Source organism: Mesocricetus auratus, unplaced genomic scaffold (assembly GCF_017639785.1).
Source record: "Mesocricetus auratus isolate SY011 unplaced genomic scaffold, BCM_Maur_2.0 Super-Scaffold_100029, whole genome shotgun sequence".
NCBI classification, from domain to species: domain Eukaryota; kingdom Metazoa; phylum Chordata; class Mammalia; order Rodentia; family Cricetidae; genus Mesocricetus; species Mesocricetus auratus.
Genome location: NW_024429210.1, coordinates 9,586,967 through 9,659,055, shown reverse-complemented (window position 1 = coordinate 9,659,055; position 72,089 = coordinate 9,586,967). Strand labels below are relative to the sequence as shown.

The following is a 72,089-nucleotide window of genomic DNA, read 5'->3' as shown; positions in this document are numbered from 1 at the left end:
TCTCCTCTGTAGCATGTGCCTGAGCCTTCCCCTCTGGCTTCTCTCCTTTGACTGACCGTCGTTTTCTTCCTTGGCGATCTTGTCCTTAGCTCCAGATGACAAATTCCATTCAAGGGACTCACTCCTGTCTCTCCTAATTATTCAATACACAACTGAAGAGCCAAAGCTGGTAAAGAAAAGACAGGTTAGATCCCTGCAAATCTCTAAATGATGCAAATAATTCTCAGTTATCAGAAACCTGAGTCTTGAATGATATTTCCATCATTATCTGCCCATTCCTCTACTTTGTCTCTGTTGAGGCTGCTTTTTGTTTGTTTGTTTGTTTGTTTGTTGTTGTTGTTGCATAGAGGAAAGGAATACAAAGGATAGCTTTCAGTGAGAGGAGAAAGCCACTTGAACCAGCCATTCCTGAACCCTGGGTACAGTCCCTTCTAAGTCTACCCTGTTCCTGAAAGCATATAGCAGCCTCTGCCTGTTGCTAGCCTGAGGTGCTAGGCAGACAACATCCTTTCTCTTAGAGGTGATAGCATATTGTCCGAGTATAGCTTGAACACTATTGGAGAGCATTAAAAAAATGTAAAATTACTTGGGAACATGAGTTCCTAAAATATATATATACATATGCTATTAAGCAGTGGAGAAAAAAGCATTATCATTGCACAGGTGCGTGCCATTGGCCTTTTGAGATGAGGTAACAGTGGCAAGAGTTGCGTACCTATCACTCATTGTCCTGCAAACACCAGTCTCTGCCTCTCTCTCCACTCTGTCCTGACCCTTCAGAAGGCTGGTGTGATGGTGCAGCAGTAAGCGCCTGTGCTGTTCCTAGGTGGGTGTGGCCATGGGGAGTATATCAGATGCCTTTAATTTTTGCTGTGACAAAATACTAACAAAAACAACTCCAGGGAGAAGGTGTCTTGCATCATCATGGTGGCGATGATGATGCTGGTAGGAGCTTGAAATGACTGGGCACATTGCGTCAGTCATCAGCAAACAGAGAGTAGGGAATGCTCGTGCTCAGCTTACTTCTTTGTAAGCAGTCCAGGACCTCAGCCCCTGGCATGGTGCCGCCCACATTTAGAGCAATGCTGTGACTGGTGAGTCTTGCGACCTGGACTCTGACTGTGGGCAAGGAAACAAAGAGAGGACCGATGTCCAGATGCATGTACAGTACAGAAAATCTGGGATCAGGAGGGAGTTTCTGACCCTCAGCTGGGAACTTCAGCAGCATGTTCATTAGGTACAACAAAGGGGGAGACAGGGTCTCTGTATGCCGTCTCTGTGGGTCAGCAGTCTCAGGATGTACACATCTGGGAGAGGAAGCTGCAGTTGCTCATCTATGAACACAGTGACCAATCCTCCATAAATACTTAAAAACTTTCTTTTTGGAGACAGGGTTGCTCTGTGTAGCCCTGGCTGTCTTGGAACTCTCTCTGTAGACCTGGTTGTCAAACACTCAGAGATCCACCTGTCTCTGCCTCCCAAGTGCTGGGAATAAAGGCGTGTGCCGCCACCGCCACCCCGCAACACTTAGACTCTTGATGAAAGCTTTACCAATCCCTGTGGGACCAGGGCCTTGGGTCCTATCAACAGTGCACACTCTCTCAGGACTTCACTCGCAGTGAGTGATCCTCTGCTGGGATCTTCCCACCTCAATCATCCTGTTTAGAAAACCCTTCACAGACACACCCCAGAAGTATATTTTCAAGGTGATTCTAAATCCAGTCCAATGACCGGATTTATGTGTAACACAAAAAATAAGAGACAGATGTTGTGGTTCAAGCTGATGGTCAGATAAGCAAAGCAGCCAGCCACTAGCTCTTACCTCTACCCCAGGCTGAAAGGGCTTTCAGGTCCTCTTCACGGTTGAGAACAAATCTTTTATGAGACCCTTTGCTTCTTCCTTCTATATCTCCCTAGTGCTGGGATTAAAGGCGTGTGATCTCAAGTGATCACCTTTGTGTGAGCTGTTTCTCTTTAGGACTGGGTCAATTTCGTGTAGCCCAGTGTGGCCTTGAACTAACAGAGATTCATCTGTTTGTCTCTTGAGCCCTGGGATTAAAGGTGTGTATCATCACTGCCTGGCTCTATGGCTTGTGGCTAGCTTTCCTTTCTGTACCCTTGGGCAGGCTTTAATAAATCATACAGAGCATGTTGCTGCATGTTACAGCCTGAACCACCTATGTCATGAATGCTTCTCTCTCCTATGGAAGCCCAATTTTGCCACATCTAGCACAGTTGTTCTCAACCTGTGGGTGAGGACGAATCTCCACAAGAGGCCCAGGTAGAGATGCAAAGGAGGGAGCAAAGTGAGGTAGGGACATTCACTCTTGGGGGGATGCTCTGTATGTGGTCCTTAAGTACTCTCCAGGTGGGGGGTAGGAACATCTCTTGTCTCTGCTGGCTCTGGTATGTGGCACTATTCCTTCCTGGTGTGTTTGAATCTCCGTCACACTTGGGAAGAAGTCTCTTACTACATCCTTCTCAAGTAGGCGATAACTGCTTCCAGCCAGGTGAGTAAATGTCAGTCTTTCCCTCCGGAGTACAAAAGACCAGTGTCCTGTCAGATATAGGGGTTACAGGGTTTACTGGCATCCTTGGAGAGGAAGGTAAGCATGCAAGTCTGCAGTGTAAGTGGTACACACTGGGAAAAAATGAATATACACAGGATAATGTGGGTTAGAGAATATTTGGTCTCATTGTGAGATGAAACCCCCGATGTGTGTTGTTTGCATTGATTGGCAAAGACCAAAAGTCCACCAGCGGCTCTTCAAGCCTGGCTAATTCCTCTGGGAGCCAGCTGAAGCCACAATAGCCACAATTCAAAAGCAAACAGTGGCAGGTGCACCCAGAATCTTGTTTGTTTTCCCATTTTTCGTGTGTGTGTGTGTGTGTGTGTGTGTGTGTGTGTGCGTGCGTGCGTGTGCATGGGTTGGAAGCCTGAGGTTGATGTCTGGAATGATCCTAGGTTGTTCTTCTCTGACTCTCTGAGACATCAATTCTGGTCTTGCTAGCCTGATTGCTCTGGGATCCTATCTCCACCTTCCAGGGCTAGACCCCCAGGTGGGCTGCCCTTCTCACTCACTATTTATGTGGATTTCTGGGCCTGCACTCTAGTCTTCACAAGGGTGTCACAAGCATTTCACCACAGAGCTGTCTTCCCAGCCCTCAGATTCTCCCTTTGACCTGAAGGAACATATCATAAACAAATGGTTATTTTGTCCAAACTGTGTCTCTGTTGCATGATGGGCTTACATTTTCTTCTTTGGAAAGTTGGAAACTAAAGAAATATTTTGATTTTCGTTATCAGGGATGTTGTTTGTTTTTTCTTTTTAATTATTTTTTATATTATAACTTTATAGCAAAACTGTTGAGAGTGAGGAAGGTCACTGCATATCCTCTATCCAGCTTCTTATAGCACTAGTCTTTTACAGAACCATTGAAATTTGTCAAAATTGAGAATGCAGTAATGCTGCATTACTATTGACTCTAGATTTGTGATTCCTCTCCTGGTCAACGTCTAGCGTTGTGGTGCGGGACACAGCTGACGTTAGTCCCAGTGGCTGACTTGCTGTCAGTGCTTGAGAGGGAAATGAGGACAGCACACAGCTGGCAATGTGGTGTCACCAAGTAGCCGGGATATTCAAAATTAAAACCGCCACTTAGCTTTCAGTCCCTGAAGACTCGCAGCCACACCAGTTCAAAGGTCTAAGTCCCTCAGAAGAAGTGTTGGTGTCTTGATTCCTAGCACCTTGCTTAGCTTTGGTGCCCCAGGGAAACGTCAGCCCAGGACATGGTGGCATGCGTCTTTCCTTGCCGTTTCTTGTTTTACGGGTGAGAAAGCTGAGCACACGTGAACAGCTACCTAGATTGAGAATCCATTCGGACGGTGTTATAAAAATAATTGGACAACAGAGCCTGGTTTTAGCACATTCTATATTGGTGATACACAAGATGCATCCAAAGGCCATGGCGATTTCAAAAGCATAGTTCTAGGGAATGGGGCTAGTGCATCATAAAATTTCGCTGGAGATAGGATTTAATTATCGTTTTCACTTCTCTAACGCCTTTCACAGACTAATGCTTACAGGCTTTCCGAGAAAGAATTTTAACTTTAAAGCGGTAACATGCATCAGTGTCAGCACCAGAGGCCAGCCAGGGGGCTGAGCTTATATGACTTCCAAGTCAGTTTGACCAACGAGTGACAGATGCCAATCACAGACCAGCAGTGGGGCAAATCCAGGGCCTTTTCCCTCCGCCTTCTGGGAGGTGCGGGCTGTCACCATTGATCAGATTTCTTGTAACCCACTTTTCAGATCTGTGCTGCTAGTGCCTTCCAGCTGTTGACAGTGGCAGGCTTTCTCAGTGGCACTGAATGCCTGTCTCCCGGGTGTGACCAACCTGTGGTAATTGTCTCCCGTTTGTAGGTGAGATAATGGTGACAACAGAATCTGTCCTGCTGGCTAGATCCTGTCCGACTTATGAGATGGAAGTTTTTTATTTATTATTTTGTGGCCTAGAGCCTCACACATGCTAGGCAGGTCCTCCACCTGAGACATTCTCACCTCTTTTTGTTTTCCTGCCAGTATATAAATTTTATTGTGTGTATCCGAGGCTTACAACATAGATATAGAATCCATATACAGAGGAAAATGTCTGCTACAGTGAATTAGATTAATATGCTTATTTCATTGTTACTTTTTGTGTGTAACAAGAATAGCTAACGTCTGATTATTTAATAAAACCCAATACAATTTTATTGGCTCTGTCTTGAGATTGTACAGCAGCTCCCTACACTTGTTCACACCTGCTGTTTTGTTTATTTTGACCCTATCTTCCCATTTTTTTCCTTCACCCCCCAATAGTAACCATTGTGTCTTTATCCATGTATCTAATATGTTTGAAATTTCCCCCTTGACTCTTGAAATAGGCTCTCACTTTGTAAACCTGGTTGCTCTAAACTCTCTATGAAGCACAGGCTGGCTGAACTGGGGGTGTTCCTCTTGCCTCTGCTCCCCAATGTTTGAATTACATGTATGTGCCACCATGCCTAACTTCTTTTACAGTAACAATAACAACACAAAATCCAGGGCCTGGGGACATAACTCATTTGGTGGAGTATTTGAATTCATAGAGTCATGAGTTCAAGCCCCAGGCTCATGCAAAAGATCCAGGTGAGCAGTGGTCACACATGCCTTTAATCCCAGCGCTCGGGAGGCAGATCTGGTCTACAAGTTCCAGTACAGGCTCCAAAGCCACAGAGAAACTCTGTCTCAAAAAACCAAAACCAACCAACCAACCAACCAACCAACCAAACAAACAAACAAACAAACAAACAAAAAACCCGGAGTAGCAACTCATACCCGTAACCCCGGAGTAGCAACTCATACCCGTATCCCAAAAGCCAGGAAGCAGAGACAGAAGGACCCCTGGGGCTGACTGGCTAACCAGCCTAGCTGAACCAGTGAGCTCAAGGGACAGTGAGAGACCCTGTCTCAAAGAGTAAGAGGCAAGTGATAACAGAAGACAGCTGGCACCCACACACATACCTGCACACAGATGTGAACACATACAATACATTTCTGTACATAAAATTAGCTAATATAAAAAAGACAAGGCCTTTGAACAGATGCTTCCCAATAATGACATAAAAATGGTTACTGAGGTCTTGAGAAGGTCAATGCCATTAGTCACAGGGAAACATAAACTTACAATGAGATGCCAGAACAGGCCCACAAGAATAACCAAAATCCAAAAGGGTGACAATACCAAGTTCTGGTAAGTTTACAGAACAGGGTTATGTTTTCTTTTAAAAGGCAGTTTGTACTCTTCTGTCATCATCTCAAAAGTCTACTTATAAATATTTACCAAAGAAAAATGAAAATGTGTTCACACATATACCAAATCTTCAAAGTGTTTTTCAAAAAAGATTTGTTTTCTTTTATCTTTTTTCCCCCCAAAAACAGGGTTTCTCTGTGTGGCTTTGGAGCCTGTTCTGGAACTAGCTCTTGTAGACCAGGATGGTCTCGAACCCACAGAGATCCGCCTGCCTCTGCCTCCTGAGTGCTGGGATTAAAGGTGTTTTGCTTGCATGTGTGTATGTGACCACACATGTTTAGTGCCTGCGGAGGCTAGAAGAGGATGTGAGGTCTTCTAAAACTGCAGTTACAGATGACATGGGGTGCTGGGAACTGAGCCCGGATCCTCTGCAAGAGCAACGAGGGCTTTTAACTCCTGAGCAGTCTCTGCAGCCCAACAAATCTTCATAGTGTTTTTCTCATACTAAGCTTAAACTAATAACCAACCAGATGCCCATTAACTAAAGAATGCATAGACAAATCCTGATGCTGCCACTCAGCCACAGTGTGGAAGGGACCATGTGTACACACCTCAGCACGGGTGAATCCACACACAGCCACCTTTTGTAATCTGTCAGATGAGGCAACTCTGCTTTCTAGGGAAGAGTTTGTCAGTGGTTGTCTGAGGTCATGGATTTCACCCAGGGGAGGATGAGAAGTGCCTGGAATGTGGGACACAAAGATGCTCTCTGTGGTGGGCAAACATGCGGCATGTCACGATTTTGATTGTATTTATTTAGGTGTACGGATATTAAAACTCACCAGCCCATATAATTGTTGCACTTTGTCTTAGGTGAAGCTTCTTAAAAGCATGGGATGATAAAAGCTACTTCAAATGTTTTCAATGGATTAGATGAGAAAGCCAGCTAAACTAGTATGGCTTGTGAGAAAAATGTGTGGCATACACGCATATTCATCAAAACCCTGATCAAGGGAAGCTGCAGGCAGAAAGGAAAACCTTGTAGCTGTGTCCCTGGGGGATCTGAACTTTGAAACAAAAACCATCTGTAAATAAGTAACTTCTCGGAATTGGCAGTTTCCACAAAACTGATCACACAATAATGGAGTCTAATGACAAAGGCTACTCTGGCCCACACTAGTTGTTCAGTGGTATCTAGTGACAAAGTATCGAAAATAATAGAGAGGATAGGAGAACAGTAAGTATCTATATTAGCAAATACAGCTTTGTGACATCAAGAACATCTTATGGCTTTTCTTCATGTCTCCCCGCTGGCTGCATCCTTGTTTCCACAGTGAGTTTAGGGTTCTTCAGGCATGTGTTCGGAACCAGTGTGCACTTACAGAACTCTCTGCTGAGCACCCAAATTGAACCCCAGAGCTAGCTGCACACCTTTCAGCCTCCAACCAAGATAGAATGTTGTGGTTAGGGACCCGGTGAAAAAGAAAGGTTTGAAAATGAAATGTCTTTATTTTAGAAACTTAATAAAATGGCTATTACCATATTATAGTTACATATTAAGTTGTGCTTCAAACTTGAATGTGAATTTGAGTAAAAAAAAGTCAATGTTCTTGCCTTTTACCATGTTTTATAAGGAAAAATAGATTCAGAATCTGAGTCCCAATCAGTCACATCCCACAACTAAGGAGACCATATATGCTGGGGAGTAGCTGGCATATGGTTGGACTGCCGTGGCCAAGGCCCTAGTCTATAATGGGTTAGATAAGACACACCATTGCTTTCTGTTCAATCATCTGGAAGCATCAGTTGCAGGGCTGGTAGAGAGCCTCTGCTGCCTTCCATCTGGGTTTCCACTTCTGTCTCTAATGTGGTCGACCCAGCTGAAGTATCACGTTTCCTTCCAGACAATGTGCAGGACAAAAGAGGAATGCCAGCTCATTCTTCTTCCTCCCGAGAGCACAGCCCAGAGGCCACACAGGCTGCCTTTGTTCATCCCCACTGGCCAGAACTTCATTTCAGGAGCACACTGCCTGTGAAGGAGGTTGGAGAGGTCAGTCCTTAACACAAGCAAAGGTGTTTGCAGCTTTGTTTCAGGGGTAGCCTTAAAGGAAAACAGGGGACACTGGGAGACATCTACTATCTGGGTCTCCAGATGTTGGGGAGGCTGAGGTGATGTGAAATCAAGAGAGGGACCTAATCTAGAAACAGGATCTTTATAGGCTCTACCAGAAGACATAGTTGAGGCCAACAGGGCTTTAGGGTTTCATTAAAGCATGGTGGTACCATCTAGGAGAATGTCTTCGTTGACTCATCCTGACTGCTCGGAGAATGCTGGCATGCAGAGAAGGGGCTCAGAGTGGGGACTCAGATAAGTGACACTAAGACACGGGAGACACAGGGCTGACAGAGCAGCAGAGAGAGTGGGTTCCTGGGAAAATCCAAACGTGCTTAGTTCATAAAAAGTGAAAGAGAGATGATTACACCTACCAAGCAGGAAGATTATTTGGGAGAGAAGCCAGTTCTTGATAAAAGTAGCTTTTATAAATACATTTTGTGGTTACTCCCGATCATAATCTGGGTGAGAATTGAAAAGTAACTTGGTGCCTGACCCATCTCCGAGTCCCCGGGTCTATCATCAATTTCTCCCAGTGTAAACACACTTTGACCATAGCGGGAGACTGAAACCCGGGGAATTTTGACATGTGAGACAAGATGAGTGTCAAATCGCACACCTATTGCTGAACATTTCCTTCATTGCTATTTCTTACCTATGCTTAGGAATGTGCAGAATGGATGGACCTGCTAAATCCTGACAGAAAGTGGACAGCGAATATGCTAATACACAGTTTTCACTAACGCCCCCAAAGCACAATTGGTAATGATCAAAACATTCCTCTTCAAGATTCCCTCCCTCCCTCCCTCCCTCCCTCCCTCCCTCCCTCCCTCCCTCCCTCCCTCCCTCCCTCCCTCCCTCCCTCCCTCCCTCCCTCTTCTCCTCCCTCTTGGCTCCTTTTTGTCCTAGAAACTTGCATGGATTTAACTTTGAAGTCAATTAAAACAGATTTTACACCAAACCATGTTTTCAACAATATACAGGAGGTGTTTTTCAAAGAGAGTTACTGTTTTGTAAAACTTACAAATACTTCTAAACACTTTGATTTCTAAATGCCTAAAAGCGAGAAACAACTCTTTTCAGAGCAACTGGGTGGTTTTAAATAATTGATAGTCAGCTAACACAGAAATTACTAGTGGTTTGCCTGAACAGTGAGTAGTCGGCTTACAATATGTAAAATTTGCATCGCCTACTCTAAGGTGATGTGTGTGTGAGGCGTGAAAACTGGAAACCCAATATTTGGGAGCATGGGTGATTCTGTGTATTCGCTGCAGGAAGGGGACAAATAAAAGAAACATTTCTTTATCTCTCGAGAATTGTTAGAACATTCCTGACTTCGTGGAGCCTGCCACTTTAGCATCTTTTGACATCTCTGCACGGTTTCTGAAGAGCCCATTGGAAAATAGCACCAGACGGTTGTGCTGTACTGGAGAGGAGGGTGCACCTCTGCCCGCTATGAAACGCTTTCCTTTCTGGGGGAAAACATCCTTTTTCTTTTGCACTTTTTACTCAACATTTCTTTGAATAGTAGGCAGAGATGATTCTTAAAGAACTTTGGTGGCCAGTTGATCCTATTTGAGTCGAGAGATTGATTTTCCTTTTTTTGTATGAAAATCCTTTCTACGAAGATTGCACCTTCAACTAGGAACCAGTGGTTCTTCTGATGTTAAAAAGAATCTATGTACAATGCAGGCAGAGATGAAAAGGCTGCCACACAAAGGCACAACTATCGTTCTAAAGTCAGTGGCCGTTTCCTGCTTAATTTCTTTTTCCTTTTCAAAATAGTCATAGGTATCAGACAACATTTTGGACTAATGGCCTGGAAAAATTCATTATAATATCATTTTGAATTACTCAGGAAACATATAGAGCCTGAAACTATTGCCTTCTGCCTCCCTACCCCCATTCCTTACCATTTTTGTCCATCGTGGACATTTCTCAAATTTGGAATATTAATGAAAAGGTTTTGAACCTGCTTCTCCTCGCCACAGTGGGGAGCTGAGCAATTGATTTTAGACTGGTTGTTTGCTCATCTCCAAGGAAAGGAAAAAGCAATAATAGTTGGGCAAATTCCTTTTAAGAGTAGTAGTTTTGCTGGAAGGATATCTGAAGTGGTAGTTTAAACATTTTAATAGTGACATGGGTGCACTAAAGTATTGTAACAGAAATGCAGCCTGCCACGCAACTTCGTTCCTAGGAGATTGCATTTTCTTTTTTCATATTAGGAAATGACGGCAGCATATCATCCTGCAGGTATTACACATGTCAAAGGGTAGAATCACCTTTAGCTTAAAAGTAGATTTAAATGAGAGAGAGAGAGAGAGAGAGAGAGAGAGAGAGAGAGAGAGAGAGAGAGAGAGAGAGAGAGAGAGAGACATTGGTCACTCAGTCTTTGCATGCTGGATGCAGTTTATTAAGTAAGGTCAGGGGAGGCTTCTGAATGCAAAGGAAATGATCCACCAATCACCCACCTACAGCTCACCAGCTCATTTCTGACATTGAACTGTGCTTGTCAAGAGCTAACAATGAGAAGCCCATCTGTTCTCAGTTATGTATAGATGTGGGCAGTTTTCATTACCAGTCATTCCCAACAGTGGCTTTTATTGGGCAGACAAAAGCTTGTGCACACAACTGGCATTTTGAGGAGGTTAAAAGAGAATTTTCCAGGGACAGCCCACTTGGGTGGGGCCTGAGACACCTGTTCTTGGATACCTCAGTAAACTCTGCTGGACACATGTCTCTGAGAGTGTGCGTCTATGAAGCACTTAGCCGTTATTGTCATATTGGTGCATACACATGCTTGCTTAAAAGCTCCCATTCACACACATGGAGGTTCTGTGGAGGGATCTGTGATGTTCTAGGACTGCCTGGCCTGGGCCCACTGAGAGGTTGTATGTATGTATGTATGTATGCATGCATGCATGTAGTTTTGTATATAATTGCTAACCACAAACACTGAAAATTAAATTCTATAAATTTATAACTAAACACATAAGACAAAGGCAATAACTGTTTCAAGCTTACCTCTTCCTAATGAACTGGCTGTTTTCCTATGGCCAATATCCTTTTGGTTCCTTGGTGGCTCTGGTGGTTACCAGGGAAAGCCCCTGTGATGCCTGCAGTCAGTGCTGGTCACTGGGTAATGACATCACATTAACAGAAAAGCCGGGGCATCTTTTGGTCAACCCTCTTCCCAAGTATGCTATGTTTCAGATACTTAAACAGAGTAAATGGACACTTTAAAATGCTTAATACAACGTAACAGGATCCTGATAGTTACAAGATGATTTTAAACCTCAGAGAATTTATAGCACATTAAAAGATGAGGGGGCAGCTGAGCTGTTTGTAACCAGAGGACAAGGTTAAGTTGTCTCCATCTAGAAAATTCATTTCTATCTACAATGTTCTCTCATTTGAAGGTAAGTGTAAGTGTCTAAGTTGAGCACCCCTGTGAACTCAAGCCTGAGCCTCTTGGTACTTCCAGTCAGTGCCTTGAGAGGCCTTGATTCTTAATTTCTAATTTTTTTTTTTGTCTGTGAAATGACTACTGGTGATAGTCACTGCATAAAGTTCAAAGGAGGGCCAGTAAGATTCTACTTAGGAATCAGGACTGGGCAAGCTACAGCAAATGGCAGCTAAAGGAATTCACCGCTACCATCATCACCAACCATTTTGTGAGAACTGCCCAGTGTGTGTGTGTGTGTGTGGGGGCTCGGCCCTAAGTATTTTATCCCATAAGAGAAACCCTGGAGTATTCTGTAATACACTTACCAAATTAAATATAGAATGCTAAAAACACACATTTCTATAGCTTTCTTTTTGAGGGTACTTTTTTGGGGGGACCTCCATTGGCTGTGCTGGGTGGAGAAGTTTTACCACAGTAGTTTGTGTACCTGTTTTTTTGAACTTTTCCCCCATGAGACCCTGCAATCTAGCATATGAAACCCGCTTCCCCAAGTAGGACTTACCTTTATGAATATCTGAGAATTCTTCCTAGAGAAGATAAATTGTTTGGTTCAATATTTAATCCGTTACTTCCTTCCTAAGAACACCTTGTGGACTTTGCCATGCATCTGCTGATTCTGGGGGTATTGATCAATCATAAACAAAACAAAAGAGGAATTGCTGCTACAACCTTTCCCACCCCTGCCTTATAATTAAATTTTGATTTGGGATGCTTTTGATTAATCTTGTTTGTGAGTGTGTGAATTCCTGCCTGCCAGGTTTCTGGAGTTGCCGGGCATCGGTCTCCGGTGGATGCCTCAGCTAGGATTGCGTTTTTATGGTTTTCAGATATTTAATAACTCCTTCCTGTCATTTTCTGAATGACTGAGTACGGCTCGGCCCTCTGGGAGCAGCACAGCATCGCGAGCTGGGAGGAAGACTGAGGTCTGTGGACTTGACTGATTGCCTTAGTCTTAATTGTTCTCTTAATTAGCTGCAGTAGCAACTGCATCTGGGGAGAGATCGCGGTATTGGTAAACAGCTCCACCCTGGAGCTCAGGGTAATGTCTTTTGGAATCCTGACAGCTCCAGTGCCTGTCTCTCTTCGGTGACAGGGACTTGCCAAATTGGCAGCCCCCCAAGGCCCATGTGCTTCTCTTGTGATCTGTCACGCTGCACGCGCCTCCCCCCTCCCCCCGCCCCACCAGAAGCAGGTCTCCAACTGTTTGTCCTTAAACAAAACAAGTTTTAGTATGCAAAGAGATGATTTTAATCAGCTGAACGGACGGCCGCACATGGAAACAAAAGGACAGGGCCCCGGATGTGCTCAGTACCAGCTACCAGCAGAGCGCTCAGCCAGGATGGAAGTGTGCCGAGAGTCCCTGCCGCCTGGGAGGGGCTGATTCCGCCCAGCCTCAGAATGTGTGTTCTAGGGTGGAGACACGGATGGGCTGAGTTTAGCTGGCCTTTGGGGGGCGTGGCAAGGGTACCTAAACCTGGTTCACCTACTCTTGTTACCTGCCAGGGATTGCCTTCTCTTTCTCCTTTGTATTTTTCTACTGAGCTGTCACACAAAGCATGGCATGGCATCCCCTCCAGGGGAGGGGGGCCTCTATCTAGTCTGGGGGGGGGGGGGTTGGCGCCTGAAGAGTAAACAGTTCAACTTGTTTGTCTTTGTGTGTGGGGGGGCAGTGCATTATTGTCCTGGTACCTGACTGAGGTATTTGGAGTTGGTGGAACCTGCCCAGGCTTCTATTTCTGTGCAGTATAGAAAGGAAAGCAGGCATATAGTGTCAGGTCACAAGGACAGCACTTAAGAAACATGTCAAAAACCTTCATAAAGCAATAAGAAGTCAGGATGGAGATGAGATCTTGGAAATAGAGATTAATCGATTTTCTGTATTTCACAAGAAAATAACAGGAAATCCATTGATACAGGGTTCAAAGACACAGGGCTCTACCAAGTCTCAGAAATTGTTGTGTAAGAGTCCTCTTCAGTGTGAGCAAGGAGGTCTACCCACCTGATGCAGTCATTGTGAAAGTTGGGTGAAATGGTACTACTAAGCTCACTTTGAAAAATAAACTAGGGATTTTACAGTTATTATCACCATGTAAAAGTCCCAGAGCCACAGGTGAGGCTTTAGACCCCTAAAAATAAAAGCACAGCTCAGATGTAACTGTCTCTCACCTGTGACAGTGTGGTGGGGAGTCTCTTCCCTGGCTCCTCCAGAAAACTGACTTACTCTGGATTTCACTGTGACCTGTCTCTTACCCACTTCGAGAACCCCTCCATGGTTTTAAAGGCTGCTCTCAGAGCCTGAACTAGCAGAGTGTTTACAGAGAGGCAATGCCTGGAGCTAAAATGAGCAGGCCTGTAAGATGATGGCTTGTAGACATGTGTCATATCACCCTCAGGATGAGACCGGAAAGGGCAGGGCAGCTTTTGTTAGACATGTAATCAGTAAGGTTACTCTCATGTTCCCATGTTATCCTGATATGGAGATAACTGCCTTCTAGTGTTGAAAGTAACCCTTCCCCTGGGGGCTTAGCTACCTTCCTCAGCATTTTACACTCAGCGGTCTGTGGCTGGCTGCATTCCATGGGGCAGAGTGCTTACCTGTGTGGCCTATCTTGTTATAGTAGCCAAACCCTTGCTCTATTTTCTTTGGGGGAAAGGGGAAAGTCAGGTTTTGGTAATAGGAAAATGGCACATAGATGCCCCAAACTGATAGAAACGAAACATCAACATCAATAAATCTCATTAGAAACACCAGCCTGATGTTGAGGTTTTCCTTAACAGGCAGCTGAAACAGCCTCCTCAGTAGGGATTGCTATTGCAGCTTCCTGCTGGCGCATGTTGGAACATCTGCCCCAGGGTGTGCTTCTTATCACCAGGCTGTCTCCTGAGCCCTGTAGAGGGGCGTGGCTTGTCCTGCTTCACAATCCCTCAACCTTTCTCTTTTTCTATTCCAGAAGCTTGACTAGTAAAAGTGAACCCTCTTTCAATAATAGGCATCTACCCATGTTGGGGGGGAGGAGAGGGAGAAAGGAGAGAGAGGAAAGAGACGGAGAGAGAGAGAGAAGAGAGACAGAGAGAGAGAAAGAAGAGACAGAGACAGAGAGAGATCCTCTTCTGGGAACATTTGTGCTTTACTGATAAAAATAAAAAGGAAAGCATGGTTTGGGCCTAACCTTTTGTTCCTTTCCTTTTGTTCTTCTCACACTCGGTGCCAGCCATGACTGGTGGGGGGTCAGGCATCATGTGGACAGTGTGGAGGGGAGGAGGACCTGGCCCTAGAAAGCAGGGAGGGAATACACATTGAATAGCTGCAGTAACTGCCTAGCAGTATCTCCTGTTACATGAGAAAAACGACCTCTGTCGTGTAAGTCCGCGGGTTGCTCCATTTCCTACATCTGAAGTCAATTCTCATTGACGAAAAAGGACCAGGTGAACATGAGGACTGCATGGAGCACCAAGTGAGTGGCCTCTGTTGAACTGGAAGCTTCCTTTTCTTCTGGAGAAGACTCAAGTTTGATAACGAAGGGCAGCAATGTAAGACAGTTTGTTCTCTGCCATTTTTATAAAGTTTTATTGAAACACAGTCACACAGGTTTGTTCACATATTGCCAATGGCTGCTTTGCCCCAAGACAGTACTGCTGAGTCATGTGCCGATGTTCGAGTGGCTGTATGTGAAACGTGTCTGTGACCTGTCCAATGCCATTTGAACTGTGTGGTGTCACTGTTCTCTCTGGCCAAAGCTTTCCTTTGGCTGAGGAAAAGTGATTTGATCTCATTCAACCCCTGTGTGCAGGAGTGAGAATGCACTCACTCAGCAGGCAGCTGTCTTCTGCAAGGGCCCACTCTCTCATTTCTAGGAACCTTTGTAATGATGCTTGAGTCTGAGTTTACTCTAGGCGGTTACTGGCTCTATCTTCTGGAAAACCACGCCTGGTCCAGAGGGGGGCTCTTCTAGACATGGCATGTCTGTGTTTCTGTGTGATCAGAGAGTGGAGTGCGTGTTTTGTTTTGGGCATGATGGCTAAAAGGCTCGAGTATTAAAAGCTCAGTTCCATCTGCTGGTGCCGTTTTGGGAGACTATGGAGACTTTTAGTCTGCACGACCTATCTGGAGCGAGTAAGTCATTGCGGGTGTGTCTCTGGGCCACGGGTCTTGTCTCAGCCACTCTCTGGGTCTCTGCTTTCCCACCCCCGTGGCATGAGTTGCTCAGCTGTGCTCCAGCCCACCACGATGAGCTGAAGCTGCGAGCAGCGTAAGCCCTTCCTTCCTTACTATTCTCTCAGGTGTTTTGTAACAGTAAGGAAAGCCCAGTTAATGCAGTGTCTCTCCACCCTGTTTGCCTCGTCTTTGTCAGAAGCTGTGCCTTCATCTATCTTCAGTGTTTGAAAACGATTCATACCCACTGTCGTGTTAGTTCAGTGTGGGCAGTAACTGAGCATCACCCTTTCTAATCTATCTCCTTATAGATGAGGAAAAGACGTTAAAAAGCGGGACAAGGAAAGGGCACTGACAGCAATGTAATGGTGAATTCGCTCTAGCCATGTTGCGAATTACTCTAGAGATTTTCAGTCTCTTTGTGACTTGGGGTTTTGCTTCGGAGGAGCAAAGGGAAACCCCCATGCTCCCACAGAGTGTAGAACAAAGCTTCCAGTTGCCACAAGAAAAGGGGCTGGAGAAATATCCAGCTCTTCAGTCTGGAAGATACCCAGCCAGGTCATTCTTGGCACCCACCCCGCATCCATGGAGGGACTTTTTAACTATCTTGATCATAGGCAGGCCCTGTGCAAGTTAATAACAGTCACTTTGAGTTAACATGTGCAATAGCTATGCTATGCATTTCACAACACTCCTCCCCAATCTCCAGCTCTTACACTCTTTCCAGCCCCTTTCATGAGGTTCTCTGAGCTCTTCTGGGATGGGGTGAGGTCAGGTGCAGCATCGATGTGGCAGCTAACGCTGATGACTCAGAGCTGTGTGTTCTAAGCACTTCCAACAGTTATGAACTAACCACACAACCACACAACCCAATGTGCTAAGAAACCTTTATTTTTCTAAAAGATTCTTTTTAGAAAAGAACGAATGAGTATCAGCTGGGCATGGCATGGTTTGGGTGTAATGAAATTCCAAAGACCAGAGGTTGAAGACCTAAGTTGTAGTAGGAAAGAGCTGATTCATGGAGTGAAGGCAGCTGGTATTAGAGAGTAAGTGTATGAAGGACCAGAGTATAGGAAGGTCTTTGATGAGGATACTGGGGGGTAGGTAGCTACACAAGTGTTATGGTTTAAATATGGAACCATTTTTATGGCCATCTGGTGCCAAGTGGTGATTACTGGTTTTGGAACTGGAAGAAGCTAGTAGTTGGGACCTAGCTGGCTCAAGTAGATCATGGGTGGGAGGGCACTGGTGGAGGGAGCATGCCCTTACAGGCTCTATTATATCTGGTTTCTGGCCACTTCCCTTCCCGCCGCTTCTTGGCCATCCTGAGTTGACAAATCCTTTCCTCCACATTTTCCTGCCACCACGTTTTGTCTCCCACAGGCCCAGAAATAGGGAGCCCACCCAAACTCTGAGCTAAGTTAAGTCTTTTCTCCCTCACAGAGACCGGCATTTTTGTCATAATGGCGATGAAAGCTAACATATACCAGGTTAGCCCAGAAATCAATGGGATCACTAATAACCGTATGCAAGTGTTTCTGAGGTTCTTCATGTACAAACGTTCCCGCAGTTGTCATCTTTCTGACAACAGGGTTTTGCTGTGTTGATTAGCAGGATTAACAAGAGTCACCAAAACTTGTGGATACATAGTGTTTCAGAAGCACTGGAAGGCCCCAGGGCTTCGGGAGGCACCTTGGACACGTAGCACTCTGAGTAGGTGGCTCTAGTCTCGGCTTCTCGGCTGCCTTCCTGACCACTGTGTTGTGCTGCCAGTCTAGGTAATAAGGAGGCCAGTGTCACTGTTTGTGCTTCTAGGATGAGCAGATTTTTGTGAAGGAGCCAATTCTTACCAAAGTCTCAGTTTGATCATTAATCTTCCTGTGAGAACCCCTTCCCCAATAGCTGCTCAGGAAGACACACCTGCCCCTGCCCAGAGTCCCTGGTACCCAAGGCCTTTCCTTGCAGTGGGAACCCATGCCTGGTACCCAAGGCCTTTCCTTGCAGTGGGAACCCATGCCTGGTACCCAAGGCCTTTCCTTGCAGTGGGAACCCGTGCCTGGTACCCAAGGCCTTTCCTTGCAGTGGGAACCCGTGCCCCTTTCTGTCTATGCTTTGCTCATTTCACAATTAGATTCTTAAGTCAGCCATAGCTCTGGCCAATAGCTATTAATTATCGCTTTGCTCTCTTCCCTCAGCAATTATTAATTAAGCTGCCCGGAGAGTCATAATGAGAAGTTAAAGGCTATGATAATATTATAGGAAGTGACGCCCTTTGGACTTGATGGCCCACACTCTGTTCCAAATGCAGAGTCAGGTTCATTTGTTTAGTTCTCAGGAAATGACAGAGCCTCCTCCAGGTAGAAGACCAAGCTCAAGGTTTCAGAGTCATGGACTCGGGTTCTACTGAAGGACTCAAGATTGCTCTGTGGACTGTTTGTTTGTTTGTTTGAGACAGAATTTGTCTGTTTAATGGCCCTGACTATCCTGGAACTTGCTTTGTAGATCAGGCTGTCTTCAAACTCATAGATATCCTCCTGCCTCTACCTTGGGAGTGCTGGGATTAAATGCGTGTGCCACTGTGCCTGGCTGTATGGATTGTTTTTGATATGTTCCTTCACTTCTTTCATTTCTCCTTTTCTCTTGTGTCTCACTCCATGGAGAACCAGGTCCAACCTCCCTTTATTCCTTCATTACCCATGCTTCACTCCTACAACCTTGGGTCAATTGCTCTTCTTCTGAGTTCCTTTGGTAACCTTGTAAACATCGGTATTACAGAATTAATATTTCACAATCCTTTTTTAATAGCTTGGCTAGTTCTTAGTGAGTTTTGCCAGGATGAATATTCTATTCTCTCTACCTATGTAATGTGTGACACCTAGTTCAGGGCTTGCCTACCCCTTAGTGTGGTAAATGTTGACTTTTATAATATGAAACAAAAAAATCCATGGCTGGGAGCTACGGGTTCCATTCTAGGGAAAGTCTTGGAGCTGGGAGAGGAAGGACATGGGTGTTCCTTTTCTTTGCTGTGACCACACTATCTAACAGAAACAGCTTAGGCAGGAAAGGCCTGTTTTGGATCATGGTTTGAGAGGATTCAATCCTTCATCATGGGGAAGGTGTGGGAAAACAATTCATTTCATGCCATGGTGCTCCAGAAACAATGATAGGGAGAAGCTGGTGTAGTAGACCCCAGTGTGCTCCCTGGCCTCCTTTGACTTACTTCTGGCTTTGCCTGTCTCACAAATCTAGAGCCTCTTAATTAGCACCAAGTATTGAGAACATGAACTTCTGCAGGACATTGCAAGTCCAAATCGTAATATCAAGCCTGGAGGCAAATATCCACATGTGAAGGGCCACTGGTTTCCATGGAAGCCAAAGTCTTGCTTATCCGGCTCCTTATATCAAGCCAGCCGGCCTCACTGCTTATTCCCCGTGTCATCTCCAGCTTTAGTCTAGACTGCCTCCCTGAAATACTATATTCCCTGCAGTTTTAGTTAAGTCTCTATTGCTGTGATAAACACCATGACCAATAGCAACTCGGGGAGGAAAGGGTTTATTTGACTTACAGGTTACCTATCATCAAGGGAAGCCGAGGCAGGAAGTAAAGCAGAAACCATGAAGGATGGTTGCTTATTGACTAACTCCTTCTGGCTTGTTCAGCTAGCTTCCTTACCGCCCAGACCACCTTTTCAGGGACAGCACCACCCACAATGGACTGGGCCCTCCCACATCAATCATTAATCAAGAAAATGCCTCATAGACTTGTTTACAAGCCAGTCTGGTGAGGCCCTTTTTTTTTCGATTGATATTCTGTCTTCCCAGAGATGTCAAGGTTTGTGTCAAGCTGACAAAAACCAACAGGCACACCTGCATATCTTTAATCCCTTAGCTGCACATTCCAGATCTCTAGACTTTCCTCAAGGCTTTCTTTCCCTAGGAAGTTATGACTTTCTGGTTCTGACTCAGCACTCTCCTTGAGCACACTTGACTACTTTGCTCTGCGTTTTGGCATCCATGATCAATTTCCTCTCTGGCGCAAGGTGCCTACCGACTTGGACCCAGGTTAGCTGGACATTCCTATGATATGACTCCATGGGAGTGCCATGATAAGTCACAGCCATGCTCTCCGAGTTTCTTCTCTTAACATAGAGCTGTCACCGTGGTCTTCGGAACAACTCTTGCCTTGATTTAAAATGCATAAGCTCATAGACTGGATGATTTTTACCTTTATTCGTGTGTACAGTATATACAAAAAACTTGAAAGAAACTTGGGATCGAGAGAAAGGGAGGCTTTGTGTGGGTGAATAGGTGAGGTAAGACAGATTCGGAGAGAAGCTGTACTGCAGGGTGAAGTTGATAGAAGTCAAGTCCTGCCAATAGTGCAAAGATAGGAGATGCTGGGGGACATTAGTTGGTTTTTCTATCCAATACCCACTAAACTACCTCCAGTAAGGACCATCTGGGTCTCTCTTCTGAAACAACTACTCTACTGACTTCCATCTAAGAAGTGCGGGTGGAGTTGATGGTACCAAAGACTTCGTAAGACACAAGTGAGACAGGCTTGGGCAGGAATATACCACTAGCCACTGCAGGATGGTGCAGAGAGACTCAAGTCTAAGACTTTCATTCAGACTTCTGGGGAAGATATTTCTCCCATTTCTACTGAATTCGTGGTGGGGAATTTAAGCCTGCAGAAGGCCACTGTCACAGAAAGGCTTCCTGAGAGAGAGTGTCACTTGAGTGAAAGTAGAACACTGGACATGAGTAGGGGTTTGGACTTCCAATTCTGTGGAGAGGAGATCTTATCACAGCAGCCCTTCACTAAATCTTTAGGGAAAACATCTCTCACTCATCAGCTCTAACCTCAGCTTCCCAGAGCAGTTTTCATGTGTAGAGCGTGCAGCAAATCATGACTGGGGTACATGGTTTTAGTCAATAACATCCTTGAAAATACTTCAAATGAAATCAGTTATCTTAAGCAGAAAAGGGTTTTACTGGAAGGATATCAGGTGAGTGACGGAAATTAGAAAAGGCTGAGACGGAGGGAAACGGAGCAAATAGAAACTCAGATAAAGCTGAACCAAAGGGACAACCCTCTAGGCTGCTGTGACCATATGGTAGTCTAGTGTTTGGTGCTGTAAGACCGAAGGATTCATTCTCTTGCTGTGACTTCCTCTACATAGAAAGTCTGCCTGGTTCTTTGGATCTCATCTGGTCAGGCTTTCTCACAAGGGAAAAAGGCTTGGACATCAATTAACCCACTACAGAGACAAAAGTTCAAAACAAGAGAGTAGCCAAGAGAGCTGTGTGTAATGATGGCTGACTGCAGAGTCCTACTGCCACGTCAGCCAGGGCTAGTTTTGTTTTCTCTTCTTCCTGTTTCTGATATCCATGGCTCTACCAGTCTGGTGAGGCCATTGATCTCTGGAGACAGGCTATGACCAGGATCCAGATCCATAATTGACCATGGTAAGTGGAGCAGTTTCCTTCTCTGCAAACCAAGACATTCAACCACTTTTCCACTCACCTAATATCTCCGCACTCTGTCTGTCTGGTTTTCCTTTGCTGTAGTAGTTTACAGCCACTCCACTGGGCTCTTCTGTTTCGAGGTCATAGTTAACGTCTACTGCATCATAATGCTAAAACTGCCTAGCATCCACTCTAGCCCGTGACAGGTGATCTTTGAACCAAAGTTTAGTTACTAGTAGTTCAAAAATAGGAGCCCATTCCCAAAAGACCACAGGTAAGCTGTATTTCTAGTGCCTGGCTTCTACAAGTGTTCTTGAATTGATGGCTAGGTGCCACAGGTATGGAAAAGGTGGACTCTAGCACCCTGTTATGGCTCTAAGGCTCATTCCAGACAGTGAGTTAACTATGCCAAGCTTCAGCGCCAGCTTACTGTCAGTGACTCTGTGGAGTCAGATACCTCTTTGTGAATGCGAGTGTGTGATATGGGTAGACTTTCTAAAAACCAATCATCTAAGGAGAGCCACTGTGAGCTTGGTGCTGATGGAGAAAGATAACAGCAATGCAAGCAGACCTGTGAGGATCTCAGAGTCTAGTGAACTCATAACCTGCTTCTTAGATGCTTGAATGGAAAGTTAAACGTAATAATAACTAAATAGAGGAAAAATCCTTAGCAAAGATTGTATTCTCTGGAAGCGTTAAGTAAGAGAAGGAAAGTTTCCTGTGTTTTCGAATACATTTTAAGTTCCCAGAGGATCTTTGTGAGAAAAGATCAAGCATTTCTTTTCCATAGCTGAGTACAGGCTTTTGCCTAAACACTCTTACGTACTTCCTGGCATTCCCAAAATTTTCCAGAGTAACCTGTTATCAGAGTTTTAGGACTTTGCCAAAGCCCTTCCCTTTCTACAGATTGGCGATTCTCCTGTGTGTGTGTGTGTGTGTGTGTGTGTGTGTGTGTGTGTGTGTGTGTGTGTTTGTGTGTGTGCGCGCGTGGTCAGACCGTATCCATGTGTGAAGGTCATTGTTATGGGAAAGGTATGGACATTAGGAAGGGAGAGCAGGCTATACTGCTTTGGTCTTCCTTTCTTCACAGTGGCCGCCTTGACATTTTGCTTGTTTGAGTAATTGTTATTAAGTAATTGCTATTAGGTATTAATTGGGCCTTTAAATGACCAAGATCCTTTGTGTGTGTGTGTGTGTGTGTGTGTGTGTGTGTGTGTGTGTGTGTGTTTTATTCTATGAATATTGAAGGTCTGCAGGTGGCATAGCAATGATCCTCTGCAAATCTTCTCCCCCCTGGCAAACTCTGACTTGCCTTTGACAACAGCATCTCCGGTCTCCGTTGAGGGCTGCCCATTCATTACAGAAGTTAGTGCTGTTTTCTCCATGGTGCCTTGGCAGGGGAAGGGGATTAATTCTCCCCAGTGCCTAGCTCAGTGCCGCAGGCTGAGGAGACGCTCAGCAACACAGCACTCATTACTGATGCTCATCTGCCCTGAGCAAGAGCCCTGGCACTTGGCTTTTCTGCTCAGCAAGTTTTCCGTGCTGAGTGTTTCTCCCCAATGCACTCAATTGTTCCACAAGCCCACAAAGGTCATACGGTCCACGGAGCAGGCATGTAATTCGCTGATCTCATGATTAGACATGCACACAAACCTCAGTGCTATTAAGATGAACTCTGCTGTTGGCCTCTGGATGGCTTCTCCCTAAACAAATCTGCTAGGCACGTGTGAGTGGAGTGAGTGCTCAGATCATGCTGGCCTGCCACGGACTGTGAGGGAACGCTCTGCTCTTTAGTACTTTCAGGGCTCCGGGCAGCCAGGTTTATCGTGACCGGAGACATCTGGCTTGGTCCCAGCTGTCTTATTTGCTTTGAGAGCCCTCAGGTGAGAGGTGCCTCACCCTGAAGTGTTGGCCTGCTTTCATTACACAACTTTTAGAAAGATTTCTTCCTTACTTTTTTCTTTTTAATTTTATTTTTTCCCCAGGATTTTCTCCTTTTGTTTCTTGGCATCTAAGATAACAGTCTTCAGCGTCTCTGTTTGTATATTCTTTGGGGAATCTTTTGTCACAAATCTTTTCTGAGAGTGCCTGCCTCAGGTTGCCTTGGCTTACTCCTCCGAGTCCTGGTTTGCCCACATGCCCGTTTCCCACAGCGGGGAGACAGAAACGGGAGCATGATGCAACCTGCGTCTAGGATGAGAGTCAGGAGTCCTCAGCTAGCACAGGGCACTGCATTTCTTCCAGTTTTCAGCTTTCCAGATCGACAGGACTAGATGCTTGTTACACGAGCTGAACTGTGAGAATCCAAACCCAGCATCAGGTGAGAACGTGCCATTATCTGCTGTGATTCTTCCAAGAATCCTCTCCACTATATGCACAGGGATTTTCTGATCGACACCCTCTTATTGGTAATACAGTTCTTCATTTGCTGAAATATGTCACCTATTATATCTCAATTCTCAGTCTTTGGAGGAGGTGAGGAGTACCATTGAGCAAAAGCAGGGTACCTGGCCAGCGCCGGCTCTGTCCCTAACCAGTTTCTCTGTGATGGGAATGGGTGCAAGGGAAGCTCTTCCTTTCCTCTTTAACTGACTTTTCTGTGTTAGTCCCCACAATCCTAGGGCTTGTGGCCACTCTGTTCCCCCCACACCCTTCTGCCCTCCCACTTTGCTGTGTGCCTACGGAGGATTCAGGAAGACCTCAGTCATCTCTAAGGACATGAGTCCTCGGGAGTCTTCTGGGATGGTAGAGCGCACAAACCAACAGGCAGGCAGTCTTTCATACCTGACTGGGCTCAGCATGGACTCTGGGGTTGTTTGAGTCTCCTCGTGAGGTGGTCAGAGAGAGTTTGTTGAGTATGCATTTCAAAGCTGGAAGAAGAGTGCCAGCTCCACCCAGGCAAGGCTTCCTGTTTCACAGGTCAGCGGAGACAACATGCATTCCACAGCGTCCCTCCTTCAGGACAGCATTTAGGTAGAAAAGGGAAATGCTAAATATTGGAGGGATCTTTTGTGACTTGAAATGGCAAGCGCATCCTTATGATTTAAATTACAGTCTCATCACTGGTGGCACCACACCAGCTAGTAAAACACTGAAGCACTTCTGTACTTGAAAGAAAACAAGTCTCAAGTTTTCCATGTGGCCAGCCACCATAGCCTCCCTTTCACTTCTCTTTAAAACACAGGGTGCCCCATGATGAGCATGGTGGGGTAGCTTCTGGCTGTTGCCACCGCTCCGAGAGCTGTTCCTGTAGATGAGTTCTTAGGCTTTACCTTTTGTAAGACAGCACACATAGTACTGTCAGGTCAATGTAGATTATAGCGTTGGCAATCTTGTACTGAGCTCCAACTCTTTGTCTGGGATCCACCCTGGAGGCAAGTGCCTGGTGCCCACAACCCTTCAATAAATACTTTCCCTGGAGTAAATGAGCTCATCTGAGCCTCTCAGGTTTCAAACTAGGTCTTTTAAATTCCTTCTTATAGTTCCTAAAAGGGAGACCAGAGCAGATGCTTGGTTCAGGCAAGAGGCAAAAGAATTGACATTGAATTGAAGCACATAATCCCAAGGCACCAAGACTCAGCTCATACGGTGCTTGAGATGGTCTGATACCTCAGGTCCCTGCTAACATAAATGGTCTGTCATGCCCTATGGTTTAGACAGTGCGGTTTTAGGGTAATTAGAGCAGAGGGATGCCAATGGACTCAGCAGAAGGGTGCCTTTTAGACCACCATTGAGCATGAGAACACAGTTCTCTGCAGCACACTGAATGGTTCTTCCTACAGGAAGTGGAAGGAAAACAGTCAGTGTGAATGAGCAGGAAGTAGACACTGTCACATGCTCTGTCCATCTCCCATTAATGCTATGTGGGCCGACAGGGAAGGGGTCGTCGCTTTTCCAGAAACACTAATGACTTCTAATTTAGGTAGCAACCCAGGGGTATTTGGAGACCTTTGACACATTAAACAATACTAGAACCATTGGAGAAATTGGCTCAGAACAGGAACTTTGGGGCTCGATGGGCAAGTTCCCTAGCTGAGAGCTTGCTTTTATTAGCTAAGTCACGCAGAGACAAGAAGCATAAGCCCAAGGTTGCATTTCAGTAATTACTACTACTACATCAAGGATTAATAATGTCCACCATCTCATAGGAAAAAAAGCCTATGTAGATAGGAATTGATTGCAAGAAAAAGGATTTGTCAACCCAAGAGAATCACTGTCGGGTTTTTTTTTTTTGTTTATTTGTATTTGTTTGTTTTTGTTTATGGCTCCTACTCTACAAGACTTTATATATTTTTGTCTTGTTTATTCCTTTCGAGATAGAGGTTTTTGATTATGGCAAGTTGTGTCTCAGCTCTTCACAACTTCCATGGCTTCCATGGTTCATGGTGATAGCACTTCTCTCCTTGGCTTTAGATTTGATAATTCAACTTTTGGCCCTTGGAATCTTGGGATACATAACTAGGCCTTTTGAAGTGTCTGTGTAGTTTGGTTTGCTCCTTCACTCCCAGGGGTTGTCTGGGGGAGTATACTCATGACACTCTCTCTGTGTAAGGAAAGTAAGGAAAGATATGTAGCAACCCGCAGTCTGGAATCAGACACTGCTCATCACATCTTGTCCTGGGCAGTGTGGGGGGACTGTAACTACTAGCTGACCTATGAACAGGAGAATCATGATTTCAGACCTGAAATTCTGAGATCAGTTATGATCCAGCAAAAACTAACACACAATCCTAATTTCCAAGTTTAGAAAGAGTTCAAAAGAAGCAGCTCAGATGGAACCACCAAAAGGATGCTGGAGAGGCCAGATCCCAAACACAGCCTGCTGCATTTCAAAGCCTCTTTCTTGTTTGGAAAAGATGCCTACATGGAGACAAATTTAAGTTGAAATAAAATGCACCAGAAATTCTTCCTTTAAGACTCACAGCACATGGAGGGGAGGAACAGCATGGTCTGGAATGCTTGTTGGAGATTCACCTTTGCTTCGAAAGTGGGGCACTTCAATACAGGCGTGCAGAAAGTTGACGGAATATTTCAGGTTGCTGTGTCCCACTACCTGCTTCCAGGTGAACTGTGGGTTGTTCCCCTTCTGGGTCACAAGAGGCTGGGTCCTCATCAGACCCCTTTCCTGAATGTTTGATACACTGAAGACATATATTCTACATAGAGAGCCTCATTTTTTAAATTAATTCTAATGAGTTATTTTTGTTATCTTAAATATAATATGTTTCTCTGGAGAGTGCCTGGCCCGTAATAGACATGAAGAACCCAATGGTGTTCTGCCCTTAATTGACACGTAAGAGGGTGGGAGGCCAAGTGTGAGCCATTAATCAGAATAGTGTCGTGAGAGGAAACTCCTGGATGCTGGAAAACAGAAGAGTTCAAGTGAAGCATGTCAAGAAGCTAAAGCTTGGCTCCTGCTGTCAGACCAGCCCTCCAGGGAAGCCAGAACACATAAGAGGGGAGAGAAGAGATGTATGTGAGGTCCGGGAAGAGCTGTGTGCAGGGCCAGAGGATATAGCAGATTTGGAAATGTGGAGACTGGCTCTACTGAGTGGGCAGTTTCTCGAGTAGGCTACTGGGCAGCTGCAACATTCAGTTGGAGCCAGGAACATACGTCTTCAGATCTGCTGACACATCCCCAGGACTGACCCTAATTCAAAGGGATGAAGATGAAGGTTGAGGTTACCTCCTTGGTGATCAGGCACACGATTGCTTCTATGTCCTCCTACTGGAGAACACACTGACCTGCAAGTGTCTTCCTGAGCCACTGTCCTAGTCAAATGTTTAACTAAAGGTCACAGAACTCTTCACAGTCACTTTGTACTTCCTGACTTTAATCTTTGCTCACCTTTCATTGTGGTGCTCTTCTTCCAAGGCGAGCCAGGAAGATCCGTCACCTAGCTGAGCTCCTGCATGCCAACACTCTTGAGGAGGGAATGTAGGCTGGACCTATGTGGGGAATTTGCCAAGTTTTCACATTCCTGCCAGGTACTAGTAAGTCTCTGACCTTTCCAGCAGTGAGCTTTTTACAACTTTGCTTACCAAACATGACTGGTTCAGAACACACCTTTCATAGGTAAGAATGACCAGCTCAGTAAACAGGGTCCACTGTGTTCCACATAGACTATCTTGGTGGTATGGAAAATATTGAGTGAACGTAGATGCCCCTTTGCCATTAGCCTACACAACAGATTGAACTGGAAATGACTGTACCATTAATCACAAGGAATGGCGAATAGTTGTCAACCTGTTCAAGCTATCTCTGGCAGACAGTTTCACCCTCCTGAAGTTTTGGCCACAAATCCACAATAGCTGCTGTCTTCTGAATTAACTTCAGATATTCCCAGACACCTCTGATTTGCATAGAAGGAGAGAAGATATAACACAGCATCCTTTATTTTTTTTATTTTTTTATTTTTTATTTTTTATTTTTTGGTTTTTCGAGACAGGGTTTCTCTGTATTGTTTTCGAGGCTGTCGGTCCAGCCTGGCCTCGAACTCACAGAGATCCGCCTGCCTCTGCTCCCGAGTGCTGGGATTAAAGGCGTGCGCCACCACCGCCCGGCTGTAACACAGCATCCTTTAAATTAGCCAAGGCAGAAACTTGAGCAGCCAGTGCACGTTCTAAATAGTTTGGGTGTGGGTGAGCATCTCTGAAAGAACGCTGGTTGTGTGAAGTGTCTTTCCCAGGATCTCAACCTTGGAAGCAGTTATTGATGCCAAAAGACATGCAGACATCAGTGCCGGGTTTAGCAAGACTTTGAAGACGTGTCTTCAGGCCCTCTCTCACTGCTTACAGTACAGCTCCTTGGTCCTGTTCGAGCCATAGCTCGAGCTTTTATGGAGCCTCCTGGTGGTTGTGTTGTGTCGAATATTTGGAAGATCTTGTTGAGTAAACCTGATCTCTTTTGAATATCCTTTGTACTTCTCTTAGACCTTGTTAAACCTTCTCTTTAGGCTAATCCCAGTAACATGAGTTCGTTTCCTGTTGTTGTAATAAAATACCCCAACAAAGGTGACTTAATAGAGAAAGAGTTCATTTCGAGTCACAGTTCACAGTGCTGTCCTTCACAGTGGGAAAGTCAAGGCAGCAAGTAGGATGGTCATACCGCACCCACGGTCAAGTAATAGCAATGGGTGCTGCCTAGTGCTTTTGTGTTTGAAACAGCCCAGGATCCTGGGCTGAGGGATTAGTCTCATCCACATCTGCAGTTAAGATGGGTCTTCCCACATCTGTTGCTGTAATCAAAATACTCCCTCATACTCATGCCCAGAGGCTCACTTCCCTAGTGACTGTCCATCCCCTCAAGTTGACAATTAACACTAACCCTCATACCCTGTGGCTCTCAACCTTGATGCTACTGACCTTTGGAGTCAAAGAGTTCTTCATTGGGGTAGGGTGTTGTTAGCACAGTGTGTGTTTAGCAGCTGCCTGATCTTTCCCCACTCTTTCGAGTTTACTTACCCCTAATTTGGGACAGCCAAAAGCACTTCAAAGCTTAGCTTGCATTTTGACATTGACAAAGGACCTTGGTTGAGAGACACCTGTGTACTAGTGCTCCCCAGGCTTTGACATCACCGTCTGATTTACATGGCCGTTTCGAACTCTGTTGACACACTCCTGATCAACTGAATGATGGGGCTTCTGGCTGTCTTGGGTGACATTTTAAACCAGCACCCCTGCAAACACACCCTACAGTAAAATACTTGGGGAGCTTTTCTTGAGGATTATTCATACCTGGCATAGTACCATGGGGAACTTTTTTTTTAAGCATCTTAGGAAGTAAAACATTAGTTATTCCTCAAAAGCAATAGAGAGGGTGATATGGCTGAACACATGTCATATAATCAGATTTTAAAAACTCTAACTCATCAATTGATGATGATAATATACTTGGGTACTGCCCATGTTGTTAACCTCAGCAATCAAAATGAGGTAATTATACTAATTACAAGCCTCTCAAAACCCAGCTCGGTGTCCTTGTGCCTGAGAGGTAAGCTGTACCACAGCCACTTTGTAAGGCTCCAACGCCCCGTAAAGACCTCAGAAACTCATTCCCGGGGCCAGTAGTCACTGAACCAGGGAAAGGAGAGGTAGAGGTGAGTCCATGAGCAGAATGATGGCCTTTCACGCAGGAATGCCTGTACATGCTGAAAAGAGTTGCAAGTGACTGGCTGGGCCCGATGGTCTGGAACCAGATATAAGGAGCATTGGAACCCAGTGAGTTGTGACCATACAAAGTGTTCTGGATGGCATACTTGTCATCTACTGTAGCTGGACTGCTGAGAGGACATTAGGGAAAGACTCAGGAAGTGCACCCTTATTTTGAAGTCCTTTCTATTGATAAGCAGAGGTAACAAATTGAGGACCTACTGGGAACTATGTTTTGTGTCCACAAACCCTGATCTAACCAGGTGTAAAATGTGGTGACTCTGAAGCTGGTCATGGCAAAGAGAAGTTAGTTACTGAACTAGGAAAGGACATGCCATCCAATATGAGAGCTCATATGTAGGTGCATGGATGAAAACACAAGAAAGCCTAGAGTGATTTGTTCTGCTTGAGAAAACAAGGAAGAAAAGATTTAAAAGGCTAACAGATCTTAAAGATCACGGCCCCTAAGAAATGTTTGGAAGAATTATACTCATTGTGGCCTTGAGTTTTTCCATTCTCTGACCTAATAAAACATAGCCTGCTCTCCAAATCTGCTACTCTATAGTAATTAGACTATTACAATAATATGCATTACCTCAGTAGCCAAATGATATGTCATGTCTTAGATATTACTCATAAAGCATTTACTATTGGATTATTGCAGCACTAGAAAAATGACAATGTGAATCAGAGTAGTAAATGGGCAAATAGAGTAAAACAAAGGACAGACATTTGGCAAAGCCACTGAAAGCCTGGGAAGGCTTATGTGGAATAAAAATAATCACAGATCTTACAGACTAAACAATGCACTCACTCAACTAATTACTATCTTACATTGAGTGACTTAGTGAAGATAAGTTGATGGCAATAATTGACAGATGCCCACAAAAATTAAGTCATCACTCAAAGCATTACTGAAATAGAAGGAACTTTTGGATTTAAAAAAATTAAGTAATTCCAGGAAAACCAAACAAAATGTTCTTGGATTTGGCACCAATTAGCTCTCCCTGAGGTTGTTGCTCAAATAAGATGTGTGACTGGATTGCTGGCAAATGTTTGCAAACCTTCTAATAGTTGAAGGCTGAAGCGTTGTGGTTACAAGATTATCAAAAGGGCAGATGAACCCAGGAGTAGTCACTTGCTGTCCTATTTGAAGAGGAGGTCACTGTAGAAATCCAGTGACAAGATATTAGAAAGTACTGGTTCTGACTGGCAAGCATGTGGGTCTACAAAGCCCTGGAAACACATGGTGGCTTTGAAGGATGTCCCTTGCAGTCACCACGTGAGTCAGACAGAAAAGCTTCTTTGTGACATCTGGAAACAGCTGCCTGTTTTTACTGAAAGACAATGAAATTTCAAATTGTGTTAAATATAGTTTGCTAATAGACTTACCACCTACAAATTATTGGCAGACACTGGGCTGAGATTGCCTCACATTGTCAGAAAAATCAGATCATGATTAATAAACAGAAAGTTTGTTATAAACTGGATGAAAACTTAGCAAGCTCATCCTCAAATGAGTTAATGACAAGTCATAACTATTTGGGACAATGACAGTAGTTATTCACCTGTGATGTGGCCTGGGTGTCCTCCATCTGCTACATAACTCCTGAGGGGTTTTTCTCTTTGGAAAAGCTTGAAGTCCCTAGATCCAGACCAACATCCATAGACATCACCCAAAAACTCATGCACTCCTGTTTAACTGACCTCCTGATTACAGCTAATTCCATATGGTAGTTTTTCCTCAATTTAACTTTAGGGGTCAGCAAACTATGCCCTTCAATGCCACATTCTTGGGATTCTGTGTTTCACAAAGTCTCAACCCTTTCATCTTTAAAATGGGAATGGCAATAGTGCCTACATCTTCAGGTTCTTGTAAGGTTTGTCTCAGTTTAAAAGCAGAAGACACATGTCGAATGCCATTTGGGGGTAGCTACAATTTAAAGTCAGGCTGGGTGAGGAGTTTGTAAGTCACTGCACACTGTAATTTCCTAAAACATGCAATTCAATTCACTCTGTTGGAACATCGAAAAACCTCAGTCGGTTTGTGGGCTGCCACCAAGGCTGGATGCAGAGATCCAGGCTGTAAATTATCGGAGTTGTTAGCTTTCATGGCCCCAGGTTTAGGCTGAGGAGTAAATGCCAAGGCAGGCAAGCACTAGGTGACACTACGGACAGACAGAGGGGTAAGTGTCTGGGAACAGTAAATACAAGGTGGGATAGAGCTGAGTCTAGGAAGGAGGCTGGGGTTCAGGAATCTTGTGATACTAGCACTGCAGCACAGCACTGAAGTGATTATTCCCTAGCCCAAAGAACATGGTTGCAGCAGAATTTATAATCCCGAGGTCTGCTTTGAGTAAGGCTCTACCATTTGATGATTTTAATAACAGTATTTGCTATAATGGAGGCAGTCATTTGGGGAGCTCTCACATCTTCATTCTTGAGGGATCCCTGTCCTCATGTGATGGTTCCTCTTAGACTGCCACTGTGGCAGAGATCGCTGCTGCTCACTAACCCCATTTCCTCTTCCAATTGAACACGTAGGCCACCTCACTATGTCTTTGTTTCCTGTATTCTAGGCAGAGGGATGCAAAGAACAGTGGTACACAGTTTCTAGCCCCAACTCAAGAAATCCTCCTAGCTGTATCTACCGAACCCCCTTCTCCTGTTCGCTTCCTAGGATTACATTGACTTCCAAATAGTTCTAGAAGTTGCACATTGAAAATGATAGAACCAAAGCATGGAAGGACCATGGCCATTGATTTATTCTTTGAAATCCAGGCACCCATCAGGAAAAGCTACCCTGAAGTGTTCTCTTGAATTTATTATTTCAAACTAGAGCAATTTTGGATATGTTCTTTGCAAAAGTTAATCTTATCTTTGATCATATGACTATTTAATAGTCTGCTAAGTAGTAGGCTATCCCTTGCCAGAATTCAGAACTAAAAGGCCATCACCATGGTAAGTCAGATGGAAACAGAATGACTAACTTTAACAACCACACACTCAACCTGTAGGCATGCTATAAGTCCTCACATACTCTTGACCCCTAGGGGTTGACATTTCTTAAGCAGATGACTTCTTCTAGGATTGTAATATTGCTCTGGTTCAAAGAAGAGAAGAATAAAAGAGACACAATTCTTAGCTTCCATAATTCTCTCATAAATAACTTAGAAGTATGACTGATAACTTTCATATTTCATCTACATACTGTTTCTGAGAGGCCCCTGAGATGAGGAATTACTGTATTATGATACAGCTCTCTACATACTAACACAAGGATTGAAGCCATGTCCACAAATCACATGTGATCTAATGGGCCCATTATGTATTCCTTTTGGAGCTCATACTACTGGCAAGGCCTCTATAAGCACCCTGGTTTTGTTTCTGTTCAATGCATGTTTTTTTTTTCCAATTCCAGAAAGTTAACCAGGTTGCTGTACAGGGATGTTTTCAGAACTACAAGAAAGGATACACGATCCCAGTTTGTTAAACCATTTGGATCAACCTTTGGAAATTAAGAGTTGGCATTCCAGGTCAGGGTTACCTTCTCAACTTGCCTCATGTGTCTGGGTTGTGTGCTGATGGGACCTGTTGGTATTTTGTGAAGCATTTCCCATCATGGTTATGAGTGATTTGGGTCATCAGGCCAATTGAAAACTGTCTGTTAATAAGGCTCCAAAGTCAGAATAGGTAATGACATGTGTCACCCTGTCACATAAAGAATGCAAATTTGATCTTTTATACTTATTAAAGGATCCGCCAATTTACAAATCCTCTAGGGCTTTGTTTTGTTGCCAAGTGGGATGAATGATGATTATAGCTTTCAACTGGGGAAAGTACCTTTGAATTAAAGGCTGTGTTGCTAAAGCTCTGAGTGTTTCAGGGACACCCGTGGTCTATTATAATTCTTCTTGTGGACTGAATCCATAAAGGTCAGAACTAAACAGTACTTACTTTGGTTTAAGACCAGACTTCAGGACCAAGATTACTTCATAAGCCATATTGTGTGCATGAATAACTTTAAGCATCCCCCAGCTTCAAAAGCACAGTGCTGTAGCTATTGAACAGAATAAGAAACTTAAAGATGACATTCAACTGGTGCGGCTTATCAATAACCACAATGATATCCCGTTCTGATGGCTGAGTCATGGCCAGGAAATGGAAACGTCTTTATGCCAAGGGCAAATGGTGGAAGTTTAGACACTAGTGTTACAGAAAAATTGTCCATTCAGATATGAAATAAAGTGGAATGAAACATTAATATAATTTTATTAACATGAGATTTACATTTTAAGGTCCTTTATATTAAAAGTATGCTAAATTCTATGCCTACCTATTAGTTATTACTTTGAGTCACATGACAATTCAGAGGGGTATGAGAAAGGGGGATGTTTTTAACAAATGGAGCAACAAAACGTGGTCCATTCCTATATGTTGGTACTCTTTGGGAAGTGCAGAAGAGGTCACATAGGCCAACATAGACCTCAAGACCTTCAGGCAATTTCAGAGGGTTTGGGGACAATAACTGTACAGACTTTCTGTGATGCAGTGTCAAGGATCCCTCTGTCTTACAGGCAGGTGAGAGAAAGAAATTCTGCAGTTTGTCTTCTTGTAAAGATCGCAAAATTGAGTGCTGATTAAATACAAACGTTAAGAAAGTGACCTTTGCTCAGACTGGGCACACTGACCTGGACAAGACTAAACTTGGAAATAGAAAACCATGACGAACTATTTCCTCACAATTTTGTAGCTGAGTTGGGTTTAGAGAAGGTATAAAAATGCTTGCAATTAGCTAAACAAACATTGGTGAAGACGAGCTAAGAGTGATGGTTCACAGTGAAGTGTAAAATTTCACAATAGCATGGTGTGGAAAAAATGGGCCAATAGCAATAGCTAATCAGAATTATGCTTGACATTGAGATGTGTGTCACCTTTTCTTAGTGTCCATAGTTAATTCCATGTAGGACAGGTTTTATCTGGGTTGATAAGTAGTAGGGAATTAGATAAAACAGCATTTATAATAGCAAGAGGCATGGGGTATCTGTATGGTGAAATCTCATTTGCACCAACATGATATACTATCTCACTTATTAATTTTAAATGATCAAAGCAGTGGTTATTATTATGATTGAGTAAACAAAAAATACCTCAAGAACATCATACACAGAAAGATAAGCAAGATGGCTCAGGCTGTGGAAAATCTGACATATAATTCATGGAAGTAAGTCCGTCTTCAATCTGGCCACCAAGCTCACCCCCATGCACCTCTTTGCCCTGGACACTGGCTAGAAAACTATTAGATGTTGTCTCTTAACCACAGAAAAGCATTGGTTTCCATACCTTCCAGCTCTGTTTCATGCACTCATCCAGAGGGCTATAATTCCAGACACCTGACACAACTGGGAGATTGGGAAGCTCAAAAAGAGTTCAATAGAGCTCATGTTCACTTTGTTATAAAGTGATTCATGAGACCAGATCAGTCTGTGCTATGGAAAAATGAAATAATAATAGAACCTAGAATTTATAGGAAGCCTTCACATTCCCAAGAGTCTGAAATGTTTGCATGTGCTCAATTTGATTTAGGTTAATATTCTTTCCATTAGCTAATGCAATGCAGTGAAAGAACCCTATTTCAGAAAGGAGGAGTCAGGCACAGAGAGGTGAGGCCACCGCCCAGCACATAATGTTTAGATGTTTCGTTTGCTAGCTCATTCCCATAAATGCTGATGGTGCTGCTTCTGTTGAATGATCCTCACAGCATCCCAAATGCTGTGCTACACACGGCCCATCCTCGTCTGATTCCCCACATATTATAATCTCTGACAACTGTATATGTTTTCACATAAAGGTTTCTTAGGGGGAGAACAGGAATTAAAGAATTTCTTTAGAAGTCTAGGAAACCATTGCTGTCTAGAGTAAGGGAGTATGCCTTAGCTAATTGCTGTTCTGCCCCTTTGGAAATGTTGAGAAATCAGTAGCCAAGGCTTAGTTAAGGATTAAAAGAAATACAAGTAGAGCAATAAGCCCCCTGCTATGGCTGGGGGTGCAAGAGCAGTAAATCTAGGCAGTGGTTTTCATGTATAGTGTATAATTTGGGCCCTGACAGAGCTTAGATGAGGAATAGGTCTATATAACTATTGATCCACAGAGCTATCAGGGACATCATTTAAGTTGATGGCTTGGGTTGGTCCCTTAGGATGTGGAGTCAGCTTTAACCTGCAAGGAGAAAAAATTAAAGGTAAATGAAAAGAAAAGGGGAAAGTGTTCCATACTCTCCCCTTTAATCAGAGACACTTCTGCATGACCTTGGTTTACAGCAACCATGGCATTGCTTAGTCACTTATTTACTTATCTAATTATATTGAGGCATGCCCATCACATGAGATACCATTAGATGTTTACAAATATGCCAACCACACCTGCTCCTTGACATGATTATATCCTGAGACAAAGAGAAGCAGGCCACGCTGGTCACAGTCAGTAACACCCACAGGCCAATGCGTGTCCCAGGGGTGGGAGTTGTAGAATGAAGACAGAGACTCCAGGAAGAGTTAGTTTCCTTGCTCCTTTCCTGGAGTTTTTTCCACATCCGGAATGGCTGACATGGATACATTTCAGGCCTTTCTTTTATTGGAATCTGCAGATCCTTAAGCCCCTGGGCATAGCCCTGCGCCTTGACCCTGTCTTCACATTAAACCTCTTGGCCTCTTCTGCTTCCCCGCTGAACACTGTGCTGCGCCACTCAGCCAGTATCCTACTTCTCCACTCTCCCATCCCTTTCCTGGTGTCTAAAGGTACGGTTGCACCGTGGCTTTTCTGTTGGTGACTTTGCTTCAAGCATCCCTCTGCCTGGTGGTGCTGCTCTAATGGGGACACTTTGTACTTCATTGACAACAGTCCCACAGTCTCTTAGAGATGAGCTACCAATTTTGAGGGAAGTCGCTGAAGTCGTTTGGGGTGGAGGGGTGAGTTCTGGGGGGGGGAAATTATTTCAATGGGAACACTTTTTTTAAAAAGATGCTTAGAATGACCCATATGAACAATTTAAAGAAGTGTGTGTTTTGTTTATGAGAGGAAGGGAAAAATGAGTTGGGTGGAGATGTTCAGGTTCAGAAGAAGGAAAGTATCAACATTCTGCGGGATAAAGAACCAGTGAAAATTCCACACTGGAATGGGCAAGAGCCGTTCTTAATGAGAACATCTAATATTGGATTTTAAGTTATGCTCATTTTATGCTCTTCCGACTCCTTCCAGTTCAGACTGCCCATCTAGTTATCTTTCTGAGAGCTCCTTTGGTAAATAGTCCACTGGGTCCTAGCCATGGTCCAGAAACCACGGTGAATGCTTTTGAGGAGGTACGCTTTCTTACAACTTCATATCTTGCTAAAGGGTTAGCACTACACATACCTAAAGGATAAAAGGATAAAATACCTACACAAATTCATGGCTGGTATTGCTCATTTCTTTCATCAGTTCAGACAATTTGAAATCAATCTATGGTCATTATTCACTGTTGGTAGGAAATAAGACACTGTATATTATGCCTGTTGATGTGCGTACCTCTGAATGGCTCACAGTCCTTGAAGGTCATAACAGTCTCTTATAAAATTTATTATTCCTCCAATATGTACCTGAAATGAATATTTGGGGCCATTTCATGCAGAAAATTTATGAATTGAAATAAAAATGTTTTATATCATTCATCATCTAAAAAGGGAAATCTCTGTTCCCATGAGTGTACTGACCCCATGTTCTCTTGGTTTTCCATCTAACTCTCTGACTTCAGTCTTCAGAGTCTTGTCTGGACTTCACAGTTTTCAGCCCACACAATTTCAGTGACCTCTCCAAATGTAAAGACTGAGCTTATCTCAGTCCAAATGTCTAATGGATACTTCTCATATGGTTGACATCACACAAATGTTCCCATCAAAAATACCCAGCTATATGCCCATCAGTGTTTCATCTAAGTCTGATTATATATCAGCATCCTCGTTCTCAAAAACTCCCAATCTCTGTCACCTACCTTCACTTACGTTGGCTCTTTTTACAGCTCCTTGACTTCAATTTGTTTCCTTATCTCAGTATTCATCCTGTGTTAGAGTAGCCACTCTCAAACACAACTAATTAATCCATTTGTCCATCCTCAATATTATTGAGCACTTTCTGTGTACAAAGCACCAAATATTCAGCGATGGCTAAAGCAGACTAGATCATCAACTAGATTGTCCAAGAAAACCCCCAAGTGCATGAGTAGAAAATGCTGAGACCCTCAGTAGTATTTATAGAAAGCGTAAGGACACTGAGGTCACTGGGGAAGTGTTGTGTAGTTACGTAGTATGTAGAATCAGGCACACAGACAAAATTAGCAGGAAGTGTAGGGATTTACTTAGTCATCTCACCACGTAACATGTACCACACTCTCTTTTATCACTAAGGGGAACAGGGCACAGCCCATATACTTTCTGCCCAGCTTTTGCCCATCCCAGTCAAATCATGTGACCTTTTGCCTCTGTTTCTGTGCTGTATGTAGGCTGGACCTCTAGTTATGGTTATAGGCTTGCCTCCGAAGGCTCCTTCCAGGAACCTTATTGGGACACACAGTGGTGGCCTGTCTTGTATTAAATTCCTGGCAGGGGCTCAACTTGTTCATTTATACCAGGGGAATAAAAAGGTCTAACTGTAGAAATGTAGCTGTATACCTTAGATTTTTCTCATTTGTCTTTTGTTGTGGCAATAAAGGAATGCTCATTGTCATTCACATTGGGTCTATGAGGATGAAATGACTTGAAACTGAGGCAGGGTAAGAATTGGTAGGCCTTGGGAATGCATGGGAAGAAGATGAAAGTAGAGACATAGACGGAAAACTTGTCATACTTTTTGTCTTTGTTTTTAATTTAAATTAGAAACAAGCTTGCTTCACATGTCAATCCCAGCTCCCTCTTCCTCCCCTCCTTCCCCACCCCATCCCCCTTCCCTCTTCAGGGAGGCTGAGGCCCTCCATGGAGGAATCTCCAAAGTCTGTCATATAATCCAGGGCAGGGTCTAGACCCTCCCCCAAGTCTCCAGGTTGAGAGAGCATCTCTCCATGTGGAATGGGCTCCCCAAGTTCATTCGTATGCCAGGGATGAATACTGATCTACTACCTGAGGCTCCATAGATTGCTGAGGCTTCTTCACTGACACCCACATTCAGGGGATCTGGATCAGTCCCATGCTGGCCTCTCAGCCATCAGGCTGGGGTCCATGAGCTCTCACTTGTACAGGTCAGCTGTCTCTGTGGGTTTCACCAGCCCAGTCTTGACCCTCTTGCTCATCACTCTTCCCTCTCTGCAAGTGGATTCCAGGAGTCCAGTTCAGTGTTTAGCTCTGGGTGTCTGCCTCTGCTTCCATCAGCTACTGGATGAAGGCTCTAGGATGGCATATAAGGTAGTCATCAATCTCATTATCGGAGAAGGGCATTTAAGGTGGCCTCCCCAATATTGCTTAGATTACCAGTTGGTGTCATCCTTGTAGATCTCTGGAAATCTCACTAGTGCCAGATCTCTCCCTCTGTTATTGTATCTGTTATCCTGCTCTCCTCTATTCTCCTCCTAACTCAATCTTCTTGTTCCCTCATATCCTCCCCTCCCCTCTATTTCTCCCCACTTCCTCTCCCTTCCCCCATGCTCCCAATATGCTCAGGAGATCCTGTCCCATTCCATTCCTCTTCTCCAGGGGACCATGTGTATCTCTCTTAGGGTCCTCCTTGTTTCCCAGACTCTCTGGCAGTGGTATTGTAGACTAGCAATCCCCTGCTCCGTGTCTAAAATCCATATATGAGTGAGTACACACCATGTTTGTCTTTTTATGACTGTGTTACCTCACTCAGGATGGTTTCTTCTAGTGCCATCCATTTGCCTGTGAATTTCAAGATTCCATTGTTTTTTTTCCCCGCTGAGTAGTACTCCATTGTGTAAATGTACCACATTTTCTCTATCCACTCCTCGGTTGAGGGGCATCTAGGTTCTGGCTATTACAAATAATGCTGCCATGAACAGTAAAACAGATGTCCTTATTGTATGAATGTACATCTTTTGGGTATATGCCTAAGAGTGGAGTTGCTGGATCTTGTGGTAGATTGATTCCCATTTTCCTGAGGAATCTCCATACTGATTTCCAAAGTGGTTGTAGAAGTTTGCATTCCCACCAGCAGTGGAGGAGTGTTCCCCTTTCTCCAAAATCCTCTCCAGCATAAACTGTCATTGGTGTTTTTGATTTTAGCCATTCTGACAGGAGTAAGATGGTATCTCAGAGTTGTTTTGTTTTTCATTTCCCTGATGACTAAGGATGTTGAGCACTTTCTTAAGTGTCTATCAGGCATTTTAGACTCCTCTATTGAGAATTCTCTATTTAGTTCTGTACCCAACTTTTTAATTGGATTATTTCGTGTTTTGGTGGCTAGCTTCTTGAGTTTATTTTGTAAAATTTTGGAGATCAGCCCTCTGTCAGATGTGGGGTTGGTGAATATCTTTCCCCATTCTGTGGGCTGCCTTTTTGTCTTGCTGACTGTGTCCTTTGCCTTATAGAAGCTTTTTAGTTTCAGGAGATCCCTTTTATTAATTGTCGATCTCAGTGTCTGTACTACTGGTGTTATGTTCAGGAAGCTGTCTCTTGCACCAATTCGTTTAAGGGTACTTCCCACTTTCTCTTATAAGAGGTTCAGTGTGGTTGGATTTATGTTGAGGTATTTGATTCATTTGGACTTAAGTTTTGTGCATGGTGGATCTATCTGCAGTCTTCTACATGCCATTATCCAGTTAATGCCAGCACCATTTATTGACGAATGCTTTGTTTTTTTCATTGTATAATTTTAGCTTCTTTGTCTAAGATTAGGTGTTGATAGGTGTGTGGGTTAATATCAGGGTCTTCAATTTGATTCAATTGATCTGTCTATTTTTGTGTCCATACCAAGCTGTTTTCATTACTATATTTCTATAGTAGAGATTGAAGTCAGGGATGGTGATGCCTCTTGAAGTTCCTTTATTGTACAGGATTTTTTTTTGTCTATCCTGTGTCTTTTCTTTTTACATGTAAAGTTGAGAATTGTCCTTTCAAGGTCTGTGCTGGTATTTTGATAGAGATTGCATTGAATTTGTAGATTGCTTTTGTATGAATACCATTTTTATTATGTTGATCCTACCTATCGAAGAGCATGGGGAATCTTTCCATTTTCTGGTATCTTTTTTTTTTTTTTTTTTTTTTTTTACGAGTCAGGGTTTCTCTGTATTGTTTTGGAGGCTATCGGTCCAGCCTGGCCTCGAACTCACAGAGATCTGCCTGCCTCTGCCTCCCGAGTGCTGGGATTAAAGGCATGCGCCACCACCGCCCGGCTCTGGTATCTTCTTTAATTTCTTTTTTTAGTGACTCAGAGTTCTTGGCATACAGGTCTTTCACCTTGGTTGGAGTTACCCCAAGATATTTTATGTTGTTTGTGGCAATTGTAAAGGGTGTGATGTTTCTCTGGTTTCTTTCTCAGCACATTTGTTTTCTATATACAGTAGGACTACTGATTTTTTTGAGTTAACCTTGTATCCTGCCACTTTGCTGAAGGTGTTTATCAGCTGTAGGAGTTCCCTGGTAGAATTCTTCAGGTCACTTATATAGACTATCATATTATCTGCAAATAATGAAAGTTTGACTTCTTCCTTTCCCATTTGTATCCCCTTGATCTCCTTTTGTTGTCTTACTGCTCTAGCAAGAACTTCAAGTACAATATTGAAGAGGTATGGAGAGAGTGGACAGCCTTGTCTTGTTCCTGATTTTAGGGGAATCATCTTGAGTTTCTCTCCATTTAGTTTGATGTTGGCTGTTGGTTTGCTGTATATTGCCTTTATTATGTTTAGGTATGTTCCTGTTATCCCTGATCTCTCCAAGACCTTTATCATGAAGGGGTGTTCGATTTTATCAAAGGCATTTTCAGCATTTAGTGAGATGATCATTTGCTTTTTGTTCTTTCAGATTGCTTATATGGTGGATTACATTGATAGATTTTCATATGTTAAACCATCCCTGCATCCCTGGGATGAAGCCTACTTGATCATGGTGGATGAGTTTTCTGATGTGTTCTTGGATTTGATTTGCCAGTATTTTTACTGAATATTTTTCCATCAATGTTCATGAGGGAGACTGGTCTGTAGTTCTCTATCTTAGTTGTGTCTTTGTGTGGTTTGGGTACCAAGGTCATTGTAGCCTCGTGAAAAGAGTTTGGCAATGACCTTTCTGCTTCTATTGTGTGGAACAATTTGAAGAGTATTGTTATTAGCTGTTCTTTGAATTTCAAAAACTTGTTATTCTGAGATATATGGAAAATAAAAAGAAAAACCAGTGCCATTTCTGAGAGGGGAAGTAACAACAGGCAAACAGACCTTGGAGCAGAAGGGTAAAACTAGCTTCAGAGGGAAAGACGATGTAGTGTTCGGTAACCATGACATCATTGATGTAAAGGACATTTAGAAGGAGCTCAGCTGATTCCACCTCCTTAAAACTGCAGTAAGACAGATGCCAAACATGGTATCAAGTTGCAACAAGACTACACACATGCCCTCATATTAAGGATGGACAAGACGATCCAGTAGAAGAATAAAGGGTTGCCATAACAAGAAAAAGAGTCAGGTACAGCCCTCTCCTTGGCTCCCCAATTTTTTAAAAAAAGTATTGTAATCTTGAGGCTTCAAGTACCCTATGCTGGGCTCAAGTTGTTACACAAATGAATCTGACCTTATAATTCCTGATTTCCCTGTTTCCTCCTCCTGAGTTCTGGGATTACAAGCATTTGCCACCATACCCAGCTCATACTGAGATCTGTAAAGGTGGTATTAATCTCTGCCATTTTCTCTATGGCACAAGAGTGTATTTTCCTTACAAAATCCAGCTGGGAAGGCTCCGTGTCTCAGGCATCTGCTTGAGCCTCATCACTACAGTGGCTTTTACTAAAAATGCTATAAAAATTTTGTCAGCAAGAAACTGCAGCCTTTACAATTACACCTATGATGGTTCATGTGAGGGTAGATAGATTTGTAAACCACTCATATGTCTATACCCATTGTGAACAAGAAAGGATTTAGTATCCTGTGAATCATTTAAAACATTTTTATCTATTCTTTGAAAATATAGGCATGCAATGTATTTTGATAATATTCTCCCACCTCCCTTTCAAATTCCTCAAGAGTCACCATTTCTCCTTACCAACAATTAGAGTGCTCATGTGTGTATGGATATAGGGTTATCCAATGGAGCATGGGTCATGTACCTCTGTCCACATTCCCCGGCAGCTGTCAATTACCAATAGTTCCTCAGCTAGGGGTGGAGCTTACGAGCCCCTTCCTCATCCATGCTGCTCTTTTAAAAATCTATAGTATTTTAATTTATTCTTTGAGAATTCCATATATGTATTATCTATATTTCAAACATGCTTACCTATCACCCCCTCTTTCCAATTCTTTCCAGATCCTCCTGCTCCCTCCATGTTCCTTCCCAACTTCACCTTCTCTTTGCTTTTTAAATTGTATAATCTATGGAGTCAATGAATGCTGCCCATGTATACAGGTGTGGGCATACATGGAGCATGGTATGGTCAGCCTCAATTTCTTAAGAAAAGTGACTCTCCTTCAGCAGCCATCAAGCATCAGTAGTACCTTATCTAGGAGTAGGGGCACCTGTTCCTTTCATCTGTCCATATTGAAATGTTGGTTGGCTTTATCTTGTTCAGGTCTTGTGCAGTCAATGGTTCTGACATGTCTGGAAGATGTTTCACCATGGTCCTTCCTGACTTCTGTCTCTTACAGTGTCTCCCCCAACTTATTTGGGGATGTTTCTTGAGCCTCCAGGGAGGGTGTATGGTATAGATTTCCCATTTATTGCCAAGCACTCCATAGACACTTGTTCTTTTCACTTTGATAAGTTGTGAGTTAATGTCTGCCCACTTTACAAAGATACTACTCTGATGAGGACTGAGAGCTACACAATCTACAAGTATAGAGGTAGAAGGCAGTTTGATACTAAGTCTGTCTAGCAAAATAGTAGTAGGTTTAATTCCCCCACCCCAAGGCATATGAGTGCTCCAGACAAAGCTTCTTGTCCAGATTTATAGTAAAGCATGACTTTCCTCTGGTAGAATGGACCTTAAATCTAATCAGAAGGCAACGGTTACCCCCATGATATTCATGTCATTACTGCACCCACAAGTGTATCTTGCCAGACCTCCTGTTATCGTAGCTTGCAGGATTCACATGATGGTAAGTCTGTTGATTATTTTTTTTCTCTAGAAGTCTTTCTAGCACCTTCCAGTAGTCTGAAAGTCAGCCTGCAGGAAGGAAACTTCCAGGTCAAACAGTACCAGCTTCATTTCTCCAAGTCCTATGCAAAGCATGTAATGTCTTCAGCAGTTGGATCCTACCATCAAGTTCTGGTGGGCACCCAAGAACAGTTTCAACAGCCTGTATTGTTTAGGGTTCTCTGGGACCCACCAACCACCAATTTGAAGAGGAGAGCTATACCACACTGGACCTTTTATTTGGAAACTTAGATTTCTGTTGTTATGATAAGCACCATGACCAAAAGCAACCTGTGAGGAAAGGCTTCTTTTATCTTATGCATATAGTCCATCATTCCTGGAGGTCAGGGCAGGGATAGGAGGTGGGAGCTGATGCAGAGGCCATGGAGGAGTGCTCATTGTTTTGATTCTCCTGCTTGCTCAGCTAGTTACTCACCCCTAAACCACCTGCTCAGGGTAGCACCTTCTACAATAGGTTGGACTCTTCTACATCAATCATTAATCAAGAAAATGGCCCATAGGCCAATCTGATGGGGATATTTTCTCAACTGAGGTCCCATCTTTTCAAATGACTCTAACTTGTGTGAGATTGACAAAACACTAGCCAGCTCAGCAACCTGTGACTTCTGGAGATCATTGTTTCTCATGTTGGATAATTCCTGATCACCCACCCATGATTTAGGTTTGGACAAAACCCTCCATGGTTAGTTGCTTGCCTAGGTGCCCCTAGCTTTCCAGGCTCTGTCAACTATCTGTCTCTTCATGAGTTGGGCATATCTTGTTGTCTAGTCTTGCAATTAATTATAGTCACTATACTGTATGTTTGTGTTTCTCTTGAAAATCATATGTTGAAATTCTAATAGTCAATTAGATGGGACTAGGAGGTTTTGTTCTTAGGAGGTAACTATGCCATAAATTTGGATTTCCCAGGACTGAAGTAAGTGCTCTTACATGTGGCTACAGAGACGGATCATGTCTGTGAACTTAGACATCTGAACTAGACAGCGGGCCCTTTCCAGACACAGTCTCTTTTGCCACCTTGGTCTTAAACTCTAAGTATAAAATAATGGTATAAAATAAATATTTGTTGTTTAAGTCACCTAGCCAATGTCATTTTTACAATGACAACCTAGTCAGGTTGATTGTGTCCTCCTTGCCTATCATCACCACTAAAGTGATCGACTCTACTTTGAGCAGGAAGGCACTGGTCAATGCAGTAGTGTCTCCTCCCCTGAATCCTGGTTCATGCAGCTCCTCATCAGTACCACCCTTGCTATCCTTTTACCTTGGCAAATGGGGTGTCCCCTGGTCCCTACAGCAGCATGTTGTCATCAAACGTGCTTGCACTGTGTAGCATATGGAGCTTCCATGGCCTTTGAAAAACTCCACTTTTCCATCTGTTGGGGTAACTTTGGCATTTCTCTTTGCCCCATATCTTCCAAGGGTAATCCTACTACTTGGACCGGGATACAAAGTCCTATATTATAGGACAGGGTTCCCAGACTGAGGCCCCTTTACCTGACACAATTCTAGTGCCTTCACGTTCAGTCCCATACACACCCTCCCATTTTCCACCATGATAATTTAGTTTGCTCTGTGAAGCACCCTGGAGTATATCTTTATTCTCTTTTTGCTGGATCAATATATTGACCATCTGTGGTGTTTGTGACTTGATGATATTGACCTCACATGACTCTAGGTTGTTGTCTCTTGGCCACTGGTTTGGTGTAGAACTTCAGAGGGATTGTGTGTTGTCATGAGAGATGGAGAGGCCTCCTTGTCAGTTTCAAGCAAGGAAGTGGTTGAAAGAATAATGGGGACCAGTGAGGTACTCCTGAGATCGTAAGTTCAGAGGGATCTGAAGTAAAGGAAGGAACAAAACATGTCTAGTCATGGTAGTCCTGCTCAGAATCTAGACTCTTCTCTTGCACCAAGAGGACTCACAAATTAGTTGGGGGCAGGAAAATGATCAAATTTTTGCTTCACTGAACTGCTGGTGGCAAGAAGATGTGATTATCATGGGCAGTAGGTGAGAGGAAAATCTGGATGGCCACTCTGGAAGCTGTTTATGGAATTCAGGAAGAGGTCTTGGTGGTTTGAACTAGGGTGTTGAGAATGTAGGCGGGGGAGGGGGAGGATGGGGGTAAACACAAGGGAAGCGAATGGCATCCAAATCAAGGATGCCACTGGGTACCGTCGCCAGGAAGAGCAGCAGGTTTGGGAATAAGAGAAGAGGTCTGTAAGGTGACTTCCATTTGGAGTTTGAGTTAGTATAAAACATACTTGGGCAACGGTTGTCTAACACAAAGGGCAGATGGGAGATATTCTGGGCTGGATGTCAAATGTGCTGGAAAGACAAAAAGGGTAAGGCCTGGATTTGGATCCCTATTCACTTACCTTTTCAGTGAGACAGTTGGCTTTCACAGTTCCTTTCAGCTTGGAAATCCTTGGGCAGGAGGTGCAGGGTTGAGGTTCAGCATCTCAGACTTAAATAAGTAATTTTGTTTTGAAGTTAGCAGAATTCATCCAGCACCAACTTGCTCCTATGGCTGCAGGAATGGGAGTAGGAAAACGGAACACAGGAAGGGCCTGGGGATGCTATGCACATGAATCCCAAGGAGAGCAAATGAGCCAGGTGATCCAGTTGGGAAGGACATGCCCAAGGGGTCACAAAACAAACATTCTCTTTTGAAGTATGTGGGCGCCATTTGAAAAAGCTTATTGGAGTATGAGGAAGGAGTAAAAAGAACGAAACCCAGAAAACAGCTGCATCACATCATCTGATGATAATATATAGAGATGCAGACACATGGTGTTGAAAAAGATAGGCAAGGAAACCCTGGGGCAGGGGAGGAGTGGGGTGCTGGTCGCAGGGAACAGTTGCCTGAGGTGCTAAGTACCCTCTGTGTACTGCTTAGGGCAGCTTTGTCTTTTTGCTGTTGTTGTCCTGAGGTGTTGACTGCAAATGCACACATTTCTGGGCTTCAGAGCTGGTGAGTATCAAATGTGGTGACAGAGCTGGGAATGCTTGTACCTGCGAAAGACTCTGCCCGTGGAAGAATTGATTGCTGTTAAAGCTGTTTTGGTTAGAGAAGAAAAACATTCCTTTTGATTAGGAATCCCTTATTCCTCCCTGCTTAAAGTCTCAAAGGGGTGGCTCAGACATTGTAAGGTGTGCTTACCCGTCACTGTCTCCAGAGGGAACTATATGCTATGATGGGGGCATCTGAGCAATGTATTCCAGGGAATTTAGGACAGTGGTATTCAGGTTTCATTGTATGTCTTAACTCGATCCGTGGGGAACTACTGGGCATGCCAATTATTCTAAAGTCTCAGTCCGAAGATGGTTTCATTGCTGCAGGTGTCTTTGACAAATCAGTGGTGCTGTAATGCTCTGTAGACAGGAACAAATGTAATTTGAAGGGGATTTTCATGGGAAGCTAGGAGTTGGGGTAGGAGTTCTGTGAAGTTTCATCAGTTGATGTCCATGCATGAGTGACGAGTGACAGGGGTGGGGTAGAGCGGGGTGCCGGTGTGATTTCTCCACTGTACCACTGAAAGGCAGGAGCACATGTTCATGCCTGTGCTTTGGCCATTAACACGGTGGACAAGATTGGTCTTGGAAGCTGCACACAAAGCTCCCGGAGACGGCCCTGAAAAGCTCAGGTGATCATCACTATGTGTTCTTACTCCTTATTGCCGTCATCTTTTGTGCTCCCTGATAAACTCAGTTTCCTCTTGGAAGTGTTGTGGGGCTGCCGTGCCGTGTGGCTCACAGATATAAAAGCTATTCTTATCTTCCAGTTTCCTGCTTGTGCCTCTTCACTCCTCTTATTCTCACGATGTCCTTGACCCACGGCTTTTGCTTTTGACATTTGTTTTCGTTTTGCTTTAACAGTGGTGGTGTCATGTCATCGTCACTTTAAGACCATTGCTCGGACACTGCCACTTTCAGAGGATGCTGAGCCTCCAGAAGGGACTGCCACGCTTGTCCTGTATGTCTTTTATCCTTCCCATACTTTTGGGAAGGTTCGTACCTGTAGGGACCCATTCACCCCTCCTCCTCCTTCCTTCCACCACCTGGATCCCAAAGTCCGATGGCAGGGCTGTAACAAGTTCCCTGGAGGAGCGGTCACTTCTCTGTGAGGTGGCTCAGAGCATTCCTACATGTGGCAGGCACATGGTTACATATGTAGTTTTGCCTTTGCATGGGATTGAATGTTGATTGACAAGGCACCAGTGGCAACTAATTTTATATTCCCAGAGCTAGGCTCTGCTCGGCTCCTCACAGGTGGCAGAGGCTGGACTGAAGGCCCCAGAAACTGGGAGCGTCTGGGCGCGTTTTCATATTTCACGTTGCTCTGATGTATTTGAGAGACTGGGAGGGAAGACTGTGGGTGGTACAGCCTCTGGGGCCTCTGGGGCGTAAACGAAACTCTGAGAGCATTCCCTCCCTCCTCCCATGGCTTCCCCTCCTCCTCCGTGGTGGCTCCCTGGTGTGACAGGAACAGAGGGCTGCATAGAAAATGCCTAAGCTTTCAAGTCTATCTGATGCGCTTGGGGACTTGAGTAAGGGGGCACTTTTCCAAACTGGTAGAAAGACCCCCAACATGGAAGTAAGAGAAAACCCTGAAAATATCTGAAGGCATATTAAAATAAACAGGCCCAACAATATTTCATATAGCAACACAGGCATCATCCCTGTGCCTGGGAATCCTGGAGACTCTATGAACAATGAATAGACTCAAGAGAGAGGCTTGGAGGACTATGCTGACGGAGGGAAAGGATTCTTGTATAGTTCCATGTATTATAACCTCCTCCATATAGACCGCTGTTAATCAGACCTAAGGTATAATAGATGCCCATTTGATTTTGAAACAAGATCTCACTGTGTAGTCCTGTCTATTCTGAAACTCTCTGCATAGACCAGGCTGGCCTTAAACTCACAAAGATCTGCCTGCTAGCCTCTTGAGGGCTGCAATTAAAGGAGCGTGACATTGTGTTTGGTCCTAGATGCCAATTATATTATATTCTAGAAGAAAAGGACCTTCATCTTGCTCTCCTTGACTCAGAAACACTAAGTGGTAAGCCAAGTATATCTTTTAATTCTCTGTGGTGGGTTAATAGACATTATTCTACCTCACCCTCTGGTGGTTAGATGTGACTTTGCCCTTCTCTGTTATCTTCCATGCTCTTTGGAAAGGTAGCTTGTCCCCTAAGCACCTGGATGTGCAAATCTATGTAAGAGATAATGTATACATTTCAAAAAACTCTATCATGCTGAACCTAAAGTATTTTTTGGGTTACTCTTTTCCCAGTCATTGTGAGCCCTCATGACCATGGTACCTGGTCAGTGTGTTTATCCTGGGAAAAATATCTTTCTGTCATTTCTTGTTTCTGTTTTCCCACAGAAATCCTGCCTATCCCGGGCTTCCTTCCCTTAGGCTTTTGCTGATGGCTTAGGCTTTTGCTGGATGGTTAGCCTGGAACTGAACGATGACTAGCTCATAACAGCTTGGGCTCTTCTTCCCAAGGGAAAAAAAAATAAGGGTTAATTGTGACAGTATTGAAGCTCTTTAATTGTGAGAAAAATTATAGTTAACCTGAGGGTGTTACCCAGTTTCTAAATCAGGTTATATGCATAGAGGCCTATTCTCAGGCTGGTGGACAGGCTGATGGAAGGGCCTTGCAAATACCAAAGCCGTCATCCATGAACACATTCTGTATGCTATTATTTGATCACAGTGCATTTGCTTATTGGACCTTAAACACCCTCCCAGAATCTTCCTAGCAGAACTCTCATTCCTGCTGGCTTTGGTTGACACATAAAGTATTTTCTCATTCTGGACCATAGTCAACTCCCTTTCATCAGATACCCCTGGACCCACTCAATTAGAGCAGTGAGAAGAGTAAGAAAGTACTCAGGGGTATCTACCAAAGGGACCTTGTCAGCCCTGAGCACTGGGGAGGGGGGTTTTGGAAGATGATACATGCTTGTACTATTTGGACTTTTATGGGCAACACAGACAGAGAATAAAAGGAGGTCCCTAGTTAAGGGGTGAATAGAGGGCAGAGTTAGGATTCTGTCTGTGTCAGTGTTGAGGGATGGAAGGGAGTGGCCTTCTGTCACATGGGAGTAGCCATAAGGGCTAAGAAGTGTTCTTGTAGAAAATATGCTTACCTGCCACTGTAGGGAAAAGGGGCCACCCAAAGAAACACAGCCCTGAGCAGAGCCAAAAGAAACACACTTTGGTCCTGCAACCAGAATCAAAGAAATGCACCCTGACCCTGAACCAGAGCCAAAGAAACACACTTTGGCCCTAGAATTAGAGCCAGTAAAACAAATATGCCCTGGCCCTGAAATTAGAGTCAAAAGTGTAAAATGGGCCGGGGAAAGAAACACTTTGACCCTGAAACCAGAGCCAAATCTACTCCTGACCAACTAAGCAGAAAACCAGCCAATCCCTGAGCAGGGAAAACCAACCAGTCCCTGAGAAGGGAAAACCAACCAATCCCTGAGCATGAGAACTAGCCAATTGAAACTCAAGGGACTGAAATCCCACAAATCCCCACCCTGAACATCTCCCTGGAACAATTCTGCCTCTAAGAAGCCCCATATAAACTTGTGCCTGTTCATTTTGCTGATGTCTTCTTCACGATGGCAAAGGCAGCCACTCTCCTGGATTCTTCCCTCCCAATAAATACCTTGAATGAGGTTTAGGTGTAGACCTTGTTTCCCAGGAACAGAGACAGAGACTGGGCAGAGCTGAGTGGAGCAGCTCTGTAACACTTTTCAACAGGTAATGAGAACTTCTCCTAGAGAAGCAGAGTTGTTACATTCTCGGGATGGGAGCAGAACTGTAACAGCTTGGCTCAGGAAACCATCCTATGCTGGAGCAGAGCTGTTACACTGGGAAAACCTTTCCCTCAGCAGGCCTGTGGGTTGCTGTGCTTGCTGTAACCTGTGGTATTCCTCGACTCCTGATTGCCAGGATACTTTTCCCTGTAAGCTGTACCACTTAGTATCCTTTGGCTCCCCAGTGCCAGGATACTCTTTCATTAAAGCTGCAACACTTACAGCCAACCTTGTCTCACTGGAAATAATGGACCTTAGAGCATAAAGAAGGAAGAGCTCTTGTGCATGGTTGCATGGTCCGATGTTTAGACGAGCTTGGGTTCTCTGCTATAGGGAAGGGCCAGTTGCTCTGGGGTGGGGGCCTACATCTCTGTTCCTAGGTGCTGACAACTGGTGTGAGGGAGATGTCTTCTTAGCACAGAATACCCACATGGAGCTTGTAGGATGCTTTTGTTCTTCCCACTAACATACTCTACCGGTGCCAGTCAGCTTTCTGTCAGTGATAAGATACCTAGGAAGTAAAAGAAGAAAAAAAATCATTTAGGCTTAGTGACTCAGGTTCCAATCCATAGCTGCCTGCCTGACTGCCTGGGTGTGTGAGGAGGCAGAGCATGATGAAGGGAGTGTGGTGGCAGAGGAGGCTCCTCACTTCATGGCAGCCAGGGAGCAAAAACACAGAGAAGAGGTCAGAGAAAATATCCTCAAAGGCATGACCCAGTGACCTAACCTCTTCCAGTAGACTCCATCTGTCAACGGTCCCACTCCCAGTAGTTAGTGCCAATGGCTGCCTGTTAAATGTTTAATGCATGGCTTTAGAGGACACCCAGTAGCCAAGATGTAACAGTGCCCATTTTACAGGTGAGGACTAGAGGCCCGGGAAACTCTTTACATTGTCTAGCAGAGATTTATGACCTAGTACCAGGCTCACACCTCTCAGTCAGCCCGCAGAATCTGTGTGGTGAACTACAATGCTGCACTGTCTCTCCAAGTCACTGTCACACTTGGCACAGTGAGCTTACCTCCTAGAGAGTCCCAGAGGAGGAGAAGCGTCTTTGAATTTCTTTATCCAAGCTCACTGGGCTGCCAGTGACTGCTACACGACCATCGGTGGTGGGGCTGACTGTTTCCTTCTGCATTGGGAGCAGTGCCATGGCCTCCTGTTTTCATGACAGGAAAAGCACAGTCACCATTATAAAGATGATGGCTGATGACTGTGGTTTATGCGGGAGCTGTGTTTATACTGGATAGCCACCTAATTTTGTTCTGTAAAGCAGGGAAGGACTCTACAGTTATATCCCATGGTTACAGGCAATGTCAGTGCATCAAGTGAGGATTCAGGACTGAAGTACATCCAAAGAACTTAAAGTTCTTGGATGCTTGAGGCATGACCCATCACTTCACTTTCTCCACAAAGACCTCTCATACACACTCCTTCTGTGCCCAAATCTCCCCCTCCCCCTTTTTTTTGCACTGCTAACCTTTCTGTGTGCATTTTATATAACTTCAGTATGGGATGGTTTAATTTTAGTGAATGTTAAGAAAGTATGAATTCATCAGCCACACATGAACCCTTATTTCTTTCCTTATTTACTCAGGGTTTTGTTTCTACACAGAACAGATATGTGACAGATACTTTTGCACTCAGCTGAGTAGGCTTCTTCATCCCATTACACAGGCTATGAAGCAATTCTAGTCTTTTGAAGAGGACAGAAACACAAAGCTGGGATTATTGTAATACCTGCTGCTAATCTTTGGGTAAAGACAGAAATCTGTGTCTTATGCAATGGTGTGGAGTAGCCACTGATGATAATTGCACTTATTAGCCCAATTTCCTGGAAGAAAGGGGAAGTCTTTAGCCTTTTGGTAGATGACATGAGGTAGTCCAGGCCCTTAGCCCTTAGCCTGGTACTGGCTCTTCTGGAATTCCTTTAGAGACTCAGCTGGGGCATTCTGGTGAGTGACACAAGGTTGCAAAGTACACTTATGGGAGGCGTGCCAATAAGTCAGAGCTGTCAAGGATGTCTATCCAGGGTAGCAGTTCTGAGGGGTAGTCTGGAGGTTGTACACTGTCAGAAGAGCCATGGAGATCTTATTGATTGGTTGACTATAACATTTAATATATATTCTATTTAATTAAAATTTACCATACAATTTATTTTGTTATGTTCTTTCCCTTACCAGTTCCTCCCAACCTTCCTAACCACCCAACTTCATGTTTATTTTCTTTCTCTGTCTCTCAAAAAGAAAAAATAAACCAATGGGGGAAAATCAACAAAAACCAAAACCAGAAACAAGCTAAAAAATCAACATGACAAAAAGTAGGAAAATAAAGCAAAAATGCACACACAAAAAAACCATGAAGTCTGTTTTGTGTTGGTTAACTACTCCTGAGTAAGGGGCCTGCCCTGGAGTGTGGTTGATGCAGCATGGACTCGTAGTTAAATGCATGTTCCCAGGTCTGTCATCGGAACAGCGGAGTCAAAACACTTGTGGAATAGCCTGGGACCCTGCATACTCTGCATGCCCCTGGGTCAAACTTGTACCCATGGTCATGGGGGAATAACTGGTCAAATGTCCCTCCACACCAGCAAGCAGGTTACTAGATGGGTCTTTCATACTAAAAGGGTTTTGGCTAATCCTTTATGAGACATTTCTCTTTTTCTATTATTTTTCACTTTTCTAGATATCCAGAATGACATTTTAAAGCAACAAAAGGAAACAACAGTACCATTTTAAGACACCAGTCTCTTTGTTCTTGGAATTTGGCCTGGCTTCTACACATGCACATGAGGCTTGTTTTCCTAGACACTCAAATTGTTTCAGTTGGTGAGCCTTGTGCAATTGCAATGGGCAAGAGGATGTGATGTGGTAGCAGACTCCCCTGTGATGCACACCTCTGGGTAGAAGAAAAGAACGTTTGGGAAGAAACTTTCTGTTGACCTAGTTTCCTTTTGAATGGAGTTTGATGACCTTTCTTGCCACAGATCCTCAGGTTTTTCCACACAAAAGAGTTTTTCAAAGAACATTTTTTAATTCATGTGTGTGTGTGTGTGTGTGTGTGTGTGTGTGTGTGTGTGTGTGTGGTATGTACCATGTGGAAGTTAGAGGACAACATATGAGAGTCTTTACTCTTTTTGATCACATGTGTCCCAGGGATGAAATTTAGATCAGGTTTGGGGCTAGATGCCTTTTCGTACTGAACCATCTCATCACCTGGCCGATTCTTCCGTGTAAATCTTGAGGTGGGTCCAACCTAGAGCAGGGGACAGTGCTGTGACTAGTCAGCGAACCAAGTGTGGGTCCCCCTGACTTCTGCTGAGCTCTGCCTCTCCTCATTTTCAGTGTGTGCCTTTGTCTCCAGGTGTGTGAGCAACTCTGTCTGACATGTGTCCGGGTGTGTATTTTATCATGTGTAAGAAGGACACTCTATCAAAGCATCCTCAACGGAAGTGCAAGGTTATTTCTTTGTGAATTGCACTTACAAGACACTGATAAACAGGCATTCCCTTGGATCAAGAAGTTTGAATTTCTGCCAGGAAGGTATAATCAAGCCTGGCCTGGTACCTTGCTGAAGCCCAGTTTTTTTTGGAGACAAAATTCAAATGGGATTAATATTGCAGTCACAAAAATTTGGGTTCTTGTGGCTAAAAGTAGACACACGAATCTGAATTCAATTTTATAGCTCATATCGTCTGGTGGTCACACTGAATCCCAGAAAGATAAGAAGGATTTTTCTAAGTCTTACAGCTAACTGGCATCAGAGCTGGCAAATTAAGTGTCCAGGCTCCTGATCCAGTGCTCATCCCAGAGCAACTCCAGGAAGGGTCCACCTTTTCTATACCAAGTCTTTTTAGCATCCGTGTGAACATGGCAAGGAACAGAAGAATTCACATCTCAGTTCCCAGGCATCAGAGGTTCAGGTGAGCTGGCAACCCTCAGGGAAACACACACCTGGAGTTTTCACCTTTTTTTTTTTCAGAAAAAGTTTTAATAGCAAAACTTGACCATCGTGTAAACGATACGAGACTACTATCTTTGAAAATTTTATGTGTGCAAAAAGTTAAGACACATTTCTCAACTACTCACATTTACTATATAGTATTCCAGTTGGAAGATGCCGACAGTGCTGCTGCAGCTGCCCAGGTGCCCGCTGGCCCGGCTGCTTTCTGCTCCTCTTCCACACCAGCCCGTCTGACATGCCAGTCAACACAGCTGCAGGGAAGAATGGGATCACTGTTATGACGATATTTCAAATATTAGAAGTTATATGCAAATTTCCCATATATAACATGGATGTTATATATGTCAAGAATACAATAGCCCCGGAAAGAAAAATGGGGGGGGTGCTGAGAATAAAAGGGAGGAAGAGACCACCATTCATACTTCCCTTATAGCTTTAACCCCAGCTGGCCACCTTGAGGCCTGCATTGTCGATGAATAGATGGGTGACTCTTACTATGTCCCATACCCAGTTATTTCTTCATTCCTGCTGGCCACAATTCAAAGCATAAGGTCTCTCTAGGATAGTTTACTTTCTCATACTCTATTCCTGAGTGGAAAGCTTCAGAAAGGTGCAGTGATTGCGCAATGACATAAACTTTCCCAAAGATTTAAAGAACCAAAGTCAGCTGGGCAAGAAAACAAATAAAGAAAATGCTAAAATAACACTGGGGGCAGAGGCCTCCATGAAACCTGCCAAAAAGATACAAAGTTTGATTAGAATAATTATTTTAATTGAATTATCATTTTAAATCAATTAAAGCGAAGGATTTCAGTGGAAGGATGCCAAATCCTCCGCATGGGATCCATTTGTTGGGCAGTGTGTTGGGTCTAAATGACATGCTTGATTGCCGAGTGTGCTCATGGCTTCCTTTATAAACACATGCGAACCTCTCACAATTGATCTTCACACCCAGGGCCGCAGAGCTCAGCAAGGTTGAGCCCTGTAATGGGATAACACAGGGCGATTATGTGGTTTAGTAAATATCCATATATTAAGGGCCATGCTTGAAGGCTGCCAATAATAGACGTGAGTGTCCTGGTCTTCCCCAGAGGAATAAATGAATTATTTTAAGAGTTTTGGGCAAAACAAGCCAGGACAGAGAAGATTAGCTCCTTCCATTTCACCCCTTCCATAGCCTGTTACCTCTGTGGTCCCTTCCAGGGCACTGGAAGTGTTTCACGCAATCTCTGGGCCTCAACAGTAATGCACTTCGAAAGGAGACTGATTACACCGACTGACATCCATCCTGGCCAAAGGCTGCAGCTGGTTCCATTTACATCTTGTATTTTTGGAGCTTGTGCCTGTTCCAGGGAAGGATGGGATAATTGATTTAAATCAAATTATGAAACATGATACTCTGAATTCCTAAAAACATGTTTCCTGGCTCTGCCTTCATAATGGAGCCTCACAGGTACCATGGAATGGGGACGGCTGAGGCTATTGCCTCTCTCCTGAACCATGTGCACACTCACGTGTGTGTGCGAGCATGTGTGCATATGTGCTTGCTCTGACTCTTCCCCGAGTGCTTGGTCCACACTTGAGTGAAATCCTTAAGCGAGTGTGATGTCCTTAGGTTGCAGGAACAGCCACTGATTGGAGTAGCAAGTGTCTTGAGCTTCAACTCAGATCACAGAGCTAACATTAAAAACTCGGCGTTGCCTAAATGACAAAGGAAATAGATGAGGGCTCAGCAAAAGATGCTAATAACCTTAAGACTTTGCTGCACCACACATTCATTTCCATTTGGAAAGACAATTTGCCTCCTAGATTTTAAAAGCTATTTTAGAACGGTTTCAAAATCAAGATCCTTAATGTTGCTTTGCTCCCATCTGTAGCCTAAATTATTTGTAATTAAGTTAAATAGCTTCATATAAATAGTAGACCTATGCAGCCTGGAATGATTGTTTCCCACACATCCACGCTTTGTGAATTGTCAGTAGCAACTGTGTCTTTGTGAAGCAGAGCTTGCTCTCTGGTGCAGAATGCACGTGTGGAGTTTGAGAAAAATGATTCTTACTCCAGGTATTTCAGCCTGACCAGACAGAGTCCCCAAGACCACTCAAACAGCTACCTCCAAATTGTCCCTCTGCAACTGATGACCTCTGCAAATGTGAGCCAGATTCTTAACCTTCTGCTGCAGGGTTTCTTATTTGTGAAATAGAAAATCAACCACATGAAGTACATAAAGGAATTAGGATAATTCCTAGCACATAGAAAGGCTATTAGTTCCATTTTCAATTGGTATTGGAGAACTATCAACACTTCTCCTGATGATCTATAGTTCTTGGAGTGTTTCCAGTCCTTTGTTTGGATGGCTTGTTGAACCTTGCCGGACTCACTGGGTATATACTCTAGAAGCTTCTCTTGTCTTAGAGCAGCCCGGCCCAGCCCAGGGGCAGCTTGGGAAGGCAGGGTGTTCTTATAACCTTACAAACTATGTCAGGCCATGCATATTCAGGGAGGTTCACCTCTCTGCCCAGACAAAGCACAGAAAGGATGGGCCATTTGGAAGCCCTCACTTGATTATCCTTTTATTAATGTATGGGAAACTTAAAAAAAAGTGAGAAATCCTTGGACTGGGAGTTAATTTTGAAAACCTGTCTCAGGGTGTAAGAATTCATGCAGAGACGCTCATAATTTCTTCTCTCTTCTGCTCTTTCTCCAGCATTAATCCTAGGCATGGCTCTGTGAAGGGTTTCCTTTTTAGGTGAATCGGTAGGGATTGTGATGGCACTGTTTCACTCTTGGGAGAGCCTGGATGCTATGCTTAGTCTCGACCCTGCTCCCCCTCCAAGTCTCAAGGCTACTAAGTCAGTCAAGGAGAAGCTTCGAGACATAGGATAGGCAAGAGTGTAGACAACTTTAACTTTGATGGCATGGATTGCACAAGATGACCAGAAAACAAAACTATATCAAGTTCTCTTGAAGATCAAAATGGTCATTAAAGCTAGACTTTAGAATTGCTATTGTAAGTTACTTTGCTTTAAAAGTCATACATACTTAAAGTGGCCTATTCAGAGACAGCAGCTCTCAATCAGATTCTCATCGCCTGCTTCCATCACCCACAGAGCTCCCTCTAATAACACTCAAAACTCTTTTCTCCAGTGTTCATCACATGTTGATAAAACAATATGCCTTAACTACCATACTTTAAAAATCCCATTTTAGATGGCGACTGTTGGCTCCTCTTTTAGATCACCACCATCTTATCTGCTACCAGCCTCTCAGTGTAACTATGTCCAGCTTTTCCACTCAGCATTATAGTCAGAGTTTTCACTAGGGCAATGTCAAACGCATTGCCAGTAGAACATCAGCGGTGCACTATGATTTGTTTCTAAGTGTTCTTCTGTTCTTGTGCATGGGTTTCTATGATTTTTGTCCCAGTTCTAGGTTTTGTTGACTAACAAGCATGTTCTCAAAATGACAGAGGTTTAGGCCATGCTCATGTCCCATTTATACTCAAGAGTGATAATTAGGAACAAGGAAGGAGCCGGGCGGTGGTGGCACACACCTTTAATCCCAGCACTCAGGAGGCAGAGAGGTGGATCTCTGTGAGTTCGAGGCCAGCCTGGTCTACAGAGTGAGTTCCAGGACAGTCTCCAAAGCAATACAGAGAAACCCTGTCTCGGAAAACCAAAAAATAAAAAAAAAATAAAAGGAACGAGGAAGGAACTACTGATAATTGTCACCTAGGTTCCTAAGTAATACAACAACCATATTTTTGAGACATGTTGGTCTTCATACACCGGGGCAGGCAGTGAACCAGAACTGAGATGTCTTAACCTAGAAATAATACGATAAAATAATTTTTTTTTTGCCTATACTTCCTTGGATGTAACTGGTGAAATTCCTTTATCACCCATAGGATATCTTTTCAATAGTGGTTGTACTATATGTTGAAACAATTATTGAATGTTTTCTTAATTTTCCCTATTTGATCTGTCAGATATAGTTCCCATCTCCAAAAGTATTTGATTAATTCCACTTGAAAGTGAACAGAAAACCTTGGGATCCCCTTCCTGTACAGCCATGACATAGCTGCCGCCAAGGCCATTCTCCTTCGTTTTGGGTTGGGTCCTATGGTTCTCAGCTGTCCCCAAACATTCATTTGTTTTCTTCACATGACTCATTACATCAGCTTCTAAGACAGGGTTCAGGGAGCTATGACAACGAAGGACATCATGTCTGTTCTGCGTTGCTGGCTTCTCTGAGTTTCCATTTATTTTCAGTTTGGCTGGGCAAAGAATTCTGCATTGAAAGTCATTACTCCCAAGATTTTGAAGTCATGAATCCAGGGTAACCAGCATGTTAGTGCGGTTGGAAAGTCCTACGGCACTCCAAATGTCACACCATAGCACACGACTGGGCTCTCACTGGAATAGCCTAAGAATTTGCACTTTATGGGGTGAGGGAGATGGCTCAATTGGTAGAATACTTGCAGGCGTAAGGACCTGATTGTAGATCTTCAGCACCCACCTAAAAGTCACACATAGACTGGGTCCCTGAAACACACTGGCCAGCGAGCCTAGCTGCATTTAGGAGCTCCAGGTTCAGTGAGTGATCCCCTCAAAATAAGGTAGAGAGCATCCAAGGAAGACACTTGATGTCAACATCTGGTTCCCATATGTATGCACACACACACACACACCTGGGACGTATTTATATGAACACACACACACGGGTACACACATACACACACACACACACACACATGCACGCACACGGGTACATATATACAGGGAATATTCATTCTAGTCTTACTGTGAAGTCTCACAATGATGTATTTACTATATATCTTTAGTGTATTTGCTGACAAAGTAAGAACATAGTTCACATCATTTAAATCACTTCTGCTTATTATCCTTTTGCTTGGAGTGCCAAAGATGGGGTATCATCAGAAGATCATAATTTTACTTCATAGAAATTATGTCACTTGCCTGATAACTTTTATCTCACCATTTCAAAATGTATTTGTTAAGGAGTCTTTACAAATTGGATGTTGGGTCATCAGATTGACCCTCTGAACCTCTATTTTCTTGCCTATTTGTTATTTTCTTTCAGGAAGTCCACATTATTTTATTATCTTTATTTTTAAAGATTTGGATTCTCCCTCTTTCTCTCTGTCTCTCTGTCTCTGTCTCTGTCTCTGTCTCTCTCTCTCTCTCTGTCTCTCTCTCTCTCTCTGTCTGTCTCTGTCTCTCTCTCCTCTCAGTTTTTGAGACAGGGTCTAATCTGTATCCCAGGCTGTCTTGAAGCTCACTATGTAGCTTAGACTGGTCATTCTCCCTTCTAAGTCTCCTTAGTTCTGAGATTACAGGTGTGAGCCACTATTCTTGACTTCAGGTGATGGAGTCACTAAAAACCTTTTGTTCAAGTGTCTTCTGTAATCCTCCACTTTAACTTTATTTCCCACTCCCAATCATTCCCTTCCCTTTTCTGATAGTCCTACATTTTCCAACAGCCATGAGGAGCAAGCCAGTAAGCAGCACCTCTCCATGGCCTCTGCATCAGCTCCCGCCCCCAGGTTCCTGCTCTATTTGAGTTCCTGCCCTGACTTCCTTTGATGATGAACTGTGATGAGGAAGTGGGAGTCAGATAAACTCCTTCCTCCTAGGTTGCTTTGGTCATGGTGTTTCATTGTAGCACTAGTAACCCTAACCAAGGTGTGTGTGTGTGTTCCCTTATACGCCTTATCTCTATATATCTATGTATACCCATATATTCCATATCTATGTATACCATATGTTTTATATCTCACAAGAGAGAAAACACAAAATAATTGTGTTTCAGGAGGTGGCTTATTTTTATTAACATAATGATCTTCAGTTCCTTCCATCTGTTGCTGGAGTGATGAAAATTTCTTGCTACATCTATGATTTCAGATCGTTCCTAGAAGACATGATCTTGAACTTGAGTTTAGCACATCTTCTAGGTCACGTATTCTGTCCTGTGTGGATGGTGTGTATATTATCGTGGGTACGTTTAAAGTAAGGGCTGTCCTTTAAGTTCAGAAAGTCCAAGTCAGCCTTTGAAAAGTTGAAACTAGGCTCAGCTCATAGCTTGTGGTAGATGTTGGCAAATCTTCCCTGAGAAGTCAGATAATGAATGCTTCAGGAATTGTGCATCTACTCAGCCTGCTGACAGAGCTGGCATGCAGGCACTGTACATGGTAGCAAGTTTCATGAGGATATTTCATACAAGCATATAAGGTCTACTCCTATGTGCAAATAGGATAATTCAAAGAGGTATTTATCCTGACTTGGTTAGAAATGGTAATGAATGGGCTAGGGAGATGCCTCGGGGGTTAAGAGCACTAGCTGCAAAATCATGAGGACCAGAGTTCAGGTACCAGCTTCTATGAACAAGCCAGGCATCTCACAAACACCTGTGGCTCAAGCTCTAAGGCACCAGACACCTCCTTCTGGCCTCCTCATGTGTGTGTACATACAGACATACACACACAGATAAATAAATAAATCTTTTTTAAGGGAATAATGATAGTGAGACATCAATAAGATAAAGATAAAAATCTAGTTCCAAAGATATTTGAATTGGAAGAATCCATGTAAACCCATACTTAACACTCTTTTTCTGAAAAGTCATGTTTTCAAAATTTAACTGCAAGAAGGTATGAAAATAATGGTCGCCTTGTATTAATACTCCAGGTTTTTAATTTTATTTACTACAAACCATTTCCCACCAAGGGGACATAGCTTCTAGGGAGAATAGGGACCCCATGGATGGGGAGACATGCTCGGTGAGTAGAGGAATCCCTCAATAAAGTTCTCAGTCACAGGTGATTGTCTCAGAAGGACGCATGAGATGAATAAGTTTCTACATAGAAGCGGGGGCACTTTTTTAAGCACTGATAAAAAATTAAATATACGTGACATAAAATATTTTAATGACACTCTGAAAACAAAATAAGCAAAATTATCAAAAACAGAAGTCCCATAATAGCTTTTGGTTACTATGGGAGAATATCAGGGAACCACCTCATGGTAAAATCTAGGAAGTAGAGTCTGGAGCACATCCTGACTTTCCTGTAGGTGCAGCACATATGACAGGTAGACTACCAGTTGATGGGACGCTTCTCTTTATGGGAATATTTCAAATGGGTACAATGTAAGAATTGGGATGAACCTGGATCACACTGTATTTTAGGTTTGGTGTGTGTGTGTGGGTGTAGTCTCCTGTGCAGCCATTCAAATCTGCAGTTGGAATGTAAAAGAGCTCTGGGCACCGATATAATCCGTGGGCATAACTGTATTGTATCAACCTTAGTTTACAAAAATAGTGAGGTGGCAGTTCTGCCATGGGCTGTAGTTTGTAAGCTTGTGTCCGGGTAAAGGCCATCAGTGTCTGATCCCTCCCACCTCCCCAGACATGGCTTCACCATGTAGCCTAGAGACTCTAACCTGTGATTCCCTTGCCTTAGCCTCCCAAATGTACCATTACATTTGGTTCCGTGCCATGCGGTTGGTGAGTAGCATGAGTGTGTCTTATTCCCTGGAGGGAGGGTAGGAGGGAGGGAGGGAAAGGAGAAGGAGAGAGTGGTACAGAGGCAGAACATAGCCTTCCAAGGCCATCTCTAGAGACCTGCTTCCTTCATCTCGGCCTCCTGGCGTTTTTTAGCTTCTCTCAGCATAGTGCCAGCAGTTGGAGGCCAAGCTTTCAAACTATGACCAATGGGGGATCGTTCTTATTTAAACTACAGCCACCATTGAGGAATTTCACTCTCTGGGTCTGGTGTGACATAAAAGCCCTCAAAGGATCTTGTCTGGACTTGGTTTTATCAAAATTAAAAGGTGCTTCCTGCTCTGATGTCATTGCCATGCCCTTTTCTGCAAACTAGTGACAAACTTCTCCCCTGAGCCAAAGTTTAGTTAGGTCCTTTTGTATCTCTTGTATTTTTGCTTGTGAGCCTAGCCATCTCTCCAGCCCCCTTTTGTATCTCTAGAGCTTCATGCTCATTTATGTTTTCCAGTCTTGAAAAGACTCTGCTAATTTTGTTGGACCAGCCTCTTCTATTCTTGACAGTGATTGTCGCTGGTGTGTCAAGGTTTTGGGGCCCATCACCCCTCAGGTTTTGCTGGTCACATTGGCCTGGCTCATCAAGATTCCTGTTAAGCTTGCTTAGCTGGAGTACAGCTCACCTGTAAGGTTTCACCTTTGTGATTTTTTTTTTATCTATAGCTCCTTCCTCCCTCCCACTCCTGGGTCATAAATTTTTGTTTTTCTTCCTTGTTGGAGGGGAGTCTGGTTTTACATGGAGGTCTCTTTTCCCCTACTGCAGTATTTTTTTCTGAAAAAAATGTTTTTGGTCACTTTGTTACTTAGATTGTGGTTTTCCTGTGGAGGTCTCTCCCTCTTCTCTCTTCTCCCCATGCCCCCTATCTCTGGGGATTTGCCTGGTTGCTACTTCTTGCTTGTATAGATGGATCAGATTCAATCACACATGTACCAAACCCCAAACTGTCTGTCTTCATACTCTGAAGCCTCCCTTCCCTACTGATTAGCCACAACTAAACTAGGATCTGTGAAATTCTTTTTCACTCTTTACATTTCCATTCCTTATTTCTATTTAAAACACTGCCCTTGTAGCCTTTTCCCTAGGAGTCTTTTGTATTTCAGCATTTCGTTTCCATATTAAAAAGGTTCAACTAATTTTTTGTTTTGTTTTATGAACTTCCTGAAATGTTTTTTTTATTGTAATATAATACACTTGTAATTAAATACTGACTTAGGGAGTGATCTTTTTTTTGTCAGGCAAGAAAACAGCCAGAGCCATCATTCCGTGGGACTGTGTGGCGTTAATGTAAGGTTTTGATTAGAAACTTTTCATTCCCCATTCTCCACCCATTTTATCAGCTCTCAGAATTTTCGTTAGCTCCACAAGGGCTTCCCGGGGGGAATCCCTGCCATGCTTTACTGGCTCAGGGACAAACAGTATAATGCTACACATCTCTGGGTTTCCTTACATCCGGGCATTGTACTCTGTATGCCTCTGGGTCCAGGTAAAATGTTGGCTCTGGTGGCTGATTTGAAACCTGAACCTCCCACACATCTGCTGAGGACACTGACTGTGGCAGAGAAAGTGACTCTCTTCAAGTTTTATTTGGGTCATAAAAATTCATGCTGTGTACCGCCTCTTTCAGAATCCGTGCCATTAAATGTGGCTAGGTCCAGAGTACACTCTGGAGGAAGCCAGAAAGGACATTAAAATGCTTAGTCTATGACACACTTCCTTATTTTTGTCATTTTGACATTTATGTGTTGTTTCATTAGGGATTTTTAAGAGAAGACCCCCTTTCGGCAAGGAGTTTTCCCCTGATCGCCATAAGAACCAACAGTTTATAATCAAACAGCTGTCTGGGTTGCATTTCAGCTGAGCCGGACCACCTGCTGGCTGTTAACCTCTGGAAGGTTATTATGAGACAATTGTTGTTGTTGTTTGTTTAAAAAGTTTCAGAGCTTAAGGAAAATATTAGTAATGAGTGACTTAACCTGTCGTGTTTACTGTTTCCCCTCAGCTTGCAGATGGCGTTCCAGTGGCCAGAGGGAGGACTCCACTGAAGCCAACACTATTTTGCACTTGTTTTGGAGACAAACCATAAAAATAGGCTTGGCAGCAAGGAGCTCTGCCCGGGGGGGGAGGCAGCACTGCAAAAGCCCTTTAAAAGGAAATAACCGTTTGCTCGCGGTGACTGGATGGGAATGCGCCATCTCCACGCAGCCCGCGGATCCCACACGTGGTCCATATTAAGCTGGAGTCTGGCAGAGCCGTGCACCTTCAGAGCACGAGTGATTCACCATGGCATTCCAGAGTTCGCCATCTGCTTTCTTCCCCTGCTCATCCCTCTAACTAATGGAAAAGATGGTTGTGTGCTCTCATCCACCCGGGGGGAATTTCCTAAACCCTATAAAATCCAGTCCTTGTACATCTGTGTGTGTGTGTGTGTGTGTGTGGGCATGTTAACCTATTACAAGATGATCTGCCCTTTCTCAGGTCTCCAGGGTCTTTGGATGCCCTTTGCAGAGGTGAAAATGATTTTTGCGGTTCAATTAGGGACCACCGAGGATAGCAACTAGTTGAACTAGATACTCTGCGAGGGTCAGAATGCCCCGTTTCCTTTTTTTTCTGGGTCTAGAATAGTGGCCAGTTCATGGAAGACACCCTCTAAATATTGAATAAATGAATACCGACACCATCATCTCCTCCTGCTCTTTCTCTCCATGCTCCCCCCTGCTGCTCCCCCTGCCTCTCCTCCTCCTCCACTTCCTCCTCCTACTCCTGTTCCTTCTCCTGTTCCTCCTCCTGCTCCTCCTGCTCCTCCCCTCCTTTTTTGTCTGTTTACTTCCTTGTTCATCACTCAAATAACAGAGAACAGTGGTTGGGAAATGAGATTTTATTAGCATTGTTCACATCACAAAACTCAAAATTCTTTCTGGCCATGAATTTCAGAACAGTTAGGGTTGAACATTTGGGCAAAAGCTTTCAGTAGTAGCTGACCTACAAAGCCAAACAGAAGGGAAGAGATAATTGTGACTTGAGTTTGATGTAACAGTGTGACTCTCACACTGTGCCATGGGGCACATTAATCCACTTCTCTGAGTATTAACTTCTTCTGATATAAAGTGGAGTACGGGCAGGTTTCCTCCAGGGGTTTCTGTTGCTCTATAAAACTAAAAGGCTGACACTGAAGAGGGGGGTGTGTTTGCTACCATTATTAATAGAGTATTGTTATCCTACTATGAATATGATTATAACAATGTGATGGGCATTATATCACTTCATTCTCACACTTGTTGGCTGAGAAGCCTCCTACCATCTGTAGCATTTTGTGACAGGGACTTTTAAGGTTTGAGGAATTCTGGTCCCTCCACCAGTAACTGTATAACTAAGGGCCAGTTATTTAACTTCTGAACTTAGCTGTTTTCATGTGTAAAGTCAGAGAAATAATTTTACTGATCATGCCTGATAGAGAGAATTCAATAAAAGAGGCTTCACAACTGATGACCATGTCAGACTTGTACTGATTTCATCAGTAAGCCGTGTGAAGCCACTCGGTCCATTCTTAACTGCTTACGTTCTTATTGCTTGCTTCAGTTCCTTTTACCTCAACAAGTACTATACAGTTGCTGTGCCCAACCCTGATCTAAATGTAGCTATGGGTCCCCACTCAGGGGAACTTTGAGCATGGTGATTGGGACAGTCACCAGCAGCTGGGCTCAGTGGAGCCTGGGATGCTAAAGTTTCTGTTTGCTGACTTCTTTCAGGGTTCCATACTGGCAGTTCAAGACAAAGAAGGAAGAGAGAAGGTTGAGCTAGTGGGCCTCCCTCTACTCGCACATGTACAAGACTATCAGTGGGGATGCCCCCTTAATGCCTGGTTGTATGCTAGGTAATCCTAGGAGACCTTGAAGTCAGAGCCTTCACCGTTTCATACCTTGGCTCCTGTTGGTAACAGAAACTTTGGTCTTCTCCCAAGACTATCCCAGTCTTTTCTCCCACTCTGATGTCTTGGGGGAGATTGCTTAGCTTCTAATGAAAAGGTGGAAGGTGCCTTGAGGCATGAGTTTGCCCACAGTACCCCAATTCTCACTGCTAAATCAATTAATGTCTAAAGAATGACCATTGAAGCAATGCAATCTAAATATAAGACAAAGTCAAAGCTTGCTTTGGTACTGCAGCTTTATTCAATGGCAAACATAATTTGTATCATTTATCCATGTATCAGTTATCCATGTATGCAGTGCTCACAGGAGATATTTGTGGATGTTGGGCATGCCACTTGCTTACAAGTTACTCTTCGGCTTGCCGTTAGCATTAGCATTAGCTATTTGCTCCTGTGAGCAAAATTCAGTAGAATGTTATAAAGAGATGTCATTATTTTCTTATAATAGCATTATGCTCTCAGTGGCGTTGCCTGTAAGGTAGAAGTAAAGTGAGACACAGTGATGACAGGGAGTTGGTGGCTAGGTCCATTGGTTGCTCTTCACATACTGGTAACCCCAGAGAGCTTCCTTGGTGTTGTAGCACTTTGGTGCTTTGTAAAATTATTTCTTCTTCTAGTTCCAAAGCATCTGTGGAGCACGGCTCCTGAGGATGTTTCAGGACTCCAGTGTCTAAATGGTCTCCAGCTCTGTGCGTGGATTCTATCAGCCTGTGGGTTCTACTGACAGAAGTCTGACAGGCTGTTGCTGTAAGGACGGCAAACCGATAGGTCTAAGACCCTCCATGGTCAGTTTTTTGTCTATTAAGGTTTTGGAGAAAAGAACTCCTTTGTCAGAATTTTGTTTCTATTGTGTCCAAGAGAATGAGTTGCCACATCTGTTGAGAACTCCCCAACAGTTGAACGACAGCTGCACTTGCCAGTCTTTTGGGCATGGATATCCCTGTCGGATCTGAGCGAAGCTTGTTCCACCTGCAGTAGAGGAAATTTACTCCCTGAGAGGCAATGAAGACGACATAGGTGTTCTTATTATGAGCTAGCTTGTTGAATAATGGTGACAAATGCCTTTAATCCCAGCACTCGGGAGGTAGAGATAGTCAGATCTCTCGGTTCAAGGCCATTGTGGTCTACAGAGTTCCAGGACAGCCATAGTTACAAAGAGAGGCCCTGTCTTGGAAAAAAAAGGAGCTTACTCCAGTTCCTAGCCACGCTAAGTGCCAGAGAACAATTTATATTGACAGCTAAAATAGTAATATTGGGAGCCTACAGAGATGACAGAGTGATCTTGTTAGCTAGACTACTTTTCTATATTGAAAACATAAAGTATTCTGCATCAAATCATATAATCTCCATCTCCCTTTCTCTCTTTAATTTGATTATGAGCTATTGCCATGCTTTGCCATAAAATATGAAAGTTTTACATTTTGATAGTTTTTCAAAAGCTGATTTCACTTTCTGTGCAAATACTTCAAATCTTTCCAGCATAATTATTTAGCAGCCTTTTCAGGTTAATTATTGTCATTAACAATATGAGTCCTATGAGGGAATATCAATTAAAATATGCACAGCTGAACTTTCAAATGAGTAAATAATTTAGTTTTAGAAAATGACTGGAAACAGCAGGGTAACAGTCAAAAGGGGAACAATTATTTTAATGCTTATTTGACAAATGAGCCATTTTTACAGCAAATTAGATTCTTATCATAGCACCCCTACTGGTTGCCACAGGAAAGCTGTTAACAGGAGTTTTTAAAATAAAAGCTGTTAAGTTATGCATGCAAAGTTAAGGAAATCATTTGTATGAAGAAAAGGTGATTAGGATATGCATTGTTAGCGGATGGAATACTGCCACTGGGATCTAATTAGGGCCATAAATCATGCAAAATGATGTGTGTATATAGGGTCTGAAGTATCAGAGTGATGCCCCTGACAGCAAAAAGAACAATTTCCCCTGACTTTTGTGTCTGCACTTATCTTGTTCTGGCCAGACCCTAAAGCCCTACTCAATGGCAGTGTGGGATAGAAACCCAAGTTACAAGTTGCCACTGTAAAAGTTGCTGGAGAGACTTCCAAAATGGGCCCCTATCCTTCCTAGTAGGGAAACACTCCAGAGACATAGATGGTAGCTTTTAAGATAAATAGCTTTGACCTGAGTTCCAACTCATACTTAACTTGATTTGACTTAGTTCATTTTTAAATATTTTGTCTCAATGATTTTGGAAGGCAGAAAGAAAGGCAAAAACAGAGGAATTTGTAGGAACCATGTATTATATCTATGATATTAATAATACCATGGCTCCCAAATTTTGAGTTCAGCATATGCTCAAGACAAAGCCTGCTGTGTGAGTTGTGAAAGGCAGATAAATCCATGCACCGTTTTCCTTGCTCTTGCTCACGTGCCAGAACTGAATTCTTACTAGATCAGTTCAGCTTTCTCCAGGACACACACTGAAACCACATCCTTCAACATGTGTGAAACGTTGAGTTGAATAATTTGGACGGAAGCAACCTGATGCTCCCCAAGTTCAGACCCCAAGACACCACGATGGCACAATGATGCCACACTGACATCAGCTCTGCTTAGGGACTTGCCTGAAAGATGCCCTGGATCCCTCCAGTGGAGCTGAGTTGGAAGCTGTGATGGGAGTATTGCTGTCTGTGTTTTCACATGTTCTTCAGGTGACTCTGAAACACACCCAGGCTTGAGAAAGACTGACTTAGGCTAATCACTGGAGAACTGAACTGACGCTAAGTCTTGTGGGAGACTACCAAAGTGATTCTAAGGCATTCTTAGGACTTAAGTCTCCTTATAAGGCAGCAACCCCGCCCTTTCTTTCCCTCAGCCTTTGTTACCTGTGGGTGTGAATGTGTATTTTGGCTTATCATGTTGGGTTTGATATTTCATGGGTAAATGAGTTTGGAGTTACATACAAGGAGAGCAATACTGAGAGCCATTAGTTTATAAATCTGCTCCGCATTAACGTTTTGATTTGGTCAAGATTTAAACAGCAAAAATATCAAGAGATACTAATTAGTTTTATTTTTTTTCCTCAGAAAGTATTATTCTGACTGGCTTACACTCTGAACTCTGCCTGGGAAATACCTGCACTTGTGGTTAGAAGAGTCCACCCGCACCAGAGACCTTCGTGTCAATCGTTCTGGAATTCTCAGCCTTGGAGGCAAGAAGCTCATCTTTCCACCCAATGACATTCTGACATCATTCCTTGCTCATCATTGAGGAAAAATTCAATACAAATCATGTCTCCTTATGCCTTTGCCTTCTGTCTGTCACTAGACACAAGTGCTTTCCACAAGTCATTCAGTATTGATGAAATGAACTTCCCCACCCAAACCAGTTATGTACAAGTTCCAAGCTCACCAAATGGGGTTGGAAAGTGGGGATGAAGGTATGAAGGTCAGATAGGAGTACATGAAATTTTTAGCAGCTCCTAACCAAGAGTAAGTTGGGGGGATTGGTCTAAGGCTTAGCAGAATAAGGTAGTCATGGGTCACATTTGGAAATACCATTTGGACAGAGACTCGGATGTGTGTCTATCTAATTGTGTCTGGGAAGATGGACAAGCTTCTCTTTACTTGGAGCATCCTGTAGGTACCGCTTTCCTCACAGGGCTTCCTCGTGGCTAAATATAATTTTCTCTCACATCTTCAAAAAGAGAACATTTCCCAGAAGAATTCATGTATTTCTAGTTTTAGAGCAACAGTAGCTCCTCAGATACTTCCATTTCATAGGAAGGAAAATCCAGCCTGATGTGGTGAAGAGACAAGGTGGAGGTCATGAGGTCAGTGTATAGCGGAGACAAGCAAAGAACAAGACTGCTACTCTTGGGAGATCATAGAGTCATCACTGGAATGAGCCAATATTCCCCAAAGAAACCAAGCTGATGGAAGACATCTGTTAATGGAGGTATTCTAGGGATTGGCTCATGTGACTGCGGAGGCTGAGAAGTCCCGCAATCTCTTGTCTGCCTACTAGAGACTCATGGCTGCTGTTGGGTAAGCCTACTGTGAGCTTGAAGGTCTGGGACTGAGGAGAGCTGATGTCTGAGGGTGAGAGAAGACAGGGTTCTTCACCCAAGCAGACACACTCATCCTCTCTCCAACTAATTTTTGTTTGTTTGTTTTTTAAGACAGGGTTTCTCTGTATTGTTTTGGAGGCTGTCCTGGAACTCGCTCTGTAGACCAGGCTGGCCTCGAACTCACAGAGATCTGCCTGCCTCTGCCTTCCGAGTGCTGGGATTAAAGGCTTGTGCTGCCAATGCCTGGCTCTCTCTCCAACTAGTTTACCTCATCCACCGTGCCTAGTTTCCATCTCTTCCATCTTCTCTCCTCACCCCTTCTCCATCTTCCCCCTTCCCTCCCCTTTCCTGAAGTCTCTGCCTTTGTCTTTCTTCTTTGATTATCTCTCTGGCTTTTCAAAGGTTTCTTTTTGAATAACCCACTAAAAAGCTGTCCTCCCAGGTGACCAGTTTTATCTGAGTGGTTCATGCCGTGCAAGGAGTTAAGTGTTGACACAGAGCCAGAAAGAGGGTGTTCAGTTACCGCAAGAGTCCCGGGAGTGGTTCAGTGGAGCAAACCCTGACTGACATGGAAGCACAGGCCCACGTTGGATGACCCCAGCTGGGGTGAACGGTCTGTAGGACTGAGCTGAAATAGCATAGCCGAGTGTGATCTAGGCTACTGTTTCTTTCGGAAATGTAAATTGTCTGACCCCTTTTGAATCCTGAGAGTTAGACTCTCGAATTATGGTAGTACACGCCTTTTGTCCCAGTAACTGGGAGCCAGAGGAAGGGTGATCTCAACGAGTTCAAGGCCATCCTGGTCTATACATTTGAGTTCCAGGCCAACCAAGTCTTTCTAGTGTGAACCTGTCTCAAAAAAGAAAGGTTTTTGTTTTTTTGTTTTGTTTTTCAAATCCCATATGTGGCATATCTGTATTCCAAATGCTTTCTGGAATGAGGAAACTTAGAATTGGTGTGAAGTCTCTCAAATGTTAACTTCCTTTATCCAGTTAGAAAGTTTAGTACAGTGATAGACTTGTAAAGCAGACTGTCTGGTCTGCCATATCATTCAATTGCTAAGAATGACTTCAGTGTCAGTTTTTTTTTCCCTTTGGCTTTGTTACCTGGCTACTGACATCTACCTTAAGGTCATAGTCAAAGCAATTTCAACATTTAAGAATTTGAAAGACCTAAAATCCTTCTACTGATGATGGCTATTTATACTGACAATGTCCTGAATATGCCCCTGGATTTTTCAAAAAAAAAAAAAGACTTCGAACGGGGAGATTGCGTTCCATTTTCTCGAGAGAACAAAATTAAAGACTGGGCTTCTTCCTGATGTCTATATTACCACATGTTAATTTTGAGAGTAATAAAGAAATTCATGAGAATGTTCCTAATAGCAAGCAGGCATGGCCAGAGTATATAAACTAGGAGGCCATGTTTCATACTTTTCAATCAAATATCAATTATCTAAACAATTTACTTATTTTGGCTGGATGCTCATCAAATTCAAGGCAATGTAACAAGCCATGTGAAAATTGGAAAAAAATAGGGACAGTCATTGCCCTAAAAAAACCTCATAGAATGATCAATACAGGGTTTACCAAAGAGGCTTAGTGTGAGATAAGGTGGGGATTCACCTGCAGAGTTCTTTACAAAAGACAGCTGCCTCTGTGCAAAAGCTCCTTGACATCTGCACTTTGAAACTTTTCTGAGGGATTCTGACACGTCTCCACCTAAGGCCCAGGGGTTTAATGAATAAGGGTGCAGTCACATGAGAGGCTAAATACAACTTGAGGCACAGGTCCAAGTTCCTAGTGCCAAGTCAAGGGATCCAGGAAATCCTTCATGATAAGTCCCACCTGCCTCTTAGGCCTTGGGTGTTTCTACAAGCAGGACAGTATCAGAGTGCTATTGATTTTAGGAGGCCACACCTTCAAGGAAGTCATTGTTCAAATTTCTTCTCAGAGACTCATGACTCGGTAAGTAAAATTGTCATCTTTACATACATGAATTTTCTGGAGGTTGGGTAATAGAAAATGAGATCTCCTGTCATTTAGGACTAGGCTCAGCTACCTTCAGCAGAACTCTGGATTTAGGTGGCTTAAGTGAAGAACTTTAGTTACCACATATAATAAGGTCAGGAGGGGGTGGACTCGGAGGATCTACAATGTTAAGGTTGGTATCTCTGAATTCCAGTTAGTTGATTTTTCTGGATGACCCAAGGCAGCCAGTATGGTATTTTAGACCCACATTGCTGTTCAAAGTAGAGGAGGTCAAGAGAGAGACCATTGCTAGGTACCTGTATCCCT

General features: G+C 43.7%; 2 long non-coding RNA genes across 2 annotated transcripts; one reads left to right on the top strand and one right to left on the bottom strand.

Annotated features, from left to right (window-relative positions):
• Window positions 1-7,264: 7,264 nt before the first annotated feature.
• Window positions 7,265-12,396, bottom strand: LOC110340924. Its single transcript, XR_002382763.2, has 3 exons — window positions 11,857-12,396; window positions 10,913-11,023; window positions 7,265-7,805 (listed from the first exon to the last, which is right to left on the bottom strand). It is a non-coding gene; the product is annotated as an uncharacterized LOC110340924 (long non-coding RNA).
• An 8,785-nt stretch (window positions 12,397-21,181) lies between these two features.
• On the top strand, window positions 21,182-64,240 carry LOC121134707. Its single transcript, XR_005871830.1, has 6 exons — window positions 21,182-21,250; window positions 47,339-47,435; window positions 48,454-48,524; window positions 63,069-63,117; window positions 63,588-63,725; window positions 63,833-64,240. It is a non-coding gene; the product is annotated as an uncharacterized LOC121134707 (long non-coding RNA).
• The last annotated feature ends 7,849 nt before the right edge of the window (window positions 64,241-72,089 follow it).